Here is a 55,473-nt window from a genome sequence, read left to right as displayed (position 1 = left end):
AAAGCTTTCCAGAGAGAATTCACAAAAGCAGGCCGCACCCCATCTTCATTTGGCTATAGATAACTCCATAAGGGCCAGGAAATCATTCCTATCTCATCTCAACCCCTGCTGTAGCTTTCCAGTTTATTTCCTCTTATTCTGTCTTCTGTGAAAGAAATCTAATGGCTAAGGGCCCAACACAAAACAGTTTAGCTGCTTAAAACATCTGTAGAATGTATGATCTGGAATTTGAACTCAAGACTTGTAACAGGGCAAAGCCTCTTCCATCAAATTGAGTCCTACCTGGAACTCTGGCAGGAACCACCTTAGGATTCCTTAAACTTCTCCTCCTTAATGACCACCTACTTTGGCATTGGGGAAAATCCTATATAAACAGAAAGTGGAGATGTATTCACTAACGAATCCATGATCCCAGAATGTGAGTTTTAAGTTCAAGAACTCTGGAGGTTGGAAGGAGGGGTGATAAGGAAAAGATATGTACTCCATTCTAAATATCGGGTGGAAGCTCCCCTCATCCCAAGCAATGGAGGAGAAAAGAACAGAAGAGGCAGCGTGAAGAGTCCCAACATAAAATGATTGCCTTCTAGGCAATTAGGTTAGGTCAGGCCTTCAGACCTGACAGGACAGAGAAGTATCAGCAGAACCAGCTCCCAGGAAATACAGAGGCAGAAGGAGAGAGCAAAGTCAGAGATGCAGAAAAAAGCAGAAAGAATACTGAGACTTCAGCCTCTCTGTCCATCTAACTTCAGCACACACTGTTTCCCCTCCTGGCCAGTGGAACTGTCCCAGCCAAGACACAGATGCCTCTGAGATCCGAGTCTAACTCCTACACAATCCAGCTCTCAAAACTTGAGAGCAATCACCTTCCTTATCAACTGAAAAAGAATGGGCTGGAAACCATAATTCTTTTTTTTTTTTTTATTTTTGGCTGCATTAGGGGTCTTTGTTGCTGTGCGCAGGCTTTCTCTAATTGTGGCAAGCGGGGGCTACTCTTTGTTGCGGTGCACGGGCTTCTCATTGCGGTGGCTTCTCTTGTTGCGGAGCATGTCCTCTAGGCGTGCAGGCTTCAGTAGTTGTGGCTCGTGGGCTCAGCAGTTGTGGCTCATGGGCTCTAGAGCGCAGGCTCAGTGGCTGTGGCGCACGGGCTTAGTTGCTCCGCAGCACGTGGGATCTTCCCGGACCAGGGCTCAAACCCATGTCCCCTGCATTGGCAGGCGGATTCTTAACCACTGCGCCACCAGGGAAGTCCTGGAAACTATCATTCAAAAGAACTGCAAAATAAGATTACAGCTAAAGAGATTTAATTAGGAAATTAGGATTAGAGCTAAGGAGCTCTCCAAATTAGGCAGGTATTTCAAGTAGAAGAGGTGGGAAAGAGGCAGGAGATGTACTTCCCGAGGGATCTCTCAACGTTTCTTGTCAACACAGGGGCATATCCCATCCCTGCCCTCTCAGGCCCCCAAGTCCTAACCCAGTTTAAGAAAAGGAAAATTCACTCACACACACACACACAAATTATTCATGAAAGATACTTCAGAGTCCATGTAGTCTCACCCCATCCATTTGACAAATGAGAAACTAAGCCCAGAAAAATTATGTGGTCCCACAGAGTCAGTGACAAAGCCAGGGCCAAGTCTCCTAAACTGTTTCTAGTGCTTTTCTGTTCTGTGGCTCTCTTTCTCTTTCTTTATCCCCGGTCCTGGCATTTAACCTCAACCTCATCCCTCTTGTTTTAATCCAATCCCATTTCTGCCTTACCCTACCTCTACAGAGGTAAGAACAGGGTATGTCTGCTGCATTCATAAGCTCAAAAGACCACCACCGTTCTTCTCTCCCTGTCTTTTCCCCTTGTCCTCCACCCCCAGCTTTCCCAGGCCCCTTCTGCCCAACCTCATCCCTCTCTTTTTCAGCTTCCAAACTGCCTCTGCCCCAGAGACCCTGCCTCCTCACTCCCCTAACCCCAGCCGACAAGCTTTGAGTTTGATAGAGACCAAAAAAAAAAAAAAAAAAAAAAAAAAACGATGCTTTCGCAGCGGGTGGCGGTGACGGCTGGATGTGATCTGCCTCCTACAGGAATGCTATTTAAAGGGGCAGCCTCACAATCCTCTCCCTCCAAAGTGACAAGAGAAAAGCCTGCTCCTCAATCTCTCCAGAGCTGCAAACTCAGCTCAAGTTAACTTCTGACTTCCTCAACCTGCACCCTGGCCTGCTGCTCCTGCTTCCTATTTAGGTGGGAGGGAGAGGACTTGACAACTCATCGAGGTGTGGGGGCTGAGGGGGGATTCATCCTCATCTCCTTTGATGACAGGTACTTAGGAGGAGCAGGAGGCCCTGTGGGGCGGAGGACTGGAAGAACACGCGTCCCCCAACCGCGTGAGTGCATCTCAACCAGGTGCCAGCTTCTTCTCAAAGTCAAACTTTGTTGGAGGAGAAGTGATCTAGGCAAAAGGATCTAAGGTTAGGGAGGTCTTGTCCCTAGCGGGGACCTCCTTCCCTTCTGGGTCCCCGTGCGCAGACCACATTTGTTCTTTTCCTCCCAGGCAAAGTGCCAAAGGGTGAGATCCCCTCGGCCAGGCCCTGGCCCCCCGCACATTAAGGCTGCCCTCACCCACCCACTGGACTGAACAGCGTAGTGGGGGAAGCACTGTTTTTACTGCCCAAAGGAACGGGGAGCTCCTCTGCAAGCATCTCGCCCCAGGTCTGGTGGGAGGGATAATTCTATCTCATTGCCGCAAACAAGTTAATGGAGATTTTAATGAAAACACTGCACTGGTGAAAACGCTGAGGCTAGAACCTACTCTCTGCCTGTGAGACAAAACAATCGGGGTCAGAATTTCTCCTTGATATTCATTCTGCAGTTCCTTTTAGACCTAACTAAAGCGAGCTGGGGATCTGAGAGGAGAAAGCAGTTCATCGTTGATTGCATCCCAGACTGTAAGAGGTCAGAGACCCTCCTGGCCAAGGAAGTAAACTGCCTAAAATGCCAATGGGTCCTGTTACCTCATCTGTCCTTCACCTCTAGACAGTCACCTTTTATTTCAGATGGTAAAGTCCATATGTCCTCACCTTCTCCTGTTTTTGCTCATTCTAAGGTCTCTGGATTCCCTGATGAAGAGGCAGTCGGGGCAGGTAGAAAAGGTCTAGGACTGAATGTCATATTTGGGTCCCAGTTCCAGATGTACTGCTAAACATGTGACGTTCATTAAGTCATTTAACATCTCTGAATCTGCTTACTGGCCTGAAATAGGGAAGCCTTCCCTGGCTACCTTGCAGAATTGTCTTAAGGATGTGAGAGCACTTTGAAAAATTTTATGTGGTAGAGAAGTGTGTGTGTGTGATTATATGTTTATAAAAAGATATTATGTCATTATTACACATATTATGTCTACCCTCTATTCCCCTGCAGCAACTTGTCTTGCTGTCCTCCTTTAGAAAAGGAGGACAGATTTGTGTTGCCAGGATTTAGGGAAGGGGAAGGGGGTTGCAGGAGGGACATAAAAGAACAAAATGAGGGGTTCTCTTCTTTAATATTTATTTATTTATTTGGCTGCATCGGGTCTTAGTTGTGGCGCGTGGGCTCTTCTTTGCGGTGTGTGGGCTTCTCTCTTGCTGTGACACGTGGGGCTCAGTAGTTGTGGCACACAGGCTCTCTAGTTGTGGTGTGTGGGCTCTAGAGTGCATGGGCTTAGTTGCCCCATGGCATGTGGGATCTTAGTTCCCCGAGCAGGGATTGAACCCGCGTCCCCTGCATTGGAGGGCAGATTCTTAACCACTGGGCCACAAGCGAAGTCCCTGAGGGGGTTCTTGCAGTGATAAAACTGTCCTGTGTCTTGACCATGGTGGCGGATGCGTGAACCTACATGTGATAAAGCTGTACAGAGCTAAATACACACAATGAAACGAGTATTGGGATTGATAAAGTGCTGTTGGCAACTTGTGATTAAAAAAAAGATGTAAACATGAAAAAAAAAATCCTGGTTATGATGGCATAGTATAGTTTTGCAAGATGTTACCTTTGAGGAAAACTGGTAAAGGTACACAGGATCACTCTGTATTATTTCTTATGAGTGCATGTGGATTAACTATCTCAATAAATATTTTAATTTTTTAAAAAAGTGATTATGTCTACCCTTTATTCCCCTGCAGCAACGTCTTGCTGTCCTCTGGGAGGCTCCTCTTAGCGATTCCACATGTATATGGAAAAAGGATCTCCCAGCTCCTCAACGAGAAGATCCCAGCAGAGATATAAGAGGGTAAGGGTAGTTGCTCAGATATTTCTGAGCTTTCTTTTCCTCATCAACTTTGCCGTCAGTCTCAGTAGGCCTGACCCCGAATCACTCCTTGGAACATAATGTCCTTTCCATAGCACAGAAGGACAATTCACTGACACACGAAGCAGGACCCTCTGATGCTTCTATCCTAAAGAGTAGACAACTGTTGCTAAGAAAAACTTGTGTATTGATTATGGCTGCCAAGTTTAATGCATATTGACTAAGCCTGGGTCTCGAGAAATAAAGATCAAACACACAAATATCTAAAAATAGCTAACAAATAGCTTTAATGAACTCCGATGGATTTGCTGAAAACCAAAAATCGCTTCCCTTTTATCATGGAAGTATAGACATGACCCTAATTAATCAATTAGTTCATTATATTTGCCCATTCCAACCACTCTAGACTTGTGACATATATGATCTGTTGCTCCAGTCCTCCCTGGCACTGGGTGCACAGAAGTGCTGAATGGGGGCCGCTGTTTCCTGCCACGGAGTTAACTAAACCTAGTTTAGTGCTATCTTAAATGCCCTGGGCTTTGTGACACTTGAAATTCTAATTAGTGCAGAAAAGGGCTAAGCGGAAACAGCTTGTACTCCCTCAAGTATACCTACTCTCAGGGCCCTGTAACCTAATGAGGTCTATGAAATTTAAGATCTAGAAGAGCAATCCCTGCCTGGAGCAACAGCTGCACCCAGGATGACAAGGGGATTTGGGTTGTTAGTCCCTCCAAACAGGGGGGAGGACACCCCCAAACGCTATGTGACGGAGACTCACATGACACTGGTCCAATTAATTGTCCTGTGACCTACAGTTAATCTAGACTGACCTTCTGCTCTGGGTTGTGGCGATGTCCAGGAAAAGCAGGAGGGGTTAAAGTTAAACAGATGAGAGGACTTAACTGGTTACCTACAAGGTGTGGTAGGGCAGGTGAGGTGGGGGGTTGGGGCAGTGAAAACCTCTCAAGAGCATGTCCTCATTGTCCCTGCAGGCTGCACAGCTGGAAGCAGAGGAAGAGACTCACGGCTCCTACAAGAGATCCCACAAGGGAAAAAGGGGTTCCTTGGCTACTACTTTGCAGTAGGGGCAGGCTGAACGCTTGCTGAACACATTTGGAAAAGGAAGAGAGGAGATAATCGTCCTAATGAATGTGCAGGAGACAAAAGCAGCTCCAGTGGGAGGATTACAGGCTCATCATAGTTTAATATGATGATTGATCATCTCTGCCCGCCAGCATTATCCTGGAATAGTGATGAAGGTCGAAGAGACCCATGCCAGTCAGAGCTCAAGCTCTAGTCCCCAGAAGATAGAAAACATACTTGTGTGTCAAGTTTTTTTCATTGTAAAAATTCATACCCGTGGCCCCAATCCCCTAACTTTTTTCCATAAAAAAATCCTCCACTCCCCGCCCCAGTGGGCCCCACTTCTCTATGATATCTCAGCCCTGGGCTGTTCCCCCATATTCCTCTTCACCAACTCTGGCTGATCCTCTCTCTAGTGACTTCACCCCATTCCCACCCTTTGAGAAAATAGCCACAGTTTCCAGTGCAGCATGGGCTGAGGTAGGTCCAAGGGGCCCTTCAGTGGGTACTGGCCGACACTCGGTTCAGGTGGAAGGCCCGGGATACCTCCCGATAGGCATTTCGAAGCAGGACATATGGGAAACAGGACTCCAGCATGTCCAGAGTCAGGAAGGAGGATTCCTCCACCACCTGGAAGAGAAAGGGCCAAAACAGATGAGGACCCCAGGTAGGGCATACCTCAGTGACACCCTGTTCCTCTTCATTCAGTTCCCTGGGCCCTCTGGGGTGCTTAGAGTTACAAGTGAATGGGGTTCCCAAGGCACTCTCCCCCCATTCCTCCCACACTTCATTCCACTCTAGGAAAGCAATGTGGCCTCTTCAGCTCCATTATAATGGCCTCTGTGCCGCTCCTCGGGGTTATATAACGGGCTCAGAAGAAGAAAGCAGGAAAGAATCACTTCTCTAGCAACGGAAAAACTCCCATTCTCTCCCATTCTGGATGCTAAATCATACGTGGGTGGGCAGCACAGATGCAGGTAAGGATGGATAAAAGAGCTAACGACAAAGCTCTGCAGAGAAAGAAACAATTACCACTACAGGCCAAGAAAGAGGGGTCTGGAATCCACAAGGGTCCTCTTGTACTGGGCCTCAGTCTCCTTCCTCCCTTAGTACAGTGCTTGGGGAACAGTAAGGATGCTGCATAAAGGAGCAGGCATGATTAATTAGTTTAATTAGAAGCCTGTGTGCCGCGGTAATCCCTGCAGCCCACAGAGCCAAGCAGAATGATAGATGGAGATACCTGGGTAAGACAGAGGGAAGCGGGGCAGGGAGATATTAGCAGAAGAGCAGCACAGCCTAGCGTTGGGCCAGAGGGCCCCCTTCCCTAAGGAAGGAACAAGCCTAGCGTTGGGCCAGAGGGCCCCCTTCCCTAAGGAAGGAACAGGGTGTCTTTCCTTTGGTACTCTCCTCACCCAAGAGGTTGTGGGACTAAAAACACACTCTGGAGAGAAGTGTCCCATATCCTCTGGCAGTTCACACAGATGGGCCTTCCCAATATGTCTGGTGTTTCAAGTCCTGAAAATTCACTCAGGGAAGAGAATCTACCATCTCTCCTCTAACACGTTTCTCTCCCTGAAGCCCTTTCAAGTTTTAAAATTTGTAAGATACTGCAATTCTCAAACCATGCACACACAATACACACAACAGCCTCAGAAGAGCAGACACCACAGGCTGAAGGAAAGGAAATCTGCCTGTAAAACTGTAGCTCTGATCTTGGGTTGGATGACAGAAAGAATTTCTTGCTACACACAAGACTTTCAAAACTTAAGCCAGGAGAGAGATAGGATCTCTTTTCCAGGACATGACCCTTGGGTACAGGGAAATGAGTGGTGGCTTCAAGAAGACCCACTTGCCCAAGACTTCTATTCTCCACTCTATTAAGCACAGAAAATCCCAGGGCTCCTAACTGGAGGAAATTCATGGTAGTGGAAGCAGCCCTAGAGTGAAGGCCAAGAAATGGGTTCTAGTCCCAAATCTGCCCATGTATTCTGGGGGAGACCTTGGATGTCATCTTTCCCTCCCTCTCACCTATGAATTGTGAGGACTGGACTAACTGCCAGCATCTGATCTGGTTCCAACATCTAGGATTCCATGAGCCTATGACAGAGTCATTCCTTCCCCCAGGACACCCAAGCCAGGAACAATCTGACAGTAGTGGGGATGGGTACTGCCCAGGCTTGGCAGCCAAGACAGAAAGACCCCACAGAGAGAAGTGCCGGCCCAGGATTTGGGGCTACATGGGTAGCCTCTTAACTCAAAATACAGCTCCTTCCCTTCAGTCATTTCCAATTTTTCTGTGGAACCATTTGCATTTAAATTGCTTTGTAGCAGCCTGGCCCTCTGTCTCTTCCCTCCTACAAAAAGTGCCTGGTCCTATAGCTCTGTTCCAGCCACCCTGCAGGCCTGTGATGCCGTAAGGGGCAGACAGCTTCCCACACTTTGGGGCGGGGGGAGGGTGGGACGCAAAGCAGAGGGAGGAGATAGCACTGAGCAGCAATACAGCATCACCTCCAACCTCACAGAGGTGAAAACTGCCCAAGGGAATGAACAGGCGTGCCTAAATCATCCAGAAACTAAACTAAGCAGCGGAGAGAGGGGACTAACATTTATTTAGCCTCTCTTATGTACTAGGCACTTTTATATATACCGTCTCATGAATCCTTGCCCCTCGATCATAAGGATAATTGCCCACTTTCATGGCTGAAGAATCAGTCTCAGAAAGGTTAATTAACTTGCCCTAGGTCCCGCTGCTCTGAAGACTGTGCTCTACCTAGCATACTACACTTGCCTTCCCTCTGCCCTCCTTTGCCTCCTGTGCCTTCTCACCCCTCACCTCACCCCTGCCCCCCCAGGTCCATTCTCTTCTCTTCTCCATCATAATCCTTAATCAGCCCCACCTAGGCCTTTTTCAAGCTGGAGAAACTGAGACACAGATACCACTCAATGCCTGTGTATTTAAAGAAGGAGACCCAGAGGGAGTCCCAGGCTTGCCTGCCCCTAATATTTGTCAGCCTGGCCAAGAGTACAAATGGAAGCCCATATACCATATGACTAAATAAATCAGACAAACTATTCTTCCTTGTGACCTTTGCAATATGTAGTCGTCTCTCAGTATTCATGGGGTACTGGCAGGGGGTTTGTTCTAGGACCACCCCTGGAACTAATTCAGGGGATTCAGATACCAGAATCTGTAGATGCCCAAGTTACTTATATAAAATGGCATAGTATTTGCATATAACCTACAATATCTTCCCATATACTTAAATCACCTCTAGATTACTTATAATACCTAATACAATGTAAATGCTGCATAAACCATTGTAAATACAATGTAAATGCTTAAATAGTTGCTGGTGTGGCAAACTGAAGTTTTGCTTTATAGAACTTCCTGGAATTTTTTTTTTAATATTTTCAATCCACGATTGGTTGAATCCATGTCTGAGAACCTGTGGATATGGAGGGCTGAGTGTACCTTTACGATTTCATGGAAGACAGGTTTGAATCAAGAATTCTTAGACCCCTCAGAGTTCTGCACCAGGATAGGGGGAAGAGAGGGAATCAGCCTCCAGCCTGGCCCCCTTCTCCTCCCACCCCCAGTCTGGGGGATCTGTATACACACATAAACTTCCTGTCTGCACATCTAAACTCCAGCCATACATTCCGTGGGCTCTAGAGCACAGTCTGCCTCGGTAGGGTGGACTTGAAGAAGCTCAGCCCAAGCCCTACAAGTGGGCTGGAGCTGCTTAGCAGAGAATTCTGAGGCCCTAGAAATCTTTAGTGGGGGCTTCAAGGTGGGGCACAGGCCCCAGGTGGGCATGTCCTCTTCCTGTAGGCCAGTGGGGGGCCACTTAAACCCAGGGCCCCAGACAGGAGCCCCTCCTGTCCACGTGTAAGTGCAGCACTAACCGAGGGAATCAAACTTTAGAGCAAAAGAGTAAGCGTGTTGAAGAGGGAAACAGGGTCAAGAGGAAAAGATTTTTTAAAAGTTAACTGGGTCAGAGTTCCCAGAACTTTCTGCCAAAGTAGGGGAAAGGCCACAGCTTGGGAAGACAGAACAGACAGCAGGAGCTGTCTGATTCATGGCCCACCTGGCTCCCTGCCTTACAGCTTTTCAGCTAAAATCCCATCCCTCCTCTGAGCCCCCCTCCCCCTCCCCCAGTTCAGCTGTGTGCTACTCAGCACCTTCTTCGTGGTACTCTTAAGGACAAGAAGTACAGCGGTAGGAAGTGGTCAAGTAAAACCAAACATGTACTGGACAGATAGTTATGGATGAGGGACACAGCTGCCCCACCACGTCAGACTCAAGAACACTGCAGGGAAAGGGGCCCAGTTAGCTAGGGGCTGGGAGGACCCTGTCCTGCAGAGAAGTCCTCGAAGTCTCTACTACCTTGGGATCACAGGACAAGTCTAGAATGTTCGCCAGAACGTAAGGCCTAGGCCTCCTCAGGCAGAATTAAGTTCTTAGTTAATGCTTTTGGGTGATAACAATGGCTGGGAGCCAAGGACCCTGAAGAGGAACCTCCTTCTGGCCCTTCCTCTAACACCAACTTACACCAGATACATACCAAGCCCATGAGCAGAGAAATGGATTCCCGATTTCTGGTTTTAAGCTTGTCAGTCTCCTGGCCCAGCTGCAGGAGGCTGACAGAAGCTACCTGTAAGGGAAGAATTTGTAAGGAAGCAGATTTTTTTTTTTTTTTTTTTGCGGTACGCGGGCCTCTCACTGTTGTGGCCTCTCCCGTTGCGGAGCACAGGCTCCAGACGCGCAGGCTCAGCGGCCATGGCTCACGGGCCCAGCCGCTCCGCGGCATGTGGGATCCTCCCGGACCGGGGCACGAACCCGCGTCCCCTGCATCGGCAGGCGGACTCTCAACCACTGCGCCACCAGGGAAGCCCAGGAAGCAGATTTTATGGTCAGGGTAGGACAGCCTCAGACTACAGAAGTCAACAAAAGATCAGGAGGTGAGTTAAGAAGTGCCGGGATGTTCCTGGAGGCTCAGGGTGGGCAAGCGGCAAATCCCCCAGGTTTCAGAGATGCACACTGCCTCTAAACTAGCCAGTGCAAACAACAGGAGGTTGCTGGGGATGCTGGAGGAGAGGCTGCAAGGGGCGAAGAAAGAACCTGCAGCAGAGGCAGGTAATATTGTATGCCAGCAGATTAATCTCTTTTCCTAAGCGGCCTCCAGACACCACTGTCATCAGACCGTTTACAGCTGACTCCCCACCCGACCAGAGACAGAGCTGGGCCTCTGATTCAGACACAGTGCTCTTGGTATGCTCCTCCTGTCAACTCCCGAATGGCTGTCCTCTTCGTTCACCTTCAGGCCCCCAACAGATCAAAGAGGGAGAAAGGTATGTCACTAACTGCATCCCAGGCCCAGGTTACCTGTATTTAGCAAACAAAGAGGGTAAAAGGGGAAAGGCGGGGGGGTGATTCCCTTGTCACCCCATCTTAGAGATCTGGTGTGAATCCTCTTTCTATCCAAGATGCTCAGAGCCCATTTTGTGTGGCCTGTTGTCCCAGTTTAAATAGAGACCCTCTCACTAAGCTTCCAAGTCCCTGACATGTACTTCTCAGGACAAGAGTGTGATTGATTCCCTAGAGCATATGATCTACTGTTTCCTCCTAAAAGGAGATAGATAAGGACCCAGTTTTTCAATCAGGACCAGGCTTTGCAAAAGAATAAGCTCCCTGTTGCTGAGAATGCTCAAGCAGGCAGTGGGTACTGGACCATGTTTCAGAAGTGTATGGATGGGATTCCTCCACGGAGTATTTAGAATGGGAAGCTCTGGGGCCTCTTTGAACAAAGGAAAGAGATTACTTATTCTGTGATTTTCCAGAGGCAAAACTTAGATCAATAATGATAGCTAGGGCTTCCCTGGTGGCGCAGTAGTTGAGAGCCCGCCTGCCGATGCGGGGGACGCGGGTTCGTGCCCCGGTCCGGGAGGATCCCACATGCCATGGAGTGGCTGGGCCCGTGAGCCATGGCCGCTGAGCCTGCGTGTCCGGAGCCTGTGCTCCGCAACGGGAGAGGCCGCAACAGTGAGAGGCCCGCGTACCGCCAAAAAAAATAAAAATAATAAAAAAAAAATAATAATAATAATGATAGCTACAGGGAGTCAAACTTCGGCTAAAGATAATTTTAACAATTTTTTTCAAACAAATTGGACATAACTTATAGTAAAATCAGCTGCTTGATTGTAAGTTCCAGTCCCTAGAAATCTAGACCAGCGATTCTCAAAGTAAGATCACAGGATGGGCAGCACGAACATTTCCTGGGAACTCGTTGAAATTGCAAAATTTCCAGCCCCACCTCTAATCCACTGAATCAGAAATTCTCCAGGTGATTCTGACTTACAATGAAGTTTGAGAATTTGAAAAAAGCTTGACTTTTTATCAGTATTAGAGTGGAAAAGGGCCTTATAGATTATAAAACTCAGTGTCTCTCCAACTTCACTGTGCATCTGGTCTCCTGGAGACCTTGTTAAAAACAGAGGCCTGGACTCACCCTAGAATATTATAATTCAGTAGGTCTGGTGTAAGGATCAGAAATATGGATTTTAACAAATTCCTCAGGATAATGTAATGCACACCAAGGTAGTGAATCATGGATTGCATTTAATCTTTCTAGTCAATAAATGGGAAAACTGAGGCCCCAAAAGTTTGGGTCTTCAGAGATCACACAACTGCTTAGTGGCAGATACAAAACTAGAACTCAGATTTGCTAACTCTTAGTCCAATGCTCCTTCCAAGTATTTGGGCAGAGGCTGAAACACCAGCTGTTAGAGAATCTAGAAGAAACCCCTGCCTTTCACAAAGTGGCCTCTCACTACTTAATGAATAGGATGGGAGGTTAGGCTCCGAGGCCTGCTCCACAATAACTGTCTATGGATTTAAGTCAAACCAATTCCCACCAGACTTTGCAATCGTCCATTCCTTATAACCTATACCCACTCACCACCAGAAATTCCTTGAGGTGAGTTTCAATGTTCTTGTTGTAGAGGGTGAAGAGGGCAGCAGACACCTGGATGATGGCTTTGGTCAAGCAGTGAATATTGTTGCTGTAACCTAGGTTATTATTGACAGAGAGGGAGAGAAAAGAAAGGAAAGTGAGCCACCCCAGGTGACCCCAGCTAGTAACTTCTCATTTTTTCAGGCTGGGCCATCCCTATTTGACACCAAAAGGACTGGAAGGCATTTGAGGATTAGGAGAAGGATATTCCTATGAAATTTCACTGGAATTGAATTTTAGGAATAGTTCATTCTCGAGTGCTTTTTGAAACCGAACTTTACATCTGAGTCAGAAGTCTGTGTTTTCCAGATAAATGTCTCCATCTCATCTCCCGACCCCAGGACACTAACCTAAACGGCACTGGTCCCTCAAACCTACTCCTTACTTACCGTCCTTCTCAATGCTATAGAAGGAAGCTGGGTCCATGGCAAGGAGGGGGAGGGAAACGGCAAGAAAGATCAAGAGCAGGCAGGCCACCTTATATTCTTCCTCAGGGGATGACGTATCTGGAAAGAAGGGAAAAGGAAAAGAGAGTAAGGTCAGCAAACAGGAGTTTTCTTCCAGGGGGTCCTACTTCGCAGAATTACTAGGAGGATCACATGAGAAACTATCTGTGAAAATTATCTGTAGAGCACTATAGGCAAGTCACTACTGCCGCAGGGGACAGTACTAGCCTCCACTGATAGTGAGAGGCCTGAGTCCTGGAGGCTTCCCCTGGTGACTGAGCACAGCTCTTGGCAAAGGGCTCTGCTGACACGCAGTTTGAGGGCACTCTGTCAGCTACCTGATGGGGTACAGAGGCAGGAAGGAGAGGAAAGAGTCTCACCAAAACCGAGAGAGAAGAGGGAGAGCCAGTCTGGCAATTTCAAAAGGGCTTACTACCACCCCCTGATTCCATCCTATTCTGAGTGTGTACAAGTATGAATGTGCTAATCCGAGGAAATGTGTAATGGAAATATAAGAGACAAGTGTGAGTCCAGGGGAGGAAGTGCATGGTGCCAAGGTGATTACAGGGGAGGGGAGAGCACAAGATCGTTCTGGGGAAATTGGATGCTATACCACACAACTTAGTACGAATTCACGTCTACTGTGTATTGTTCGCTCATCGTTTCATTTGCATTACTCTTATTTCCCCAACCAGGTTGTAAGTTCCTTTGAGCACTTGCTGAGTACCAGACTCTCACTTAATACTTTTTAGCTGATTGACAGATCAACTGATTAGAACCTGACTAGAAATCTAAATTGCCTGTGGAAGTATTTTCTGGGGATTAGAGACTATGCTTTAAGTCTTTCCTTAGCTCCCAGTGTATAACCTCTGAATTCCCAATCCTAAATAAAGGCTTCTTTGAGACTGACATTTTTCCACCCCAAAATAGGGCCCAAGCCCTCCGTTGCCCCCTTTCCCCAATCTTACCAGTTTTCAGATTGGCAATGGCAGCCACCAGAGCTGGGTCAATGTCACAGCCCACCCCTGCAGCAGATGCTAGCTCAAAGACACTCAGGGTCACCTGGTAGAGAAGAAAACAACATTCTGGAGGGTATCCCCTGGAGAGAAGGGCTTGACAGAAGCTACAGGCAGTCAAGACTCCTGGATCACAGATTTTAAACTTTTGGTGTACTATCATCTTTTCTGGGTATTCCTTTCAAAGATCTCCCTAACCTACAGAGGAAAGAGGAAAAAAAAAAAAATCCAGCGCTTTAGCTTGGCATTCAGATTCTCCACAGTACAAGTTTATTTTTTCAACCTTATTTCCTCAAATGCTTCCTACAATCAATGCAGCCAGGGTAATTTATTCACTGTCTCCAAGCTACAACTTACTTTCTTACTTGCATGCTTCGGTTCATGTGCTTCCCTCTTCTAGAGTGTCCTTTCTTCTTGAGAGATGATAGAAAATATATATATTGGTCCCTGCCCCTGGTTCCTGACACAGGGCTCCTAAAACCCTTATAATTTCCTAAGTGATAAAAACACTAGGAGGGCTTCCCTGGTGGCGCAGTGGTTGAGAGTCTGCCTGCCGATGCAGGGGACACAGGTTCGTGCCCCGGTCTGGGAAGATCCCACATGCCGCGGAGCGGCTGGGCCCGCGAGCCACGGCCACTGAGCCTGCGCATCCGGAGCCTGTGCTCTGCAATGGGAGAGGCCACAGCAGTGAGAGGCCCACGTACTAAAAAAACAAACAAACAAAAAACCAAAACACTAGGAGCATTTTTTTATTCTTATGCGGCAACTCTGGGCGTGCTCCCGAACAGCTCCCGGATGGCGGCTGGTCACCAGAAAGACCAAGCTTGGTTAGAAGCTGGGAATTTTCAGCCGCACCACACCCCCACTTCTCCAGAGAGGGGAGCGGGCCTGGAAATAGAGTTAATAATTGATCATGCCTATGTGAAGAAGCCTCCATAAAATCCCAACAGTATGGGGTTCAGAGAGCCTCCAGGTTGAGAACACATTCACGGACCAGGAGGGTGATGCAGCCCAACTCCACGGAGACAGAAGTTCCTGCCCTCAGGATCCTCCCAGACTTCGCCCCATGTATCTCTCCATCTGGCTGTTTATCTTACATCCTTTATCACATCCTTTAATAAACTGGTAGATGTGTTTCCCCGAGTTCTGTGAGCCACTCTAGCAAATTAATGGAAAATAAGGAGGGGGATATTGGAACCTCCGACCTACAGCCTGTTGGTCAGAAGCACAGGTGACAACTCAGGTTTGCAACTGGCTTCTGAAGTGGGGAGTAGGTGCAGACTTGTGGGAGTGAACCCTTAGCCTGTGTGATCTGACACTATCTCCAGGTAGATAGTGTCAGAATTAAGTTTCAGGACACCCAACTGGTGTCACAGAGAATTGGTGTGGGGAAAACCCTCCACACATTTGGTGACCAGAAGTGTCAGAAGTGAAGTGTTCTGTGTGAGAGGAAAAAAGACATGCAGGAAAGAAACACGCAGGAAAGAACTGGGGTTTTCCCTACATAGGAAGGAAAAACGTCTAGAGCTTTTCCTATTTACCTCTCCTCTACTTATATCTAAGTGACACCCACCCTTGAGGCCTAACTCAAATCTCATGTTCTCTATGGAGCCCACCCTGTTGACTTCAGCCCAAGCTCATCTCTCTCTCCTTAACCTGGCACCACTTACTTCACAGTGATCACACACAGCACCTGGTATCATCAGTTTTCTTTTCAGACTGGAGGTGAGACGTATGGCTTATCTCATCAACTAGATTACAATTTTTTTTTTTTAACCTCATGGCATAGAGAGGGGAGAAAAAGGCTTTGGAGTGAGAAGATCTGGGTTCAAATCCTAGCACCACCACTTACTAAATGTGTGACCTTGGCTAAAAGTCACTTAACTTCTTTGAGCCTCCACTTTCTCATCTGTAAAAGTGGGATAATGATACCTACCTCACAGAGTTGCTGTGAAGATTAAATTAGACCACATTTGTAAAGCATCTACCCTAGTGGCTCACAGAGTCACTAAGACACTAATAACCATTATCCCTTTCGCTCTACTTCCTTTCTCTCAAAGCCAGGAACTCTGCATTTCTTTTATCCTCTCTAGGCTTTAACACAATGCTAAGCACATAGAAGGCATTTGGTTAATATTGATTGATTGATTCCTGAATCCCTCACTGTACTTAGAATCAGGTTCCCAGGATGTAGCCCCAAACACCCACCCACAAAGTACTCAGACCCCTTTTGAGGTTAAAAAAAAAAAAAAAAAAAAAGACTTGAAAATGTTCTGAGAGAACAAGGATAACTGTTTCAACAGTAGATAACTAAGTAGAGTATCTTATGCAAAGAACCCCACAGACATAACAATAAACACACTGCCTGTGGTGCCGGACACAGAAAGTTCACCTCAGCCACATTCTGCTCTGCCCTTTATTTAAATTCCCTACTAACTAAATAACCCTGCTCATGGCACCCATGACCTAGGAGATCAGGGACCTGGTCCATGACCTGTGGTTTTCTGGAGGAAGAAAGTGATCATTGAAGGAGCTTCTGTTCTCTTCTCCTAATCTTCTCACCCCTCTGAGGCAGTAACAGAATCTCTGACGGACAGGTCATCCCCGGCGCCACCTGACCTGCTTATTCTCCCAGGCAGGCAGAGCCTAAAGCTCGGAGCTGCCTGGGAGATGCCAGCTAGACACACTCCTGACAGGCCAGAGTGTTCAGCCCCACCACCAACAGCTGCCTGAACCCCAGGCTCACCGTGACACCAAAGACCTGGCCTGAAGGAGCAGCCAGCCCAGTGAAACGTCACTCCCTCAGGGCCCGTGACCCCTTGACCCTCATCATCTGATTTCAGGCAGAGAGAGGAAATGTTCACAACTCTTTTGACCTCAAGGTAAAGGAAGTTTTTTTCTCTAAGTTTTCTTTTTTTTTCTGCTTCCTGTTAACCAGTTTCCTCTTCTCACAGACCTCCCTCCATTAACGGAATCAATTATAAGAGAAGTGCCCTGCCCTGTGCATTTGAAGGCCCTTGTTCCCAGCCTTCAGCTGTATTTCCTGCAAAACATACTTGTTTGTTCTAGGTGATTCAAAAGGCAAGCTGAAGTGAGGTGGGGGAGGGGGAATGGATGTTTAACTTGGGTGCTTACAGAGTCCCCTCCGCCTTTCCCCATCTCTAGAGGAAATGAGGCCCAGGGCAGGTGACACACACACAGAGGAACCAGAAGGTTTCAGAACTAGGAGGAAGAAAAGGCCAGAAAAAGAAAGGAAAATCTGAGGGCAGGCAGGGTGGGTAGGAACGGAAGAAACAAATTTTACAGAAAGTACCCAGGCTCCTGACTAAAGAGGGGACTTGTCTGCATATAGTTGGGTATCTAATTTGCACATCTTAGGAGAAAAGCTGTAGAAACTATCCTAGACCTTACTCCTCTCCCTCCAGTAACGTTTCCCTAGCCCCCCGCAGGATCTCCCCAGGGTTCCCCAGCTGTGCACCCCCTCGTCTGACCAACGCCCCTCCCTCCACAAAAATCTCCCCCAACGTGTTTCTATTCAACTTCTGGCTCTTCTCCCTGCAGTATTCTTCAGAGCCCTCTCTCCCTTACAAGATCCTAGCTCCATCCATTTTCAACAACAAAAATCTCCTAATTAGATTCCACTTTGCACTCTCCCATACCTTGATATCTGTGTCTGGGGTGACAGACTCCTTCAGGCACTCAATGGGACCCATAAGAAATGGGCAGTGGGAGGAGAAAACCTGGAGGAAAGAGAGTACAAATGAGTCCAAGGGACAGTGGCCGGTGCCTCCAAACAGGTGGAAACAAAGAATCAAAAACAAGCCCTCAGCTTAGATAAGAATTTAGCCAGCTTCCCATGCCACTTCTCTCCTCATGTGTCTACGTTTCTTCAGCTCATCTAGCCTCAAAGAACTTCCAGGACCTCTACCGAATTAAGCTCCGTTCTCCTCAGTGCTCACCAACCCTTTCCACAACTTCTCACACAAGCCCTACCCAAGGCTTTATCCTGTGGCAGCCCCTCTCCCCCAGCTCACCTCCCGAAGTCCCTCTTGGGCCATGGCCCTAAAACTGAGGATAACTCCAATGATGGTCATACGCTTCAGCACATTATCAGCCCCTGAGGAGAAAGAAGAACGTTCAAGAAGAGAACTCAGGAGAATGGCCACGGCTTTGCTTCTTCAGACCCAGCCTAGGCCCCAGAGCCCCCAAAACCCATCATCTACAATGCTTTTCCCACAGTTCCTTCTCCCTTTAGGAGACGTGCTCACCCATCAGCTGGGGAAGCAGAGAAGCCATCAAGTCTGCCTTGCTAAAGTTGGATCTGATCTGAACAAGTACATCCATGTTTTCCACCACCAGCTTCTGCAGCCAGGACACAGAGCCATTAAGCACGAAAAGATGAGACCCATGGTACATCTCCCCCCCAGTCTCCTACTCCTACCCTTCTTCCCCCGAGGGCTGGACCTTCTTCCCGGGGGCTTGCTTCCACAGTACCTTCAGCTCCACAATCTGAGAGGTCACATGCCACATCAGGTTTTCACTCAGGAACTTCATGCCATAGGGGCCCAGGAGTTCAGCCAAAGCCCGCAACTCTGGAATAGAGTCACAGAGGTCCCAGGTGGGACTCAGAGAACACTGGTACATTTGCACAATAGCTATAGGGTAACGTGAACACCTTAAGTATTTTTCAGCAAGGAAAGAAAGTGGGAAGTTGGAGAGCAAACGTAGCCTGAAATCCTGTATTCAGGTGACAGGTCTGGCCTGCCTGTGGGACAATTTACCCTCTCCCCACTGGTACCCACACCAAGACGTACCACAAATGATAACTATTCACTTTTCATTCCTATAAGAATCTAGACTTTCCCAGTCCCTTTACATGGCACCTGGGCTTTACGCTTGCTGGACTAGCTGCACTAGCTTTATCAGATGTTAAGCCCCTCTCTGAGCCTCAGTTCACTTCTCTGTAAAATGAAGAAATTAATATCCACTCTGAATACCTCACAGAGTTGATATGATAGCATAATCAGTACACATCCCCAGACTCCCAGTTGTCTTTTCCCCTAAATTCTTCTTCCCTCAAGTCTGCCCCATTACCTTATCCCTCCCTACCCAACCTGCTTCTGGCCCTTTGTGAATTAAATAAAACCTGGCTGAGGAGATCCCATGTTAGAAACACTAGTGACAAATTCAAACAGGGAAGAGCTCCAGCTATGATCTTTGGTTATGGGCGGTCCCAGCAGAGAAAACCATAAAGACCAGAAGTAACAAGAGACCAGTAGAGGAAAGGTGAGTTTAATATAGTTAACAAGAGTTCAGAGGGAAAAGGAAATCAAGGCTCCACACTCAAGTGTTTAAAGGCAGGACTAGTGGATCTCCACCTCTACCATTGACAAAGGAAGTGGAACTGGTCACAGCAGCCAACACAGAGCCTCAGGTGGAATAAATACTAAACATTTTTAGTCACCTATTTACAATAGGAACAACTGAGCTGAGAACTAGAAAAGGATTTCCTAACTGGTCAACTTAGATAATTCTAAAATGGCTGACAGAGGGGCAGAGAGGCTGAACTGCCTTCTCTGGAGAGAAGACACACTGATCTACTGATTTGGATCTGCCAACTCTCCTTACTCTAGTCCTCTCTAGGCTAGTAACCCTAGGGCATCCTTCTCTATCCACCTATCTGTTTTTGCAGCAGCATTGCCCCATCACCATGGTAACCCAGGGAAATTGGGGTGGGGGTGGTAGAAGGGGGAATCAGCATTACCTCCTGCTGCTCCTCAGTTGTCAGAGAGACCTAAAGCTGATTTTAGATGCTGCCTACAGTCTGTGGGAGGAATTGATAAGAAGGGGACATCTGAAGCCTCCAGCAGGTAAAGGGTAGGGTCAGCTCACTGATGGAGTCAGTATGAGGGTAAGAAGAAGGCAGAGCTGGAAAACAGAACTGTATACTCTGACTTTCATAACACCCCCCAAGGAAGGGGAAGAATGGAGAGGGCGGGGTCATTGAAACATCTCCTACCTGTCTCAGATACCGTGCGGGGTCCCTGACTTACACGGAGGTGAGAGGAAGGAGGAAGCAGTGGGATAGTTCATAAATCAGTCAGTCAGTAAAACAAATCTATTAAAAAGGATCTGCATGGCTTCAAGCCCCCTTTAAAAAGAGAATAACTTCCCAACTCATCCACGACACACTCCTCATCTGCCTGCCTTGAGACACAAAAGCACTTCTATACACTGGGAAGCAGCGTGACATAGTGACTAAGCACCCAGGTTCTGGGATTTGACTGCCTTGAGTTGAAATCCCAGTTTTACCATCTATGAATGATGTATGACCTTAATCAAGCTCCTTAACCTCTCTGTGTGGCAGTGTCCTCATCTGTATAATGGGGGTAATAAGAGTACCTACCTCAAGGCTGCTGTGAGGAGTAAAGGAGTTAAATACATGTGAACATTTAGAACCAAGCCCACACTAAATGTCGTCCATTAGCTCATCATCATTATTAAACAGCAGCAATCCAAGCACTAGCTAAGGCTCTAAAACTTATCCCTCAGGAAGAAGATGCCATGATGTCAGACCACTGTTTAATAATTCCAAACATCAGAATGTCCTCCTTACATTTATCCTTTACCCCTCATTATATGTCCTACTCTTTACTCTTTGTGGAAATGGAAAATAACCATTTACTACCCTTCGAAGAATAAATCCTTTCAGTGACTTGAGTGCCCCTGCCTAGCTCCTAACTCCCCTCATCTTCCCTCTCCACCTTCAACCCCCAAGCCACTCCTCAATTCTGGGCCTCACTTGAAATCTCTTTTTACTGTCCCTAAGGTAGAATCTAGCAGAGATCTAGGAGAGTACAGAATGAGCCTCTGGGAAGGTAGGAGAATTTAGATGGGATCCATAGGTTAAGATATCGTATTGAGGGGAAAGGTTCGGCTCCCTGACAGGAGACCAGGCTCTGGGCTCACCAGAGATGTCAGAGAACTCCTCTGCGCTGAAGTTCTGCTCCCCTTCTCTGGGGAGGCTGATGAAGGCCTGCATGGCTGGTGAGAGGATAATGGTCCCACTGCTCGCCTGTCTAAGCAGACTTTCTAGGTACCTACAAGGTTGGCAAGAAAGCACAGAAGATTAGTGTTCAATCCTTTCTCCCTACCACCACCACTGGGCTCAGGAAGAGAAACTCCACCAAAGGCTGGGGTGGGGAGAAGAGACTCAAAGAAGACAGTACAACATTCTAATTAACACCCCAAGCTGTTGGCTCAAAAACAACTGGCAGTAGCGTGGTTCCGCTTTGCCTCTAATCTGCAGGGCATTTGGCTGCGCTGTCAGACGTAATGGTGTGCACGCCCTACCACCTTTTCCAGCTACTGCACGCCCCTCACCCTTGGCCTTCCTCTGTCAGGTGAGACAAGCCTAAGCTGACAAGACAAAAATTCCTACTAATTGGGCTCATCTGAAATAAACTTAGCCTCAACCTCTCCAATGAGAGTGTTGGACTAAGGGCCTAGGACCCTGGAAGCAGGTCTCAAGTCAAACCTCCTGGACGGAGAGAGGCCCGGTGAACACTTGTCATCCAGTCTCCAAATATGCCCTCCTGACCTCTGGGCAAGCTGCAAAGGCCTCCAGCCAGTGTCAGCAGAGGGTGTGGCAATGCCTGCCACTCACCCAGGCACTAGCTCCGGGCCTAGGTCTTACAGAAGTCCCAAGCTAACCACGGGTAGGTCAAAACCAGCACTCAAACGTGAGGTTTTTTCCTTTTAATTTGAATCAGTTGTCAAATTTTTGAAACTGAGAGATTTTACATTAAAATAAGGATTTAGTGGGGCAGCGATCAGATGGGGCTAAGTGGTGGCCACCGCCTTTCAGAGGGGCATGCCCTCTCCAACTATCCAAAGTCGCCACCTAGCCCACAACACCCATTCACCTTACCTGCCAGGCCCCTGTTGGCATTTTATTGTAAACCTTGTCTCAGTCTTTCCCCCTCCTCAGGGGGTTCTTTGCAGCCGGGCTCCTGCCGAGCTGATACTGGATTAAGAACGCCACCCAGTGGCTTAGGGAGGTAGGAATCCAGCTCCTCTCCCCATCCTTAACCCTCAAAGGAAATACTGCTGACCCCTGCCTCCTCCAGTCTGGGGGAGGAGGCTCCTTTCGCTATGAAGAACAATCTACTAGACACGACATGGTCATGTCGGGAGGTAAGGAGACAGTGCTCCGGAGAGATGGTGTGAGACAGAATGGTCTTCAGGGGGAGACACTGGACAAAGAGAGAAACAAGAGAACTTCAGAAAGAGGAAGAGAGATCATTTGAAATGAAAACAGTAAGAATCCAGAAAAGGAAGGTTAAGAACGGCAGATTAAGAGGAAAAGGGCCAAATTGTTACAGAGTAGATCAATGGATGTTACATGGAAGCTTAGAAAGAGACCTCATGGTGGACAGAGGGGATCTGAGTTTGCCCCAGCTTACAGCTCCAGTCCTCGGGCAGAAACAAGCTTCTGTTTGGGGGTCTATGACCCTAGGAGCTAAAATGCCTGGTCCCGAGGTCCTACTGCATAAAGGAAAAAGTGCTAACAAAGAAGTAAGGCAGTGAGAGAGGATAAGCAACACTGACCAATTTGTGTAGAGAGTGGTGATAGTCTGTTCCCCACACGAGTCCAGTGGCTGCGTCTGCTGCAGGAGGGCATTGCGGATGACTCTGGACACATCTGCACCCAAAAACTGGGCCAGTGACTTTATGAAACTGATGTACGCTTTGACTCCTACCAAGAGCTCAGAAGGCCTGGCGATCTCCTGGGTTGTGGCATTGTAGCCAGCCAGCCACACAATGGCTCTAGGTGACAAAAACCATAATCACAATCATAATGACAAACATAGTAACAGTTATCACATTTAAACTGTGTTCTGGGTGCTGTACTATGATTTAACTACGTGAATTATCTCATGTAAATCTCACAGCAACCCAATAAGGTAGGTACAATTATTATCCCCATTTTATGGATGAAGAAACTGAGACAGATAGTAAGCCACTTGCCATCTGTGAAGACCACACAGCTAGCAAGTGGCAAAGCTGGGACCTGAATCCAATAACATTTGATTCTCAATCACCATGCTCTTCTGCCTCCTCTGGAGAAATTAAATCAGGTGGTAAAAGACCTGGGCTCCCAATTGCCATCTAACTGTACGTGCTTGCTTACAACCTCCTGCACTCTCAGGGCCAGCATTTGTCTTTTCTCCTCAGAAAGAATTAGTTCCAATGACTGTCAGAAATGGAAAATCACACCCAGAAATCTTTAGAAGTGCAGTGCAATCCCAAGTGGCCACGGGATGCCAGGTGGAGAGAGAGTACACTTGGCTGGCACACATCTATAGCCAACCTTAGAGAAGGTAGAATAACTGTCCACACTGTATTATTTTAGGGGCACACCAGGAACACCCCTCCTCACTGGACTCCCAGCCCCTTCCAAAATACCTTCCCCAGGAACCTGAGAATCCACAATTAGAGTCAGTCCCCTGCCTGAGGCTTTCTTCCTTGTTAAAATGTAAACAGTAGGGAAAAGAGGAACATTAGGCTTTGCCAACACAAGCTTTTGTCAGTCGTCTGCACATCAGTATGAAAGAGTCCATCAGGTTCTCCCTAAAGCCACAGATGTTTGGGGGTTTTTTGTTTGTTCTGTGTTTTTGGAAAACTTTATGGCAGGGTAGGGGAAGGGAACGGGAGGGCCTACTCCCCAGATGAAAAGGAAAAGAGAAAAGGTACCACTTGAGGAAAAATACTACGGAAGGGACAGACAGGAGGCGAGCCTAATCTATTTTAGAGTTTTCATTGAGGCCAAACCTTTAGGCCAACTTCCATTAGGCCAACTTCCAGGCTTTAGGAACAATGATGCCAGGGACATGCTGCTCCAGGGCCTAGAAACCATTGCTAGCTTCTGAAGGTTTACGCATGGATGATTATCAAATTGTCATCTTCTTGACATTTTATATGCACCTGAGACACTTCCTTCCATATAGCTAAAGTGTACAGAATGAAAACAAACTAATTTTACTGTCACCCAAGCAAAAACTAATTGAAAAATTAGCCTGCATCTCCTACAGTCAAGGCACAGACTCCTAACTGTTCTCCCTACTCCTGTCCTTGGCCCCCCTAGTGCAGACAGAGTGAACCTACTGAAATGTTGAGTGAAATCATGTTCCTGCTCTGGTCAAACCCTGCCTAGGCTCCCCGTCTCACTCAGAATCAAAGCCAAAATCCTTACGATGGCATAGAGCCAGCTGAACCGTCAGTCTGCCACTCCTCCAGCCTCTCTGACCTCACGTCCTACCAGTCTCCCCCTGGCTCATACTGGTCTCCTCCTTCTTCCCTGAACATACCAGGCATGTTCCCACCTCAGAGCCTTTGCACTTGCTGTTTCCTCCGCCCAGAATGTCCTTTCCCCAGATAGTCACCCACTTGGCTTCCTCAATTCCTTCAGGAGTTCACTCAAATGCCACTTTCTCAAGCAGGTCTTCCCTGGCCACCCTATGTAAAATTTCACCACCACCACCACTACACACTTCCCATCTCCTTTTCCTGCTTTAACTTTCTGCTTAGCACTTATTTTCTAATCTACCATATATGCTATGTTCTTATTTTTCTTGCCTCTCCCGCTAGAAGGTAAGCTTTATGTGGCCAGGAATCTTTATTTCTTTTGTATACTGCTGTATTAACAGCTTCGAGAACACTGATGACACACAATAGATGTTCAATAAATACTTGTTAAGTAAATGAGTAAATATACTATGTATTGCAAAATGAAACACAGAAGACTAGGAGATTATTCATAAAAAATTTTTCCCCTCACTCCCCTAATTTGCCTACTATAGTGCCCAATTTGAATGTAAGGAATGTTCCTGCAGCTTCAGGGAGCGACAGAATGAGAGGCAAAATGGAAGGAAGGGAATTTATTTTGTTGAGGCCTATATATGTCACTCATTATTATCTTTAATTCTCTACCAATTCTCAATTACAGGTAATTCTCATTATAAGGTAAATATCATTATCCTTACTCTATAGGGTAGGAAATTAAGGCTCAAACAAGTTAGATAACCTGCTCTGATGTCTTAGCTAACAGCATAAACACAGATCTGCTGACTGCAAAGGCCCCACTCATCCTACTAAACCAGTGATGACAAGTTCTGGTTGTTCATCAAAACCACCTATAGAGGGACTTCCCTGGTGGTCCAGTGGTAAAGAATCCGCCTTACAATTCAGGGACATGGGATCGATTCCTGGTCAGGGAACTAAGATCCCACATGTCGTGGGGCAACTAAGCCCACGCACCAAAACTACTAAGCTCGAGCGCCTCAACTAGAGAACCCGTGTGCCACAAACTACAGAGTCCACGCACTCTGGAACCCGTACGCCACATCTACGGAGTCCACGTGCCCTGGAGCCCGCACGCCACAACTAGAGAGAGAAAACCCGCACGCCACAACTAGAGAGAAGCTCAAGTGCTGCAACGAAAGATCCCACATGCCTCAGGGAAGATCCAGCATGCTGCAACTAAGACCCGACGCAGCCAAAAATAAAACAAACAAATAAATAAATAATAAAATAAATCTTAAAAAAAAAAAGAAACCTATAAAGGTTTGGGGTTCTTTTATTTGTTTGTTTGTTTGTTTTTGGCTGCATTGGGTCTTTGTTACTGCGCGTGGGCTTTCTCTAGTTGCAGCGAGTAGGGGCTACTCTTCGTTGCAGTGCACGGGTTTCTCATTGTGGTGGCTTCTCTTGTTGCAGAGCACGGTCTCTAGGCACATGGGCTTCAGTAGTTGTTCACGTGGGCTCAGTAGTTGTGGCTCGCAGGCTCTAGAGCACAGGCTCAGTAGTTGTGGCACATGGGCTTATTTGCTCCACTGCATGTGGGATCTTCCTAGACCAGGGATCAAACCCGTGTCCCCTGCATTGGCAGGCGGATTCTTAACCACTGCGCCACCAGGGAAGTCTGGGTTCTTTTCATTTATTTATTTTTTTTTTTTTTTTTTGGTGGTACACGGGCCTCTCACTGTTGTGGCCTCTCCCGTTGCAGAGCACAGGCTCTGGATGCACAGGCTCAGCGGCCATGGCTCACGGGCCTAGCTGCTCCGCGGCATGTGGGATCTTCCGGCATGTGGGATCTTCCCGGACGGGGGCACGAACCCGTGTCTCCTGCATCGGCAGGCGGACTCTCAACCACTGCGCCACCAGGGAAGCCCTCATTTATTTATTTTTAATAGAGATGCTTGGGACCTATGCCAGAATGACTGCATCAGAATAACCACCAAGATGGATCTAATGGAACCCAACTTTGAGAACTACCATACTAAGCAAACAGAAGACAACAAAAGAGTGATACCTGTTGAGTCTGGCCTCCAGATGGCTGCTGAGATACTCAGAAGGGAAGATGGTGTGTTCAAATACACAGAAGCTGTGTACATGATTCATTGTCAGTGCCAATTCTGTCAAGTTTAGGTGTAGCTTGTCCATGCTGAGTAAAATTGAGAAAGTAAAATGAGCCTCCATTACAGGTCTGGCACTGCCTGCTAGTATCTGGGGAGGATCTGTCAGGCCCATGACCCTCAGACCCCTTTCATCTTCTGGAAAAACTCAGCCTAGAAGAGTACACATTGATGGCGACTTCAAAGGCAAAGTAGAAAATTCATATTTAAGTGCTTTTCCATATCTGTCATTCCCCACCACCACTTCCACACTCTTTTGCTGCATCACCTTCCCTCTTTCCTGTTCTCCCTTCTTTGAGGTAGTGCCCTGTTGGCCCTCTAAGGCCTAGGTCCTCACTTGGTGACAATGCTGCGGTTCTTCCGGTGACTCTCAGCTCCTGGTTTGTCCCTCTCAGGCTCTCCTTTTCTCGGAGTCTGCCTCTGCTTCATAGTTTTCTTGTTTTTGGCCTTGCTGATGGTAGTGGCACAGTGCTTAGGTAGAAGCTTTAGAAACAAACACAAGTGAATGGAGAAATGAGATTCGTTCCTAAAACTGCCGAGTAATCCATCTAACAGTTATAAATAGGTCCCTCCCTTATGGTCTGTTCTTTTCTCATTCTGCCTTTCCCTCTCTTTCCTTCCATACATCTCTTCATTTGGAATTACTCTTAGAGCACGATAGCAGCCACGAGAAAACTGGTTTTCTTACTTAATAGTCACACTTGTTTTTTTTTAAATCCAAGCTTCTACTGTTTCCAAAACATCAAGTCTACCTTGATGGGCAAAGGTGCATCAACCTTGAAACCATGCAAAGCTGTCTGTGGTAGATTCTGAAAGTAGTTCCCAAAACGCAACTCTATTCGTAATGGCAACATCACTATTTATTCAAAATGATAACTTTGGAGGGGTCAGTACTCATTTGCAAAAGTTTTGGTGTGTGTGAAAATAATACATAATGTTTTAGTCAACCCTGATACAGCCCTGAGCAAATATCTTTAACTGTGTCCTTTGCATGTAGTAGGTATTCAAGTTGAGCAATGAATATACCCATAATTGTACTTGTTTACATATCTTCTTTGCATTAATTATTAAAATTTCTTTCAAACATGTATTTGTACACCTTTCTCCCTTAAATTGGGACATTCCCCAAGGGGAGGAATTGTGTACCTTTCCTTCTGGGACCCCATCCCAAAAACCCAGCACAGGGCTTAGTGCCCAATAAATACCAAATAATATAGCAGCTAACATCTATTGAGAATTGCATACCAAATATTTAACATATGCTATTTCATTTCACCTTTATGATACTTCTTTTAAGAAACTATTTTTGGACTTCCCTGGTGGCACAGTGGTTAAGAATCCTCCTGCCAATGCAGAGGACACAGGTTCGATCCCTGGTCCAGGAGGCTCCCACATGCCACAGAGCAACTAAGCCTGTGTGTCACAACTACTGAGCCCGTGCGCCACAACTACTGAAGCCTGCGTGCCCTAGAGCCCACGTGCCACAACTACTGAAGCCTGTGCACTCTAGGGCCCATGCTCTGCAACAAGAGAAGCCACCACAATGAGAAGCCCACAAACCGCAATGAAGAGTAGTCCCCGTTCACCACAACTAGAGAAAGCCCACACGCAGCAACAAAGACCCAACACAGCCAAAAATTAAAAAAAATAAAAAGAAACTATTTTTATCTCCATTTTACATATGAGAAAATGGAAAGGTTAAGTAATATAACTGTGCATATGTACACACACGCACGCACACGCACACAACCTGACTCCCCTCCTACCAAAGTTGCCACAAAGCCTGACTCAAACCCAGGAAGGGTGGGTAGTCTAGGAAACCTGAAAGAATCCAGGGCAACAGCGGAACAAGTTCTTCATTTTCAAATTTCCTATAAACTTAGGCTGAGCTAATCATGACCGGGTGCTATGAGTCAGTCAACGGAGGGGAGGGGAAAACAACAGACAAAGACACAAAAGCAAAGCAGAAATTTCCAGCTGAAAATCAGCATACAGAATGCAGAAGCAAAGTGAAGAATAACACTATGATGGTGAAGTATGTTGAATTAGTGATTCAATATTAACATCCATTAACATAATTCAAAATACTAATAAAATCAGGAAGGTTGACTCCTCAAAAAAAAAAAAAAAAAAGACACAAAAGCAGCCCTGAGGATAAACACAAAGGAGGTGCCTGAAAATGTTCAGATAGCTACAGATTAGGGTGCAGATGGACAGAAAGGTGAGACAAGACAGGTGATCTGGGGCCACTGTTCTAAGTATGTGTACACAGGGCAGAGAGAGGAGGGGAAGTAACTTAGAAAGCTAACTCATCTCTTGGAACACTTCAGATGAAAGCACAGATTTTGTTGCAGTGCAGCTGTTCAAATTAGAGTATTTTTAGACACCTCTATTGAGTCCCAAGGGAGTAAAGACTGAGATGGGACTACACTAAAAAAAGAAGCCTGCCATAAACTCATGTACACAAAAGCCCTAGCCCTACCTGAAAGGGTTAGAGAACTTGGTGTTTGAGAAGAAGATAAAGGTAGATAGAGGGGAAGGCACCAAGGGACTGCAGAGGGCAGACTGAAACAGAGAGAGGGCTGAGCCTACCTGCTCACTCAGGTTTCGCTGTTCAGCACAGACCTCCAGGACACAGTTGCTGGTCTGCTTGGCCAACTCTTCCAGGAAGGAGTTGCAGTGATGAAGGCCATGGTTCTTCAGGTGGGGGTACTTTGGGAAAGAGGACCCAAGGAAGAAACTGTCATCACCAGGACAACCACTTCTTCCTCATAATACTGTTCTGAGCCCCAGCCTGAGCCACCCACTCCCACAGAAGAAGAAAATGAGACCCAGAGAGAGTACACATTCTACATAAAGCTGAGACATTTAGGGACTTGCATCAGATACCTATGTTTGTACCCTTCCTGGGACCAAAATCAACCCTTGGAATTGTGTTTTGGGGGAATAAGAATGAGATGTGATTAAAGAGATGACAGGGTTTGGAGTTCAGGGTACTCACTTCCTCTGGGCACATCTCATGAGTGCAGTGGACAAAGTGAGCACAAATCAGGGGAAAAGCAATGGCATAACGCAACATGGCAGGTTCCTCCAGGGTCATAGCAAACATCTTCTCAAATGTACGAAGATGAAAGCTGCGGAAAAGGGGGAAGGACACTTACAACCAGGGTTTAGGAGCTGGTCCCTTTGAGATAGAGAGAATATTCATTCTTTCAACAAATATTTATTGATATTCACCCCTCCCTCCTTAATTTCCCTACCCTTAAGGTAGACGGGAACCCAAGAAACTCAACCCCTTCAGACTTTTTTACTGGATCCCAGGACAGGTTAGTATTGGGTTGGCCAAAAAGTTCATCTGGTTTTTTCCCGTAAGATGGCTCTAGTAGCACTTAGTTGTCTTTAACTTCATTCGAAACAACTTTTGTTAGACTGTATTGTGACAGCTGTCATATCAGCATGCCTTTAAAAAAAAACGTATCAAAATTGGTGAATTTTTGTGTAGCCATTTTAGTATTGAAGATGAGAGGAAAAAAGCAACATTTTTGGCATATTATGCTTTATTATTTCAAGAAAGCTAAAAGCGCAACTGAAACGCAGAAAAAGTTTTGTGCAGTACATTGAGAAGGTGCTGTGACTGCTTAAAGTTGTCAAAAGTGATTTGCGAAGTTTCTTGCTGGAGATTTCTCGCTGGACAACGTTCCATGGTCGGGTAGACCAGTTGAAGTTGATAGCGATCAAATTGAGACATTAATTGAGAACAATCAATGTTATACCACGCGGGAGATAGCCAGCATACTCAAAATATCCAAATCAAGTGCTGAAAATCATTTGCACCAGCTTGGTTACATTAATCGCTTTGATGTTTGGGTTCCACATAACTTAAGCAAGAAAGAAACCTCCTTGACCATATTTCCACATGTGATTCTCTACTTAAACATAAAAAAAGTTCCATTTTTAAAACAAATTGGGAAGAGCGATGAAAAGTGGATACTGTACAATAATGTGGAACGGAAGAGATCATGGGGCAAGCGAAACGAACCACCAGCAACCACACCAAAGGCCGGGCTTCATCGAAAGAAGGTGATGTGCATATGGTGGGACTGGAAGAGGGTCCTCTATTATGAGCTCCTTCCAGAAAACCAAATGATTAATTCCAACCAGTACTGCTCCCAGTTAGATCAACTGAAAGCAGCACTCAACGAAAAGCGTCCGGAATTAGTTAACAGAAAACGCATAATCTTCCATCAGGATAACGCAAGACCACATGTTTCTTCGATGACCAGACAAAAACTGTTACAGCTTGGCTGGGAAATTCTGATCCACCTGCAGTATTGCATCTTCAGATTTCCATTTATTTCGGTCTTTACAAAATTCTCTTCATGGAGAGAATTTCAATTCCCTGGAAGACTGTAAAAGGCACCTGAAACAGTTCTTTGCTCAAAAAGATAAAAAGTTTTGGGAAGATGGAATTATGAAGCTGCCTGAAAAATGGCAGAAGGTAGTTGAACAAAAGGGTTAAAACAGTAAAGTTCTTAGTGAAAATGAAAAATGTGTCTTTCATTTTTACGTTAAAAACCGAAGGAACCTTTTGGCCAACCCAATAATACCTCCTTCCCTTTTCTTGTACAAAATTTGCTATTCCTCCCTCAGAACCTCTGCATGATTTGGGCCCTGATTTAGAAGTCCCTCAGTATTACTAATTCACATCTCTCTCAAAATTTGACACTCAGGCTCCAGAAAACTTTCTCTGATTAATTTCATGAGACTGATCTTTCCTCAACCCTGTATTCTCTCAACATCATGCACATTTGCCATTATTATGTTGATGTCCTTTTCACACGTGGGTATTATACCTCCCCACTCACGCTGAATGCAGAGAGCAGAGCCAACATATTGTGTTGTGTGTTTGATCTCTCAAAGGGTAGTTATGAACAACAGTGGTCACTTAGTAAAGGCCGAATGTTACCCAAGGAAGACAAACTCATTTGCATTCTCTAAGACCCTGTTCCCCAGCCCTCCCAATTATTTTCAGTCCTCTCCACTAAACTTCCAAGTTTTCCATGTCTCTTTTAAATCACGATGTCCCAAGAATAAAAAGAAGGAGCAAGTTCCACATATAACCGTGAGGAAAAGACAATCAATGAATTATCCCAGAGAAGAGAAGGCTGTGTAAAGTCCAAATGGCTTTTCTAAAGAAAGCCAACACAAAAGGGAATCAGCTTCAAATTCCTACCACTTGATAAAAGCTGGAAAGAAGAAGCTGTGGAGTTTGAGCAACCGTCTTTAAAGAGATCTCAAAGAAAACAAGCCTTTCCTGTATATCTGGGGGAATTAGAGCCCTCCACAGAGGCCAGGCAAGAGGTCGGGTCAATTGATAAAGAGCTCTGAGTCAGGACATACCAGAAAGTAGATAAATCAGAAGTTTCCACCAGCATATTCTCTACTGAGTCCAGCATTTGAGAGTGAAAGACAATGAGGTTCATCACCTTGGCTAAGTCAGGGTTCTCGTGCAGATGCAGGGGAGCCTTAGCCACACTGGTATACGCCTATGGTTGGAGTTCGGAAAAGGGTGGAGAAAAACAAGATAAATGAAAAAGACTCCCAGCCTTGGGACTACAGTTTGGCTGGTATTTGTCCTGTCCAATCAGCAGTTTTCAGTGTTGAAGCATTCCATACAGCAGAGCTTAGGAGTTAGAAAGAGAAGGGATTGTGAGGGAGAAAAAACCTTGAGAATGGGGGACCATTAACAGAAACAGACCTACCTGTAGACGGAACCAGTCCAGCCTCAACCCAGAAAATTCAAATTTTTCTCCATTATCAACTGCAAGAAAAATAGAAGTTTAAAAGGAAATAATAAAACAGCACCTCCATCCAACTGCATGGAATGGTATAATAGGTCCTCTTCAAAGTCATCTTAGCTATTCCCTGGCTCAAGAGATCAATATTTCTAGAAAAAAAGATGTTTGCCCTCACTCTTCCTCCTCCAATTCCCTCCAGTTACCTTGTTTGAGATTCAGAGAGGAGAGAGTATTGACGAATGAGGACATTATGATGGACTCCTCCTCAGGACACACAGACAGGTTCTAAAAGAGAAGGTGGAGTTACCGTCAAGGAGGTATAAGCTCCACCAGGAGAGAAACAGGGACCACAAGGCTCAGTCAGTGCATGAAGGTAGAAAGAGCTGCCAAGTGCCACAAGCAAAGAGAAAGAACCAAACAGGACATGGAGGAAACTCCCTGAGTTCCCGGCCATGCTAACACCCAACTGCCCTTTACTCTTCTCTCCTATTTCTATGCAGCTTCACTTGGGGAAAAAAATTGCTAAGATTATTAGTCCTTTTTTTAATTTTAACAAACGTAGAGGGGAAAATCGGGCTTTTTGACACACAATCTACAGAGCATGAGATTCAGCTAGGGTGGCCCCCAGGGGAAAATGACCAGGGATCACCCCAAAATTTCCAAAGTATCGTCAATTAAACATACTTGAATGATGTCACTGAGCACAAGAGCATCAAATCTGGCCAGGTACTGAAGGTGGTATTGCTCTATCACCTTGATGTGTCTTCGGACCAGAGCCCTAATCTCCTCCAACAAGAAAAGCAGTTCTGCAATGCTCCTACAAAGTCAAGGATGAGAAGAGAGAGCTGTATGAGACTGAAAACCTGACCCGAAACAAAGACAGCGACAACAGGGCAGAAACTGAGACCTCCGGAAGTCATTTGATGTCCCCCCGTCCATTTTCCCAGTCCATCTAAGGTCAAGATTCTTAACCATGTCAAGTACTAACGAGTCAGCGTAGTCCTCAGGTGTCTTCGTCTTGGTGACATTTTCTGTGTGGCGAACCAGCCAAGTGACCTCATCACGAATGAAGGACAGGGCCATGAAAGCAAAAAGGGCCTAAGGAGGGGACAGGGACTATGAGAATTTTCAACTTTAAAAATGGATTTCAGGGCTTCCCTGGTGGCGCAGTGGTTGAGAGTCCGCCTGCCAGTGCAGGGGACGCGGGTTCGTGCCCCGTTCCGGAAAGATCCCACATGCCGCGGAGCAGCTGGGCCTGTGAGCCATGGCCGCTGAGCCTGTGCGTCCAGAGCCTGTGCTCCGCAACGGGAGAGGCCACAACAGTGAGAGGCCCACGTACCGCAAAAAAAAAAAAAAGGATTTCAAAGCACAGAGAAAACTATCATGAAAATACGCATATGGATACAACTGTGTAACCATACCAACAGTGGTATCCAATATTAAACACAGAGACTCACAAAAAACTATCTGTCTTCAATTAGTTCACAGTCAAATAGAGGATAAGATAAGTACACAAATAGCTATAATATATGATATACTATGATAGTGCTCAAAAAAGAGATACAAGAAGTTTTAGGGTACTCTAAGAAGATTCAAGGGAATCAGCATATACATACACAAACAGAACAAAAAACTCAGAAATACAAAAACTCATGAATGCCAAGTCATCCCCCACATAGGAGTCTTTTATCATTGAACATCGTCCCCCTCCCAACGTTTCTTTCTCTTGCCTTGGGACCCAGTAGTCCTGGTTCATCGGTTAACACAGTCTCCAGCTCCTTCACAGCCATCCGCAGAAATTGACGCCTTTGAGAGTGAAACTGGCCACTGAGGAAAGAAAGTGGAAACTAGAGAATATTGCCTCATCCACCCTTAAAAATCTTCCAAAGGCAGTGCAGAAGACAGCTGCATTTAGGAAGGGGTGTCAGCTAGGAGGAAGGTTCAATGCCACAGTTAGACCTGGTAAGGAAACACAAGAATCTGTGGGGCAGCAGCAAGCTCTTGGGTTGAGACAATAAGGCTGTACAGAAACTTGGGTGAGAACAAGGAGAGGAGAGAACAATCTCAGGAGAGATTCCTATTCCATCCCCTCTGGAAGAGCTCATTCCCCGCCTTTACCTGTTTGCAATTGCATGTTCCTTGCTTTCCTTTATGTCTGCCACTCGCTTGCCATACCTGAGGATTGACATACACACAGAAGGGTTGGCCATACCACCAGCTAAAGGCCTAGTCCCACCTTCCCAGTCCTCAGAGATTCCAAATTACAGCCTGTAGGGAGCATGGGCAGCCTTCACCATCAGGATCTTTCCAAACCTAACTTTTTACCCTCACCTATTAACAAGAGACTCATAGAGCTTAGAGATTATCTAGTTCTCATCATTATTTTTCAGATAAAGAAAATAATACCTGCAGAAGAAAACTGACTTTCTCAAGGTCACATAGGGTTTTAATGGCAAAGCTGGGACTAGATTTCTTGTCCTGTGCTCCTGCCTTGACACCTTCAAGCCGAAGTACTCTTCCAGGTTTGAGGGAAATACAAAGAAGCAGTGCATAAATATGACACAGGCCCTGCTCTCAAGTAAAAGTAGTTACTCCAGCTCTCCCCTGGGTCCCATTCCCACCCACCTCCTCTTAGAATTTAACCTTATCAGTTACCCTTTTGTCACTTCAATCTCTCTCTCTCTCCACTGGTTTATTCTCTTCTCCCAATAAGCCTCCCTTATTCTAAAAGGACCCTCGCTTGACCCTGACAATCTACTGAACTTTGCTCATTCTCCCACACCACCAAACTCCTCCAGAGAGATACGTTTACTCTTTTTCACCTCACCTTTCACTGACCCTTGAAGCCCATATGACCTTAGACACTAAACAAACTGCTCTCTCTAAGGTCACCATCAACTTTTGAATCACCAAATTAGATGGCCTTTTCATTGTTCTTTGTTTCTCCGTAACATTTGACTCTCCTGACCATATTTCTTTTTTTCAACTAGTGACCCATGCTCAAAAGTCCCACACTGCTTTAGGCTCTATGCTCCCTATGTCCCTTATATCTGTCTTCTCTTATCCTGCATCTGTTGCCACCACATTAGTCGAATTTATAACCTTTCGTTTCTCTTCTCCAAACCACCCCTTATTGAGCTTAGCACAGAATCAAAGAAATTTAGAGTTGGAAAGTATCTTAATCAAATCAGGATTCAACTCCACAGCATTCCTGGTGGGTAATTATTTCATCCTCTACGTGGTATGATGGAAAGTGAGAGGATTAAGAGTCCAAAAATCTGGAGTGATTTCCTAATTCCATCTCTTATTAACTGAGTGACACTGAAACTGAGCCTCTATTTTCTCATTTATAAAAGAAGATATTGGGACTTCCCTGGCGGTCCAGTGGTTAGGACTCGGCACTTCCACTGCAGGGGGACACGGGTTTGATCCCTGGTCAGGGAACTAAGATCCCGCATGCCGTGTGATGCAGCCAAAAAAAAAAAAGAATATATTAAACATATACCTGAGTATAAGTAACATAAAGATCAAACTAGATCATTTATGTCAAAGAACTCCCTAAACTATAAATCTTACATGTTAGTGTTGTTCTTAGTGATGGGGAACAACACACGCTTCAAACATCCCTTCCATTCCCCACAAGCGGTAATCATTAGAAAGTTTTTCTATATATCTGTATCTATTTACCTCCTGTAACTTCTAATTATTAATCTTAGATTTACTCTCTCTTAAATCTGGCAATGAATTTTTAACAACACTCAGTTGTTGAGAGTATGAGGAATAAGTATTCTCATAGATGGTAGATAATACATCTGTTTGGAGGACAATTTGGGAAGAGCTATTAAAATTTGAAATATGCACATCCTTTACCCCAGCAATTCCACTTGTAAGAATTTACCCTATAGAAATGTTCACAAAGATATATGTCTAAGGATGTTCATTTCAACATTGTTTGTAAAGGTTTTTTTAAAAAAAAAAAAAGGAGGGAGAGAGGGAACACTTCAAATGTCCATCAATAGTGGATTGGGTAAATAAATTATGTTACAACCACATAATGAAATACTGTTTGACTGTTAAAAAGAATAAGTCTCTATAGACTGATACGCAAAGATATCCAAAATACAGTAAGTAAAAAAAAAAAAAAAACTTCAGAATATAATGTAGAGGGGCTTCCCTGGTAGCACAGTGGTTAGGAATCCGTCTACCAATGCAGGGAACACAGGTTCGAGCCCTGGTCCGGGAAGATCCCACATGCCGTGGAGCAACTAAGCCCGTGTGCCACAACTACTGAGCCTATATTCTAGAGCCCGTGAGCCACAACTACTGAGCCCGCGCGCCTAGAGCCTATGCTCTGCAATGAGAAACCACCGCAATGAGAAGCACGGGCACCGCAACAAGGAGTATTCCCCACTCGCAGCAACTAGAGAAAGCCCGCGTGCTAACAAAGGCCCAACGCAGTCAAAAAAAAAAAGAATATAATGTAGAATGTGGATCCACTGCTTTTTATCAATTGCTTATATAAGGTTGAAAATATATGCACACCTTTACATGTTCATATATATACACAAGTATCTGGAGGACATGCACCAAACTATTCTGGGAAGTGAGACTGTAGTCAACTTCCTCTTTGTATTTTTCACATTTCTGGTGTTAGTTTTGCAACTACAAAGATAGTAAAGGTATTTGACCCCTTCCTTAATCCCACACCTCCTTCTCATTATAGCTCTGTCTCTATTCTTCCCTTCAAGGTCACACTTCATGAAAGAGTTACTTACTAAATTCCTTATCTCCCATTTGGTCCTAAACCCACTGCAATCCAGGTTTTGACCTCAGCACTCAACTGAAGTTATCCACAAGAAGGGGACTAAGACCATCTTTACAGCCAAATTCAATGAACATTTTCCTGTCCTCATTTTATTTGACCTCCCAACATCATCTAACATATTTATAGATAACTGGTCCTTTCTTCTTAGCATGTCTTCTTCCCTTGCCTCTGTTATTCTTCTTCTCAGCACCTCTCACTGATTTCTCTGCCTCTGCTGGCCCTTAAATTTCAACGTTCTCAGAGGTTCTACCCCAGTCTCTTCCCACTCCACACATTCTCCGTGAGTAATCTCACCTACTCCCATGGCTTTGATTATTATTTTGCCAATCTTTATCTGAATCCAGATCTCGCTCCTAAGTTCCACAATCACAAGGTAAGAGGTCTACATCTAACTTCACTGTGCTACAAATACTTCAAATTCAAACTGCTTAAAACTGAATTCACAACCTTTCCCCCACAAACCAGCTTTTATCATATGTTCTTTATCTTAAGGAATACCAAGTATCCAATCCAGAAACCTTGACTTCATCCTCAATTCCTCCTAATTTACTTAATTAATCCTGCTTCTAGTTTTTTTCCACCTAACTTCTTTTCTTCCCTGCAGCCAGAGTGACTTTTTCTAAAATGCAAATATGATTATGTCACTCCCCTGTTTAAAAATCACTCAGTGGGGACCTCCCTGGTGGCACAGTGGTTAAGAATCCGCCTGCCAATGCAGGGGACACGGATTCGAGACCTGGTCCAGGAAGATCCCACATACCGCGGAGCACCTAAGCCCGAGTGCCACAACAACTAAGCCTGCACTCTAGAGCCTGCGAGCCACAACTACTGAGCCCGCACACCACAACTACTGTAGCCCTTGCGCCTAGAGCCTGTGCTCCGCAACAAGAGAAGCCACCGCAATGAGAAGCCCGCGCACCGCAACGAAGAGTAGCCCCCGCTCGCCGCAACTAGAGAAAAGCCTGCGCGCAGCAACGAAGACCCAACGCAGCCAATAAATAAATAAATAAATAAATTTATTTTTTAAAAAAAGAAAAATCACTCAATGGCTCCCTATCCCTTTTTTTAAAAATAAATTTATTTATTTATTTTTGGCTGCGTTGGGTCTTCGTTGCTGCGCGCGAGCTTTCTCTAGTTGCGGCGAGCGGGGGCTACTCTTCGTTGCGGTGCGCGGGCTTCTCATTGCGGTGGCTTCTCTTGTTGTGGAGCACAGGCTCTAGGCACGCGGGCTCAGTAGTTGTGGCACGCGGGCTCAGTAGTTGTGGCACACGGGCTCTAGAGCATAGGTTCAGTAGTTGCTCCGCGGCACGTGGGATCTTCCCAGACCAGGGATCAAACCCGTGTGCCCTGCACTGGCAGGCAGATTCTTAACCGCTGCTCCACCAGGGAAGCCCCTCCCTAGGCTTTTGAGAACAGGCTCAAACCCCATGACAGGACATCCAAGGCCCCAACTTACCTCTCCAAATCTGTCTCTTGACAATATCTTCATTTTTGTAACCTGGGCTATATGAATTTCTTGGAACTTGCCATGCTCCCTTTTGCCTCGAAATCTTGATAGTTTCTCTGCCTAAAGTATCTTTCTCTGCCTTAAGCAACTTCCCTGCCTTTCCATCCCCACCCCCACCACTCCAGCACACACACACACACACACACACACACACACGCTTTCCCTGTTTAATTCTTCAGGTCTATCTGTCTCCAGGTTTTCCTGGATCCTCCAGGGCCAGTTTAAGTATCCTTCTAAAGCACTTTAGGTTTATACATCATAATCCCTTATTATATCACAACAGTTTATCTATTTTTCACTAATTTGCAAGCCCTTTGAGAGCAGAGATTCTGTCTTTTTTTATTTAATAAGCACATATATTGCACTTACAAAGTACCAGGCACTTTTCTACATGCTTTATAAATAGCTACTCTTTCATTCCTCATAACAACCCTATGAGGTAGGTCATAGAGAAGTACTATTATTATTTATAGACAAATTGAGGCATGGCATAGAGAAGCTAAGTAACTTGCTCAAGATCACATAGCCAGTAAGTGGTAGAGCTGGAATTCAAACACAGGTAATCTGGTTTCAGAATCCATTATCTTAACCTCTATGCTATCTTATTAACTAATGTATCAAGTGAAGCACCTAGTAAATAGAATGTATTCAATAAACATTTCTTCAATAATTAGAATTATTCCTTAACACCTGTACTTGGGACACTTATGGAGACTAGAAAAGGATGTCAGGAGGGGCTAAAAATCCCTAAAGAAGATTAGCTGGGACCTCATATCTCACCCTTTCAAACCGCTAAACAGATCCTCGGTGACCTTGTGCACTTGTAGCACATCCTCCCGTATGAGGGTGATGTACAGGGAACCCTGCAGACACAGCTTCCACAGCTTCTGGCACTGGCTATTGGAGTTGAGGCACCCGTGACAAAGAAGAAACCCAACTGTGGGTAGGTAAAACAGTGCAGAGGAAGACTTTTAGAATCTGATCTCCATATAACATGCTATGTCTGTTCCCACCTCATCCCACAAAACTTACTGACAATCCAGCGCTCCATCACTTCCACAGACAGGTACTCACAGGCCATCTATGAGAAGAGAGGCAGAGATGGTCTAGCAGTTATTTAACTTGGTCTACGCTAAAGACTAAGGCAGTCAAGACAAGGGCAGTTAAGCTAGAATTTGAGTATCAAAACCAACTTTTATTTTACCAGACTGGATAAGGGCACTTTGATAGGCCAATATCTGGGAAACCTGCCAATAATGGAGGTGAGGCACTAGAAGTGGAGTGAGAAAAAAAGAATATAGTTGAGAAAAGAAAAAGGAATTTGGACTGGAAGTGAGGACAAACAAATGGTTTGACATAACTTCTCTTCAACAATTCAGGAGAGTAATACTCAAAATCTCATGATTTCCCTCTCCCTTGGATTCTTTTACCATGTAAAGTATACATCACTTCTTTGGTGCTTCTCATACTCTTGTACCGTCAGTTGTATTTTTATGAATACATGGCATATCTTCCTACTAGATTATAAATTCTTTGAAGCAAGGACCTTGGGCTGATAGTGGTTGAATAAAAACATTTGTTAATTAATTGACATCTATGCTCAAGTTCCTGCTGGGCTGAATAGGCGCCTATTGACTCAGTTTCATCCATTCATTCATTCTATGAACATTTATTAAATTCCTTCTGTGGGCAGGCACACACTAATCCTGGTCCAAAGAAAAGCTCCAACCCAACTATGATTTTTTTTAGCCACAAGAGGCGATCAACTCAGAGGCATATCCTAGAAGAGGGCTAAAGCACTCTTAGGGCTGATATTTCCTGAAAAGAAGCACCCTCTAAAGAGACGGCCTTGGAAAGAGAATGCTTCCACTGACAAGAGGAAAAGGGAACTCACTGTGTCTGAATTAGCAGGGTTAATCATGGCTGCAGGGGTGCTGATGAGACTTAGAAGCTGGGCACTACGCCACTGCTCAGCCCCCTGGTTCCTTCGGACAAACAGAAAGTGCAAAGAAAGCAGGGCTCCACTCACAGCCTGTGGAGAAAAACAAATGAATCTTCAATGTCAATGATGGGGACAACATACTTCTGCCTGAGGAATTCTCCACTCTCTCAAGAAACTTGCCTTTGTGTGAGGCCCAAACTCCTCTGTCAGCTTCTTCAGAGGGTGGTCATACTCCAAGACCATCTGACCCAGACGGGCAAAACTGGGGTCACTGGAAGCAAAGGAAAAAGGAGTTACAGCCCTCCCTTAAACATGACGTAAACTCTCATGTTTGCATATAGGATAACGATGTGTACATAGTCTGGTATTCTCCACCACCTCCAAAGATACTAAACTGTGAATTACATATACAGATAACCCACTCCAGGCCCAGGTATAACTAAGACAGAATCACATTACTTGGGGCTGGTCCATGAAAGTTTCTTCCTTATAAGCACCTGAAATAAGGTTGGACACATGATAGGTATTCTATAAATTCATATTGATTAGTCATAAAATCAAGTAATATGGCTGGACCCAAATCTGTATACAACCCAAAAGAATATATATACATTCAAAGCGAATGGTAAGTCATGTGCCTAGGTATTCATGTAGGCACATGGGAATACACATCATACATAGAACAATGTTCCACAGCCCACTCTGATCCCTCTGGTCTTTATTTTTTTCAGCCCTTAAATACTTTTATTTGCACTAATGGAAAGGCAAAGAATTGCAGATAATCCAAAATCCATTTATATTTGGCTCCAAATGTATTTTCATACATTACTTACCTCTAATGGCTTTAACTTTACTAATATTATTCCTACCAATATTAAAAAGAATTTTCTTTGCCTTTTGCAATAACCTCAAAAGCAGAGTGGCATGGGCTTCCCTGGTGGCGCAGTGGTTGAGAGTCCGCCTGCTGATGCAGGGGACACGGGTTCGTGCCCCGGTCCGGGAAGATCCCACATGCCGCAGAGCGGCTAGGCCCGTGAGCCATGGCCGCTGAGCCTGCACGTCCGGAGCCTGTGCTCCACAACAGGAGAGGCCACAACAGTGAGAGGCCCGTGTACCGCAAAAAACAAAACAACAACAACAAAAAAAACAGAGTGGCAGCCAGCCCAGGATTAAAAACTCATTAGAGACAGTGCAATTGTTTTATTTTGCCTGGGTTATCATATAGATTATAGATTCTCACATGAGAAAGCATGCCATCTATTTCTCTTGTATCCACCTTTACCTCATAGCGCCATGTATGAGATTCTTCATTTTGTATATATCTCAACTCACCTATGTCCATGCAGCATCTCATGGGCACAGTTGTACACGCCAATGAGCACCCGTCGATCCTCAATCCGTGACAGAAGTAAAATAACTGAGGTATAGGTCACTATCAAGTCCAGGTAACTCCGAGTGAAGTCAAAGTTGAGATTCTACAAGGAAAATACATAGGAACCCAAGAACAGCAAGGCCTATTAACCACTATTTCCCCAACCATTCCAGACAGCGATAAACAGACTCTGGAAAGACCTATTTAGAAGGAGAAACTGACAAGACTGCAAATTCAGAAGGAGAAAATTTTAACAAAATTCAGGAGCTAAAAGTGAGCTCAAGATATAAGGAGGCCAGGAAATAAGGTGGCATTTAGAGGTTGGAGGAGGTAGAATAAGAAGATTTTTATGTGAATTCTGGATTAAATAAATCACATTGCTGATCTGCTTAACATGTAAATACACTTTAACTTCAACATTTTTACAAAAGAATTATAGTCCTGGAATTAATAGCCATTCATTCATTATACAGTATATATTATATTATATATATTATATTATAGTCCTGGGGGAAGAGCCATTCCTCCAGTCCCATCTCACCCCACACTGTCCCAACAGAGACAATTTCCGTGGCTCTAGGATAGAAGAGAATTGCCAAGAATCTTACGATATCAAAATGGCACTGGCAGGCATCAATCGTGTTGAGAAGTTCATATACATGATCCTGGGGGTAGAATCAGAGATGAGAATGAATAAAGAATAAAGAGAAGATGACATGTACTACCAGAATTTGAGGGGAAGGTTCTCTCCCTTGGAGGTCCTAGAAAGCCACTGAATAACACAAGAGAGGGTTGCTGAGTAGAGGGAGTTCCTCCTCCGTAAGCTGTCCATGGGCCCCTATCAGGTTACCCTACTGGATGCCCATGTCTCCACAGGCACAAGTCACTACTACATTATGCACACTTTCCCTGATATTATCATCCCAGTGCCCCCTTCCTCCACAGGAAAAGGTTACAAGATGCAGACCATCTGATAGGCTGTTCCTAAAATACCAAAAATCAGACACATTTTTATTGATGAATCCCAAAATCAGTCTGTTCTTCGATTCTGTCTCTTATTCTCAGAAGTTAATCATTAACAAATGGGAAAACTACCCAACTTTCTACATGTTTCTGTTTACTGATCACCTACTATGTACTAAGTATTTACTAGGTAAGTTGCATATACTTCATTTAACCTCATTTCAGTGTGAGAGGGATTCTTTTTCTTTTCATACATAATTTTACCTAAATAAATATGCAGTTTTACTGTGGACACGTCCCTCCCCGCAACATCAGCACCCACCCTCCATCCTGCCCAACCCTCAGGTAAACCAGTTTAACAACCTGGTATGTCCTTTCTTAATTTTCATCCTATTTATATAATCCTATTAGATAGGGAGAAAAAGAGAGAGAGGGGTCTTTTTGAAAATCATTTGTGTTAAAATTTTGAGATAATATTACACTGTTCTTATCATTTTACTTTTCTTATTCAACCTTACCTGCTAAAATTCCTCAAGTCATCTGGTAGAGCACTAATGTACTTCTTATTAATGGCTGCATATTAGCCCATGGTATGGCCAATTCATTCAGCCTTTTTCCCACTGATGAGTGTTTGCTTTGTTCCAATTCCTGGCCCTATCCACTGCACATTGGTACTTTCATTTCTACAAAAGTGGAACTGCTAGATCAAAGGGTATATATATTTTTATTTTTAAAATACGTTGCCAAAAGATTTGAACACGTTCTTTACAATTAAAAATATAAAAATGATGAACAAGCACATGAAAAGACGCCCAATAAAATTAGTCATCAGGGAAATGCAAATTAAAATCACAAGAAGATATCACTACACACCCATCAGAATGACTAAAATTCGGGAGTTCCCTGGTGGTCCAGAGGTTAGGACTTGGCGCTATCACTTCAGTGGCCCAGGTTCAATCCCTGTTCAGGGAACTAAGATTCCGAAAACTGTTTGGCACGGCCAAAAAACAACAAAAAAAGAATGACTAAAAGCAAGTGTTGATGAGAATGTGGAGCAACTGGAACACTAATATATTGCTGACGGGAAGCGAAAATGGAACCATGACTTTGGAAAAAATGTTTGGCAGTTTCTTATAAAATTAAACATATACATACCATATGATTTAGCAATTCAACTTCTAGATTATTTACCCAAGTGAAATGAAAAATGATTTGTACTCAAATGTTTATGGCAACTTGTGCATAATGGCCAAAAACTGGACACAACCCAAAAGTCCATCAACAGGTAAGTGGATAAACAGATTGTATCCATACAGTGAAATAGTGCTCAACAAAAATAGGAAATGAATCATGAAACATAAACAAATCTTAAAAACATGCTAAGTGAAGGAAGCCAGACACAAAAGAAAACATGCTATATAGATTCTAATTATATATATGAACCCCTGAAAAAGAAAAACCTAATCTGGAAAGCAGACCAGTGGTTGCCTGGGGCCAGGAGTCAGGGAGGTAGGGATGGACTGAGGAAAAAAAGGTGCAGGGAAGCTTTGGGTTGCTGGTAATTTTCTGTACTTTTTTTTTTTTTTTTTTTTTTTTGCGATACGTGGGCCTCTCACTGTTGTGGCCTCTCCCGCTGCGGAGCACAGGCTCCGGACGCGCAGGCTCAGTGGCCATGGCTCACGGACCCAGCTGCTCCGCGGCATGTGGGATCCTCCCGGACCGGGGCACGAACCCGTGTCCCCTGCATCGGCAGGCGGACTCTCAACCACTGCGCCACCAGGGAAGCCCTAATTTTCTGTACTTTGTGGCAGTTGTTACACAGGTGTATACATTTGCAAACTTATTAAATGTATGGGGGAAAATGTTTCCAAGTTACCTTCCCCAAAAGGCTGTATCTAAAGTAACATATGGGGAAACTGAGGCTAAGAGCAGTGAAGAAACTCCCCAAAGATCACAAAACTAGTAAGGCAAAGTATCAGAATTAGAACCCAGAGGCCACGATCTTCTGTATATACTACATGATCTCAAGACCTCTGTCTAGGTCTATGCTGCCTCCTTTGCTGGGAGGGCCTGTCTACAACTCCTTCCTGCAACCCAGTTCCCAAGGGACATAAGATATAACTGAAGTTTGCTTTCAGCCTCTCATACAACCAGTGTCACTATACTGTAAAGACAGAATCAGAAGGGAATGGATTTAACATCTGCTTGGCCTATTACTTTATTATATGCTAAACACTGTACTAGATGTTTTCAATGTGTTATCTCATTTAATTCTCACAAATACCCCATGTAGTAAATCTCATTTCCCCTTTTATAGATAAAGAAACTGGGAGTCAAAGAGTTTCTTGTCTAAAGCCATACAGTTTGTAAGTGATAAAGCTGAGATTTAAAACCAGGTCTGTCTGATTCAGAGCCTACCTACTTTACAATGCACAATACCTCCGTGTCTCTGTTTCCCTTCCTGCCCTGAATGAGGCATACTAGGTTCCTTGGGCTCAGAACTTTACCACTGCAGCAACCAGAGGTATCCTTAAATCTCCTTTGGACAAATTTTCTAGTAATAGACTTTCTATATGCTTCCAGCATTCTTCTACTACCTCCACCAGTGCCTACCTTCTTCCTAATCACTACTCTCAATTCCAAATGAATTAACCTCTGACCTGACCCTCCTTCAGACCTTACAGTCTTCCGTGTCCCAACTTCTCTCTTCATTCCATGATCTAATGAACAGCCTGGATTAGCTCCCTAGAGAAAACACAGGACACCCAAAGCAGGGTCCCATACTCTTGTACCATCTGAAGAAATACTATAATACCATCACAAACTTAAATGGCTCAGATGACTAAAATTTGTGTTATTTCTTGAATATATAAATAATAGGTGTTCGTTGCAGAAAAATTAGAAAATACAAACATAATTTCAATTTATTTATTTATTTATTTATTTATTTATTTATTTATTTATTTTATGCGGTACGCGGGCCTCTCACTGTTGTGGCCTCTCCCGTCGCGGAGCACAGGCTTCGGACGTGCAGGCTCAGTGGCCATGGCTCACGGGCCCAGCCGCTCCGCGGCATGTGGAATCTTCCCGGACCGGGGCATGAACCCATGTCCCCTGCATCGGCAGGCGGACTCTCAATCACTGTGCCACCAGGGAAGCCCTCAATTTATTTTTAAAGCCACTCATAATCTCACTATGTAAAGAAGTTCCAACCTTATTTATATGCATATTTATCTATGTAAATATACATTTTAGGGACATCTCCTGTCATAAGCTACATTGTAATTTGCTTTTATACTAAAGAACATGTGAAGAGCATTTTTCCATGCCGATTAATATAAATATGTGTTATCTTTAACAGTTGTGTAATATTCATTTATAGACATATGCTCTGAACTTTTAACTAAGCCTCTATTTTTTGAATATATCAATTATCAAGTTGTCACTATCATAAATAATGCAACAGAGTACATTCTTGTACATATACCTTTGCACTTCTGATTGTTTCCTTAAGACAAATTTCTAGAATTAGAATTGTTACATTTAAAAGTATATACTTTTGGGCTTCCCTGGTGGCGCAGTGGTTGAGAGTCCGCCTGCCGATGCAGGGGACACGGGTTCGTGCCCCGGTCTGGGAAGATCCCACATGCCGCGGAGCGGCTGGGCCCGTGAGCCATGGCCGCTGGGCCTGTGCGTCCGGAGCCTGTGCTCCGCAACGGGAGAGGCCACAACAGTGAGAGGCCCACATAACGCAAAAAAAAAAAAAAAAAAAAAAAAAAAAGTATATACTTTTAGGGGCTTCCCTGGTGGCGCAGCAGTTGAGAGTCTGCCTGCTAATGCAGGGGACACGGGTTCGGGCCCTGGCCTGGGAGGATCCCACATGCCGCGGACCAACTGGGCCTGTGAGCCACAACTACTGAGCCTGCACGTCTGGAGCCTGTGCTCCGCAACAAGAGAGGCCACGATAGTGAGAGGCCCGCGCACCGCGATGAAGAGCGGCCCCCACTTGCCACAATTGGAAAAAGCCCTGGCACAGAAGCGAAGACCTAACACAGCAAAAATAAATTAATTAATAAACTCCTACCCCCAAAATCTTCTAAATAAATAAATAAATAAATAAATACTCAGTCTCTAAGTATCATTTTAAAAAAAAGTATATATTTTTAAGACTTTTGAAACACCATATCGATCTGCCCTTCAAAAACATTGTACTAAATAATTTTTCACAGGTTATGTTTACAAAAATAGTATATGCTCATTGTTTAAAACTCAATTTACCATCCATGTATTATGCCACCAAACACTGTTAACAATTAGACAAATCCAAATTGAGGGAAATTCTGAAAAATAACTAGTCTGGATGCTTCAAAAAGGTCAGTGTCATGAAAGACAAAATAAGGCTGAGAACTATTCTAGATTAAAGACTAAAGCAACATGACAACTAAGAGACATGACATCATAAATTCAATGTATGATCCTTGAGACAACTAGAGGAATATGAATATGGGTTATATATTAACTATAACATTGTAGCAATTTTACATTTCCTGAGTATGATAATTGTATTAAGGTTAGGTAAGAAAATATTCTTGCTCTTAGCAGATGTATGCTAAAGTATTCAGGGAGGGAAATGTCACGATGCCTGCAACTAACTCAAATGGTTCAAGAAAAAAAAAAGGGTAAGCAAACATGGCAAAATACTAAAAATCAGGACATCCAGGGGGAGAGTAGAACAATATTCATTGTACCATTCTTGAAATTTTTCAGTAGATTTGTAATAAACTGTTGGGTAAGAATACTTAAAATTTTAACTCAAATAATACAAAAATGTATAGTGCAATAAGTTAAAGCCAATCATAATAATCCACCCCCAAAGGCAGGTATTTTTAACAGTTTAATGTGAAATATTCCAAATCTTTCCTATATATATATATATATATATATATATATATATATATATATATATATTATCACTATGTGTATATAAGTTTATGTATCTTCTAAAACAAAAATAAAATTGTATCATACACTATTCTGCATTCACTTTCATTTAACAATACAACTTAGATATCCCTCCATATATCAATACATCTTATTTTTTCAAGAAACGGGAAAAAGGAACATAAAAGAATATCCAAACATTGGGGACCTGGGCTAGAGAGAGCTCACCCGAAATTCCATAACATCCACAAATGACTGGTAGTAGTTGGTGAGGAATCTAATTATCTCAGATTTTTCCCGATGTACTGGTCCTAAATGTTGCTGAGAGAAACAAAATAAAAAACACAAATTAAGAAGACAATTGATCAAAGTAACCCAAGAAGAACAGGGGTTGTACCTTAAACATTCTTAAAGAGGATTAAAATACACTGACAGGGGCTTCCCTGGTGGCGCAGTGGTTGAGAATCTGCCTGCTAATGCAGGGGACAAGGGTTCGAGCCCTTGTCTGGGAGGATCCCACATGCCGCGGAACAACTAGGCCCGCGAGCCACAACTACTGAGCCTGTGCGTCTGGAGCCTGTGCTCCGCAACGAGAGAGGCCACGATAGTGAGAGGCCCGCGCACCGCGATGAAGAGTGGCCCCCGCTTGCCACAACTAGAGAAAGCCCTCGCACAGAAACGAAGACCCAACACAGCAAAAAAATAAATAAATAAAAATAAAATACACTGACAGGAAGTTGGAAAGTCTTCGAACTCTGAAGGTTTTTAAACAGAGAATATTCTCTATCTAGGCAGGATGGTTGCATGCAATCCTGACTGGATATAGAGTGTGAAACGAGAGGAAATTTCAAGGTCTCTTTCAGCTAAAGAGGTTTATTATTCATATCAAAGTCAAAAGAAGCTGAATGAGAAGATGCTATAGGTAAGATGGTAAGAAATCTAGGGCTAACATTTAATAAGGGAGAAGTAAGGCATATGACACTAGATGCATAACTCTAAGACAATAACCGAGAAAACACTGAGGGGGAAATAGGAACAACAATAAAATATATACAACTGCTTCATCGATAGAGCTGTCTTTCTTGGTAAGAACAAAGTGTTCTTGTGAATCTTACAATGGAGAAAGGGGCAATGCTTTGCTCCAGTTTACCCTAGGAGAATCCCACCTTATCTCAGAATTCTTAAGACTACAACAACCTGAAGCCCTGTGGCTGAGCTTAGGAAAACTAAAAGAAGGCTACTCCATCCCCTGCCAAGTTCAAAGAGAGGCAGTCAAAAGAGAGTTTGAACCATCCAAGCACAGAGTTATTTCAGAGAAAGGAGAGAAGAGGGACAGCATTCTCACCGTGCTGTTTCGGACATCTATGTTGGGAAATTTCTTGTTGATGTACTTGAGAGATGATTCCATGGACTTTTCCAGTAAGAAAGGGGGCTTGGATTTGGGGTCTGAACAAGTCTGCACAAATAAATAACACAATATTTCAACCCTTTCTCCCGCTCCTTGGAAACATACCTCTTCTTGCATCATGCATTCTCACACAATCTCTCTTAGGGAAAGGGAATCTGGGAATTAATTATAAAAGTATAAGAGTAGGTCAGGAACAAGTTCCAGGACATTAAGCCAACTATCAGAAGAGCTAAATAAACTCAGCATTTCGTCTTGCTGGGTAAAGTTTAACATCTGCTCGCCCGGCACAAAGAGGAAGCTCTCTCCTCACCCCTCAGCTGAAGCCGGAAGGAGTGAGAAAAGCAGCTGCTCAGGAGTTAGACGCTGTGGGAGAATCAGTGTCACAATTATGTCCATTATATAAGCATCTTATCCCAAAGGGCATTTATAGGGGGCATGGAGACAGAGAAACTATGTCCCCAGTGATTTGTTTTATTATGAAATGCACCAAAGTCTCCTCCCCCAAGTCCGCTATTTTCTCTTCCAGAAATTCCCCACTCCCACCCGTCTTTATCTCTTAACTTCACTAGGCCCAGCCCCTAGCCCACCTCTTGCCACCAGCTTCTCCCAATTCCAAAGTTCTTACCCTAAACACACATATATATAACCACAGCAAGAACTGTCTCAGAGTCTAAGTCCCTCAGAAGGTACCTACTCTTTTTTTAATCCAAATAGCATATCTATTTTTTCCTTTTAGGGAAAGTATGCATGAAAAAGTTTTTGCCAGAGACCCAACTTTGGCTGTCTTCAGAGTGTGGGGGACTAGCACTAAACAATAAGACCCAGAATTCTAGACCCAGACTTTTATCCAGGAGACCCGGAACACAGTTATTTCCCATCCCACCTCTAACCCCAACAGGAAGCAGACACCCTCGTTGGGGTGAGATTCATACCAAGAAAGGCGGAAGCCCTGAAAAAAAGCCTCCGCTTCTGCCTCCCAGCACTGGCTGTCCTACATAATCCGAGTGACTGAAGGCCAGTTAAACTAGTGAGAAAGAGGAGCAAGCCTAACGGCTGGACCTGCCTCAGGGTTCCCTGCCTTACTACTGCCGGAATAGTCAGTACTAGTCCACTTGCTTATGCTTACCTTCTTGATGTTATACATTCGGATGAGAACCCCCTGACCTCGGTCATTCAGGATAGTGAGCTTCTCTGCTAATTTATGCTGGTAGGCAGAAGTCAAAGACATGATGGCCACGGAGAGAGAGGAGCATCCAGACAGCAATGCCTGATCTCCCCAAACACTTTCAGCTTGGGTGGTGACACCCTCTGGGCGGAGGCACCCAGCCTGGTTGGTGCGCTGGTCTTCCCGTTGTCTCTACAATTGGCTCATGGCTGAAAGCAGTCAATACACCTCACAGGCCCTCCGAATCTTCTGTGCTTCCTCTTGCACACTCAGCAGGGGAGACTTCCTCTTTCTAGCTGTGCAGCATTTTTGGTAAGACTGTAAAATGTGTGGAAGTGGGGGAAAGGGGCAGGCTTTCAAGGCTCTTCACAGGCTGCCACCAACTTTTTTGGCCTTACCCTTCCACTAGTGCCCTATATAAAGCTCCACACCAGACAAAAAGTATCAACCACCCCAGGCCCATCCACCTATATACTTTCCCTCTTTTATATCCCCATCAAGAATGCCTATGTTATTCTCTCCTGAACCTTAAGCCTATTCACATTTTAGGGCCTAGATTAAATTCTAACTCCTCCAAACTACCCCATTCAATGTCAAACATTATATAACACTGTATTCCTTGTTATATTTTTAAGTATATGTCTTATCTCCCCAACTACATCATAAGCTCCTTAATGACAGGAGTTGTATCTAACACTTCTCTATATCCCTCTAGCACAATGATTCTCAGTGTGGTCACATTAGCATCACCTGGAAACTTATCAGACATGCAAATTCTCAGGTCCCACCCCAAACCTACTGAATCCAAAACTCTGGGGTAGTATCCAGCACTCTGTTTTAACAAGCTCTCCAGGTTAAATTCAATGCTCTCCCAGGTTTGAGAACCACCACTTAAGTACAATGATTTTTAAAGGTGCTTAAGAAACTGAGATCAATCCCCGTCTCCTGAGATTCAGGATTGGCAGGTCTGCAGTGGGGTCTAGAAGTGTGCATTAACAAGTACTCTAGGAGGTTTTGGTGCAAAGGTTCCATTGGACACATATTGAGAAACAATGATCTAGAACACCACCTCTTAGGCACAATAGCCACTCAATAAATATGCTGATTTATTTGTTGAATTATTAAGACTAAACTGGGAAATAGGCTCCATAAAGAAGAACCAAATTAACTGAGATTAACAAGAGGAAATTAATGACAGACTTTAAATCTTAGAAGACTAGATAAATTTTAGCACTATAATATTTTTGTCACTCCAAGTTAAGCCTTAACTCCCTAACTCAAGAAAATCAGCTCCCTTTCAAGTTTCTTTCAAGGCAAAAAGCAGAAAGTCCTCAGAAAATTCTAAATCAAACAGAATTGCCTTCATATCTACCTCCTTTCTAACACCTTTTCAAATAAACAAGAAGATGGAATAAAATTTCAAATATCTCTAAGGTAGACTTTGCATTTTCGGAAAACAGAATCTTCCTTCCAGCTTATTTACTGCAATTGAGTCCCTAGAAGGCTATGGGCCTAGCATAAGGTGAGAGTGGCCCCAAATATTTGAATTACCTGCTGTTACCAACGAAACTCAGGTTCTACTAAAGAGATCCGTGAGGTTTCTATTGGTCTTTCACCTTGATGGAGGAGAATAAAGGGCAGGCAGTAAGACACCAATATCCACGGAGCTGACCAGCAGTATAGCAGCAGCCTCCTTATGGGTTAGTATAGTTCCTATTGGATCTTTCTCACTTGCATTTCTTATCCCCATCCAAAAAATCTTGTTAAAGACACTCCATGCCAAGCCAATCTTATGCTCTGCTCCCCTATTATGTACTCACCAGCTTAGTGGGGACCATGTTCTCAGTGTCCTATGTTCATTTTTCATTTCTGCCTTTCTCATTTATATATGCTTTCCCTCTTGCTGACCCAAATCCCAGTCAATCTTCTGGATCTAGCACAAACAATCCCAAGTCCAGCCCTTGCTGAACTCCTACAGCACTTGGTCTATAGCACATATTTTACACCTAAATTAGTTTTTACCTTTAATTGCCCATTTCACATTATACTGCCACCTCAGCTGAACTGTAAGATTGCTAGAGCCTAGAAACACTTATTTGCCTGTACTTGGCATATGGGAAAAGCCTACATTTTGGAATCAGACAGAATTCTGGGTTCAATAGTTGAGTACAGTGGACTGAGCCTTATGACTTAGAGGCTAGGATCCCAGGTTCTAGAGCCAGATAGCTTGAGTTCACATCCCAACTCTATCACTTAGCAGCTTTGATCCAGTGTCCCTGTCTGTAAAATTTAGATGATATTAATAGTTCCTATCTCTTGGGAGTACTGTGTGTATTAAGTAAGTTACTGCATGTAAAGTGATGACCTGGTTATTTACTATGTACCAGGTACTTTAAGCGCCTGACATGTATTACATCAAACAATAGTAATAATGATACTCAAACACTTGCTAGCTTTTTTTTTTCAGAGAAAACAACTGACAGTATTTATTGCCACTGATAAAATACAAACTGTCAAGCAGAAATGACAATTTTGGAAAACTTGTATCCACTACTATGAACCTGACAGATTCCCGATACTTAAAGTCGTTCCTGGGGCTTCCCTGGTGGCGCAGTGGTTAAGAATCCGCCTGCCAGTTCAGGGGACACGGGTTCGTGCCCTGGTCCGGGAGGATCCCACATGCCGCGGAGCGGCTGGGCCCGTGAGCCACAACTACCGAGCCTGTACTGCACGTCTGGAGCCTGTGCTCCGCAACGGGAGAGGCTGCGACAGTGAGAGGCCCACGCACCGCGATGAAGAGTGGCCCCCGCTCTGCAACTGGAGAAAGCCCACGCACAGAAGTGAAGACCCAATACAGCCAAAAATAAATAAATAAATAAATAAATTTATTTTTTAAAAAAAGAAAAAGTCGTTCCTGATGACATCAACACTTACTAGCTTTGTAACTTTAAGCTATCTACCACCATTGAGTTGGTTTCCTAATCTATACAATGGCAGTAATCCCTCATACAACTGTGCAAGTAATTATATGACATGGTATATGTAAATATTTGGCTCAAGACCTGGTACACTGGATTAGGAACGCCAAATATAAATTTTTGATTTTTTTTAGCATGTAGTGAGCTTATGTTGCTTTCTGTGGAATTCTATTTGGCACCCCATAAAGAAGAAGGCCAGGTTTAAAGATGAGACTAATCATGCCAACAGGTAACCTCTAGAGGAACTTCACTGGAAACATTATGTGGCAGGTCCTGCTGGAAACTGGAGGAACCCTTCTAAGGGGAGTTTAATTACCCCAGAGCAGGGTCTAGTAACCCTGGCTACAAATCAGAATATCCTGTGGAACTCTTTTAAAGCCACAGTTAGCCAGACCCCATTCGTGAAGATTCTAATACAACAGTTCTGGAGTGGGGTCAAAGGCTCTGTCACTTTAAAACTACTCAGTGATTCTCATGCACAACCAGGCTTGAGAACCACTTCTCAAGACCTAACTATGACATCAAAAGCTTCCAAATCTCTGAGAAACCACAGAACACATGATGGGAGAAGAGGAATTGAGTAGAAAGTTGCTTCACACCACTTGAACAGAAAGTTGCTTCACATCACTTGACTGAAAGGTACTTTGCTTTCCCTCCCGTCAAACTTCAGCTATTTGCCTTGTTTTGCCTTACAGAAGGATTTTTCTCCTGTTCAAGTGACCCTGCCCTTCAGATTCTTGAGAGTCGCTGCTTTAAGAATAAGTTTGGTCTAAAAAGCCTTTAGACTAGGTTTAAGTGTCAAGCTAGCATCAAGGTTGGAATACTCTTGCCAAGTCTAACAAATGGTATTAAACCAAATGGCATCCATTATAGTGTTGGCCTCTCTACATGGGATATTCAGCTATCAATAATTAGGTGAACGATCCCAGGTCACCAATTCTTGAGGCCTATTCCTGAAGCACTCTTTGTTTATTAAGACCAGTCTTTCAGTCCAATCAAACTTCAAATTTTTCTAGGCTGCTGGTTAAAAATAAGGGTTTGAGGTTATCTAAAGACTACATTTAGGTATTAAAGCTCTTTTTCCATTATCTTTAAGAATCTTCATTGTAAAACAACTATACCCCAATAATAATAATAATAAAAAGAAAGAAGAAGAATCTAAGGATATCTATGCAATGTTGGATTATACTGCGCCTTTATATTCAGGGAGCCAATTCACTTCAGAGTAATTGCTCACGGCTCTACTATAACCAATAATATGCATTGTAAGCTTTAAAAAACACCTTGGCTTGTGTTCCTGAAAAGTACCTGAGTTTAAATCCCTAGACTTAATCACCTAAATGCCCTCAGGAAAATCTGACATTTAACAGTCTAGCTCTGTGCCCTTTGTCTATGCCCTAGGCATGATGTAAAGTAGAATTGAAATGGGCTATTCTAGGCACTTTTCTATCCCTACTGCTTATGGCAGTCTGCCTTGATCTTTTTCCCCCTTATCAGACTGTGCTGTCTCTGCTTTGCAGAAATCTCAACTGTAGCTGTTGCCTGGAAACTTGGGAGTCCTTGAAGTGAATGTCTGCGACGCTAAAGACAGCTAGCCATAAGGGAGTGTAGGCCTCCTATTGGTAGTAAAATAAGGCAGATTTGAGACTGTGTATTCTTAGTTCACTTCTAGGAGTCTTCATACGTTAATACCTACAACTTCAGAGATTTCAGATGGGCATTCTCAGATAATTATAAAGTAGCCTGAACTTGAATATGGTAATGTTCATTCTTCCAAATCCCTCTCCCCAAAAGCGTCTATGCTGACCTATCTGACAAGTAGCATCCTTGTCTGGAAAAGAGCTTAATTTAGACAGGTTTGGCAGAGAGATGGAAGGGGGCAGTGCTGAACAGTGAAAGAACCGGCTGCCCCAGCCCTTGCTTTCTCCAGCACTCAAGCTTATGGTGTTAAACTTCACCTTACCCCAGTACTGTGAGTTTTCCAAGGAATCCTACCTGTTTATTTAACACGCTAATGAAGGGCAAAAAAAACTATCTAAAACAAGCTATAGGGCTTCCCTGGTGGCGCAGTGGTTGAGAGTCCACCTGCCGATGCAGGGGACACGGTTTCGTGCCCCGGTCCGGGAAGATCCCACATGCCGCGGAGCGGCTGGGCCCGTGAGCCATGGCTGCTGAGCCTGCGCATCTGGAGCCTGTGCTCCGCAACGGGAGAGGCCACAGCAGTGAGAGGCCCGCGTACTGCAAAAAAAAAATAAAAATAAAACAAGCTATA

The 55,473-nt window shown here is 44.6% G+C and overlaps 1 protein-coding gene across 1 annotated transcript; it reads right to left on the bottom strand.

The window, feature by feature from the left end:
• Positions 1 to 5,852: 5,852 nt before the first annotated feature.
• Positions 5,853 to 50,286, bottom strand: NCKAP1L (NCK associated protein 1 like; the record flags this gene model as incomplete). Its single annotated transcript, XM_079715686.1, has 31 exons — positions 5,853 to 5,984; positions 9,920 to 10,009; positions 12,314 to 12,423; positions 12,757 to 12,873; positions 13,782 to 13,875; positions 17,489 to 17,569; positions 17,864 to 17,946; positions 18,098 to 18,191; positions 18,324 to 18,421; positions 20,799 to 20,929; positions 22,440 to 22,658; positions 26,200 to 26,331; positions 26,640 to 26,785; positions 28,895 to 29,014; positions 29,304 to 29,436; positions 31,703 to 31,848; positions 32,065 to 32,123; positions 32,304 to 32,385; positions 32,785 to 32,917; positions 33,089 to 33,198; positions 33,831 to 33,927; positions 34,219 to 34,275; positions 39,213 to 39,369; positions 39,465 to 39,513; positions 40,327 to 40,464; positions 40,555 to 40,645; positions 41,707 to 41,849; positions 42,355 to 42,411; positions 47,879 to 47,971; positions 48,996 to 49,106; positions 50,185 to 50,286. The coding sequence occupies 31 exons, from the start codon at positions 50,284 to 50,286 to the stop codon at positions 5,853 to 5,855; spliced, it is 3,405 nt and encodes a 1,134-aa protein (XP_079571812.1).
• Between the last annotated feature and the right edge of the window lie 5,187 nt (positions 50,287 to 55,473).

Source organism: Hyperoodon ampullatus, assembly GCF_949752795.1.
Source record: "Hyperoodon ampullatus genome assembly, chromosome: 11".
In the NCBI taxonomy this organism is placed as follows: Eukaryota; Metazoa; Chordata; class Mammalia; order Artiodactyla; family Ziphiidae; genus Hyperoodon; species Hyperoodon ampullatus.
Note: the sequence above shows the minus strand (reverse complement) of the source record. Positions and strands in the feature narration are given on the sequence as shown.